This window comes from Myodes glareolus, chromosome 1 (genome assembly GCF_982192425.1).
Source record: "Myodes glareolus chromosome 1, mMyoGla1.1, whole genome shotgun sequence".
In the NCBI taxonomy this organism is placed as follows: Eukaryota; Metazoa; Chordata; class Mammalia; order Rodentia; family Cricetidae; genus Myodes; species Myodes glareolus.
The window spans coordinates 140,263,777-140,335,865 of NC_142026.1; the positions used below are offsets into that span (position 1 = coordinate 140,263,777).

Here is a 72,089-nt window from a genome sequence, read left to right on the forward strand (position 1 = left end):
TGAGCCAAACTTTGTCATTCAAGTAGGAGAAGCCAATTTAAACCAAATTAAAAGGCCTCCATTTGTTTTTTGTTTATGTATTTGTTTCATGCAACTTTAGTAGATTTCTGTTTATATAATTGAGTGAGTCTCCATCCTTGACGGTGCTTGGACTCTTGTATTTCTTCACTCATTATCCCATGGGAGTCCAGGGCCCACACACTTCATTCATCTCAGAGTCCTCCCGTGTCCACACTTCAGGGTCTCCTTGCCCAGCCCGCAGCTGTCCACAGGGAGCCCCATCCTGAGGCCTGCGTTCAGTTTGTCTCTTTAGAACTGGCAGGCGTCTTTCCTTGTCAGTGTAAGTCTAGCCACCATGCTCTTGACATTTGCTGGGTTTTATGCTTTTTTGTTGGTTTTGTTTTGTGTTTTTTGTGTTTTGTAGAACTGGAGATTGGACCGAGAGTTACACAGAGGTCACACAAGCGCTCTGCCACCGTGTGCAACAACCACGCTCTACAACCGCACTCTGTCCCTTCTCCCTTGATATTTTTCTTTCCCTTTTCTTCTTTTTAGAGTCTTACTAATTTACTTATCCTGGCCTTAAACGCACTCTGTTGTTCAGGCACACATGTCTTTGGTCATTCTGCCTCAGTCATCTGAGTAGCTACAGCTACAGGCCTCTGCCATCAGCCTGGCTGTGCTGTTTTTAAAATGTATTTTTCAAGCCTGCAGTTACCCGAGTTTAGCCTCTGTTCTTCAGCAGTTGGGGATGCCGCCCGCTGGTGTGCCTCCACCGAGCCCAAGGCTGCCTCCAGTTTAACACCTTGACGGTGCAGAGTGTTTCTGAGGTAAGAACCAAATCCATAAGTAATTGGTGTTTTGTTTCATTTTTAATAACATTTTCCTGCATGTGACGTAGGAACTCTGACATAGACATCCTAGGTCAGGCAGTTTCTTGACTGTATTGACCTACGTTAAAGGGAACTCTAAAAACGTATTGATTTTGATTTCCCAAGTTTTTATCCCATTTCTGTTAACCAAGGCTGCTAAACTGGATGTTAGTAATTTTGTTTCCAAACAGCACACTCACCTGTGGTGGCTGTCACCTGACTGGCCAGCCTGGAATTTTCTGAGGCTAAATCCTCAAGCTTTTAGAAGGCTCATGAAATGAACTTGGCACGGGTCTATGTTTGGGGCACATTTTCTGAGCTATGATGGAAGTGAAAGAGTCTTTAAGTCTACTTTCATTTAGAAATAAATCATTTCTGGGAAGGGAGAGCTGTGGATTAAAGACAATTACAGAAACCCTTATGACTTAGGTTTTCATGTGATTCCTCTAATGAACTAGAGGATTAAAATCCCTCAGACTTGAGTTCCTTGTAAATACCCCCAAGCGTGGTTAATAAGAAGGCGTCCTTCATGTTGCACACACCACCCATCATCAAGGAGTGACGATTCATTAACACTCCCGGTCTACCATCACACTGAAAGCAATTCTGTACCACAGGACTCAAAGCTGCGTCCCGATCTCAATGCTTCAGCCTGGCTTGCTCGGTCTGAAGATGCGCGGCAGACGCAGTGATCACTGCCATGGAGATGAACAAACGGAAGAGCCGGAGCCTCCTGGGAGCTCCAGTCTACAGCTGCCGGGGCATCCTTCATGACATCAACGGTCCAGCAGTTCAAAATACACTCCTGACCTTTCCTACTGCTGGTTTGGATCCGGCACCTCAGATTAGAAAGGACCCCCCCCCCCCCCCCCCCGAGGTTCGGAGATGCTGCTTATCTCTGATAAGCTTGCTGTTTCTGGCCCGGGGGACTGACAGCGCAGACAGCTAAGCACTTTCTGGCCCTCGTGACACTCTGCAGATCCCTGGCGTCTGACAGACCGGCCTTCCACCCTTGAGCGCCCATCTGATGAGGATGGATGGATCTGTCCACAAGCACGCAGCTCTCCTCCACGGAGGCGCCAGCACAGCAGGGATGAGGCGGCTACAGCAGGCCAGGGGACAGGCATTGTGGCCTGAAGAAGCAGCCCTAGCAAATGTCCTGTTACCACACTGGTTTTGCTCACCTTATTTTCCCTTCAACCAGAGAGCACAAGTTCCGGGCAAAGCAGTGTGTCTGGTGCAGTCCCAGGCCCTTGGAGGACCTTTGTTCCCTGCAGGCCTTGGTTTTATCAGGAGGAATGCCCGGAAATTCCTAGTGTAAAGGCATGCACCTTGGCATTTTTACATGTCCCAGGGCTCTGTGCTCTCTGGGGTGTCTTGAATAGTGGTGCGGCTTGGGGGAACTAGCATGTGACATATTTGCCGGGAATAAACTGGAACAGGACCTGGACCCGGGCTCTGGGGCTGGGAAGGTAGGCGGGGCTTCTTCTTCTACTGGGGTTTTGGTGCTTGGCATGGAGAGATGGTGCTAGTGACCACGTGGTGAGCTGTGGGCTAGGCCAAAGCTTCAAGCCCACAGGTTTCAGATGACTCACCAGGACAAAGACCTGGGGCTATGGAAGGAAGTTCCCAGAGTCCAGAGAACTAGGGCTTCCTTTGGCTTACCTCAGTCCTGTGCTGTGCCTTGGAGCTAAAGAAGGGAGGGGCCTCTGTCTCCACTCGTTCAGTTACTGAAACTCAGGGCTCACAGAGGTTAATTCAAACAAACCGAAACAGTGAAACAGCTCAATGAAATCCACCCCATGATTTCTGCATACTAGGATTTTCCCCTCAGAAAATAAAAGTGGAATTAGACAATGTAGCTAAATTTATCAAAAACGAAAACCCTATGTGTGCGTACGTGTGTAAATGCGTACCTGTGTACTTGTGTGTATACATGCCCACGAAGGTCAGAACGAGGGTATCAGATCCCCTGGAGCTGGTTGTTGTCAACTGCATAACTTGGGTTAGGACCCAAGCTCTGGTCCTCCGAAAGAACAGAAGTGTTCTAACCGCTACGCCTTCTCCACAGCTCTGCTCGTTAAATTGAATTTAAATTTATAACTAGTTTATAACTAATACACGTTTAGCATAAATTAACCCGTGTAATATTTGGTGCATACTTCAGTATGTTGAAGTGTTGTTTGTCATTTGTCTGGAATTCTCACTGGGCAGGAAGCCAACAGCCATCTCACCATCTGGCCACCTGAGACCAAGTAGGTCACGGTGAGCAAGGATGGCCTCCATGACCGAGGAGCCTCCCCCTCCCATCATCCCATCTCAGCCCTGACTCCTGAGCTTACACACAAAGTGTTTCTGTATAGCACCAACCACAAAGGCGAAGGAGAGATCCTCGCGACAGGATGATTTTGTCTTTCTCACCACCAGCTTGACCTCTCAGCGGGGAGAGAACTGTGTCAGGTTAGAGCTGAGCCGCCATAACCAAGTGACAAGAGTCAGGCGTGTGCCTGGCCCCTCCTCTCTGGGGACCTTGGTGCATGTTCCCCTGAGAGGAGGCGTTTCTTCCTCTTGAGGTGCATGTTTCTTCCTCTTGAAGAGCCATGGTCTGGTGTCTCATCCCAGAAAGCCTTAGTGCACCTTCCCGGAGCCGCCACTACCAAGAAATCCTGTGTCACAAGGAAAGTCAAGCCTACCTATTTGTTACTTTAAAGAGCGCTCTGAAGTACCACACCCAACCCTAGCCCTGAAACAGCCTCCTGGACCACCACGAGGACCATCCCAAGAGGACCATCCCAAGAGGACCATCCCAAGAGGCTTAAGGCAGTTGAGATCAACTCCTGGTGCTGACAGCCAACCGGTTCTCTAAGACCTTGTCCCCACAGATCAGTTCCATGAAGCATAAACAAAACACCAGACATTGTGGACAAACACCCTCAGAGCACAGCACCTACAAGCAGGAAACTTCCTGTCGTTTTCCGTGGTGCAAGTAAGTTAACAGAAGCTGCCACGGACGCCATGGTGACAGATTCCCACATCCTAGCATCGGGGGTGCTGGAGAGCTCTTCTGTTTAGCCACAGGTCTTGTCTATGCCTCAGTTGCCCACAGGGTTGTGATTTCTCAGATATCTCTGCTTTCAGGATCAGGTGTTCCCCCTTGTCACATAGCCAGTGTGAGCCAGGGAGGAGTCGGGGAAGCTCCTCCCAGAAGCCAGGAAACCACGAGGGTTTTTGCAAGCCTTTCAAGCCGCTGGGTCCATCTTGTCAGCAGTGGTGCCACGGCTTGCAGTCTTCAAAGATGCAAGAAGGCATTCCAGAAAAGAGTAACTAACTTCACCAGTCCTGGCTCGGGGCAAGCTATGCGGTGGCTGGAAGCTGGGGGCTGCCACTGTTTGTTGACCCACCAGCCACCAGCCCATCAAGATGGTTCTCTCTTGTTCTTTTCCCAGTCAGCATTTCTATGGGTTTATGTAATGCCCGATAATGTGTGTGTCTGTGTGTGTCTGTGTGTGTCTGTGTGTGTGTCTGTATGTGTATGTGTCTGTCTGTGTATGTGTGTGTCTGTGTGTGTATGTGTGTGTGTATGTGTCTGTGTCTGTGTTTGTATGTGTGTATGTGTATACTTGAGGGGGGGGGCTGGAACATAGGGCCTTTCATATCCTGTGTGCATGCTCTTCCACTGAGCTACATCCCCAGACGTTAGGTTGGTTGGTTGGTTTTGCTACTTAGCCCAGGAGGGCCTTGAGCTGCAAATTTCCTACTTCATCTTTCTGAGTGAGGAGATTACCACTCAGCTGTGTGTGGTGTTTTGATATGTGTGTGCACGGTATAATAGTCAGGCTAAGAGTACCAACCTCCACAAATAATAAACATGTCTTTTGCTTGTTTGGTTTGTCTTTTGAGACAGGGTCTCACTCTAAGGCCCAGCATGGCCTAGCTACTCACCATGCTATGGAACTTAGACTGGATTTAAACACTCAGCAATTCTCCTGAGTTAGCTTCTGAGGTTCTGAGGGAAAAGGTGTAAGCCACCATACTTAGTTGTGGATCATTTCTTTGTTTCAAAAGTTTAAACATGCTTCCTTGGGGGGCTGGAGAGACAGCTCAGCAGTAAGAGCAGTGTGAGGCTCTTGAATAAGGCCTGGCTTCAGTTCCCAGTACCCTCACAGTTCACAAGCGTCTCTAGTTCCAATTCCAAGGAATCCAACACCCTCTCCTGGCCTCTTCAGGCACCTGGCCCAAAGGCAATGCACAGAAATACAGGCAGAGAAAACATTCGCATGCATAAAACAAACACACGAGAACTTGAAATTCTTTCTTCGTTACTATTTTGAAACATTCAGTACGCTTTCGCCATGTGGCCATCACCCACTGGGCACCTTGCTCCAGACACATCCCATCCGACCTGGAAGTCAGTGCTGAGGTTGGTTCTTCCACTCTGTGAGTGAGAGATGTGGCAGGGAGGGTGTGAGAGAAGCATAAGGGTGAAAGGGTCCATTTTAGCTCAGGGTGCAGTCTGCCATGGGGCCGGCAGAGCAGCGGAGCGGCTGGTCACTCTGCGTCCTCAGACAGAGGCCAACAATGAACACAGCACGGTGATCTTTAGAGGTGGCCCATTTGCTGCTTGGCTGAGTCTTTTTTGTTTAGAGTGTAATTTGGGGCTTTGGGGAGATAAGATATGCTTTTCCTTAGATATGCTCCATTTCTAAACGCTTCTGTAGCATCCTTGCCGAGGGTTGGGCTCATCTTTACATCATTCCAGGTTTGGACTGGGGGCGGCCAATGCGGCGCCCCTGAGCTCACTCTTAATCTTGTCATTACATCTGTTTCCGCGTGTGCTGGCAAAACCAGGTCACAACGTCAGGTTAGCTGCAGTTGCCTAGAGGGACACCACGTGTGAGGGAGAAACAGAAAGGTCACGTGGCGAATGGTGGGAGGGCCTGCGTGGCCGTGGTGGTCATCTTCTTAGTGGTCTGTCCCGTGTCATTTTCCGTGAAAACAGCACAGACAGCACCCTCAGAGGGGGGAAATGCTAGCGCCATCTGATCCTTTGACAGGATGGCGCTTGTGGGAGGGAGGACTTCGGTTGGAATGTAAAATGAACTAAAAAGAATAAATACATATAGAAGGGTAGTGTTTCAATGGGGAGCAAAGCAGGAAGCATTTGTGATGGAAATGAGAGTGATTAATAATATTAAGTCAGCCATTAATGGTTTCTAGGCCGGATGCGGCCGGAAGAATTTAGATCAAGATGTTGGTTCCAGAATGATCTGTCACCTTGTGTAAGCCTCCTGCTCTTATTTCCCATGTACAGTACAAGACTCTGAAGCCAGAACCCAGAACACATGCATGTTCTACTTTTGGTTTTCAGAGAAACCTCGTGCTTGCTGGTGGAGTCTTGCTTAGAAGGCCGTATACGGATGTTCAGGATGTTAAAAAATAAAGTGTATCCAAACAGGAATAGAGAAAGCTCCTCCCAGATGACCTAATCTTACATATAGATAAGGCCCTAAACTTCACCCAAACCCTCCCCACCGAAGACCTGTGAGTGGGTCTTGACACACAGTTGGCTCTTGGACCTGTGTTTGGAGGCGGTTCCCACTGCATCTTAGAGAAGCTTCCATTTCTAGCTCAACCTTAGCTGCAAATCAGAAGTCTCACTCAGCATCAGGCCCTGTTACACACCCCACTGGGACACAGGTCTGTTGGCCAAGTGGTCAGTCAGCTCAATTAGTAACTCCAATGGCCAGGAAGGTTCTTCCTTATCCAGTTGTTGAAAAATATCAGAACAAAATGGGAAGCCCAGGAAAGATTCAGTGTGGGAAGTGGGTAGAGTTCACAAAGGCTGATGTACAGGGAACACGTAAGAATCAGGAAGCCAGCACATTATCTAGATAGAAAATGGCAAAAATCGTGAGCTCACACAACTGTGGACTTCAAACTCTGTGTGTGTGTGTGTGTGTGTGTGTGTGTGTGTGTGTGGTCAGTGAGTGGTGTGGGTGGACTCGTGTGGTCTATTACATGTCGTATGTGTGTGTGTGTGTATGTGTGTGTAGTCAGTGGCACATGTGGACTTGTGTGGTCTACATGCATGTCACATGTGCATGCATGTGTGGACTCGTGTGGTCTATGTGAATGTCATATGTGTGTGTGAGTGTGTGTACTAGTGGTGCATGTGGACTCTCATGTGGTCTACATGCATGTCGTGTGTGTGTGAGTGTATATGTGTGTGGACTCGTGTGGTGTATGTGCATGTTGCATGTGTGTGTAGTCAGTGGTACATATGGACTCATATGGTTTATGTGCATGTCGTGTGTGTGTGTGTGTGTGTGTGTGTGTGTAGTCAATGGTGCGCGTGGACTCATATGGTCTGTGTGCATGTTGTGTGTGTTTGTAGTCAGTGGTGTGTGTGGACTCGTGTGGTCTGTGTGCATGTTGTGTGTGTGTGTTTGTAGTCAGTGGTGTGTGTGGACTCGTGTGGTTTGTGCAACAGAAAAGAATTGCAAAGTGAAACTACAGTAAACCCTTTCAGCAATCAGGTACACACAGATTGAAAAGGCTCCACAGGATTGTTTTCAAGATGAACGAAGACAGCATCTTACTCTCTGTTGGTGGATGAAGGCTGATGAAACCCCTCAGCACCATGTATACAAGCCTGTAATCTTCCTAACTGCTGGCAGCAGTTTTCACCACCTTACAAGAATCACTGCACTCCCCGCTCCCCCAAAAGCTTTTGATTATGTGGGTTCCATTGATGTTTACAATGTCAGAAGCTAAAATTAGGGTTTTTCTGTGTGTAAGGGTGTGTATGTGTGTGTGTGTGTGTGTGTGCGCGCGCGCATGCTTGTGGAGGTCAGAGGTCCCGCTCGGGTGTTATTCCTCTGGCACTGCCCACCGTTGCTTGTTGAGATAGATCCTCTCTCTAACTTGGAGCTTGCCAAGGATGTTAGGCTGGCTGGCCAGTTAGGCACTGGGATTTGCCTGGCTCCAACTCACCAGCACTGAGATTGAAAGTGTACCACACACTTGGGTCTTTGGGTTTTGTTTATTTATTTTTATTGTTGTTTCTTTATTGTTTTTTGGTTTTTATTTGTTTTGTTTGTGGGGTGGTTTATTTATTTGTTGTTGTTTTTGGTTTTTGAGACAGGGTTTCTTTTGTTGCTCTGGATGTCCTGAAACTCTCTGAAACCAGGCTGGCCTCAAACTCACAGAGAGGCCTGCCTCTGCCTTCAAAGTGTTGGGATTAAAGGCGTGCACCACTGCCAGGCTGTTTTGTTTTGTTAACATGAGTATTAAGAATTGAACTCAGGTCCTCAGACTCACAAGGCAAGCATTTACTGGGTGAGCTGTCTCCCCAGATTACTAAAACGAGAAATTCAAAAGATATTTACTATATTAAAAAATAAAAATAACTCCACATGAAAATTATACTGGTAAAAGTCAGTGGAAATGTTTTACACGTCGCAGCATTTCAGTGTGTGGCCTACAGAAGGCAGCTGGGCTCCAGCGCATTCCTGTCTACAGACTGATGTGCCGCTTTAGTGGGTGTCTGTGGAGAGAGATATGGCCTCGCATGGAACTGGTGCAGGGAAAGCAAGCCGCATGAGGCGGTCCAGGGATCTGCAGGGATCCGCTCTGAGATGCTGAGTCTGGGCAGTTGGCCATTTGTGAAATCATGGTATCTCTTGCATAAATGGGGTTTAAGAGCCAAGGATTGGCAGCCATCCAAACGCTCCTTAAAGGGGTCTGGCTGAATAAATTACAGCTCATTTATAGAAAGGGATTCTGTGTGATCATTAAGACAGGGAAGCAGCTGTATGTGCACTGGTGCGCACTTATCTCCAGAGGACGTCGTGATGCTGTGTGGGGATGAAGGAAGCACCAGGAAGCCCAGAGCAGAAAGGCGGCCGGGCCTGCTGTCCTAACATCAGCACCACGCTCTCCCTCAGCCCGGACAGGTGTGAGCAGTCTGTAGGCATGCTGTTCCTCATGTGCCCTGTGTCCCTGCTAACTGTGTGTGTGTGTGAGAGAGAGAGACAGAGACAGAGAGACTCAGCCAAAGAATTAACTAATTAAGCAACATTTAAGTGAAAAATTTTAACCTATATTTATATTGCAGGTTATTCTAAAAATGAGTATTTAAGTGCATGGGAAAGCGCCCAGACCATTGAATAACCAAATGAAAGCTGTTAAAATAATTATGATAATCATCACTATTAAATCACAGCCCCAGCTCTGTTGTTTAGAAGTTGTCCCTCTTGAGGAGATCCCGGACTGGTCTGAAGGACACACGCAGTGTTGCAGGATAAGGAGCCACTTGTTCGTCCCAGCCCCATTCTTTCGCTGTTATTATGAACTGCTGAAACATCTCCTGATTGCTGTTCAGATCACTGTCGAACGGTGTCTTCCCTTTTCCCCATGGCTTATGTCATCAACCCCCGTTAGAGAAACCCTTCTCCAGCCCCAGGGTCCTGATGCTGGTGTGTGCATTCTCTAAGGATTGGCCTCTATCTTGAGGCTTTTACTCCTCGCTAGATGCACTTGGGACTGTCCCATTGATGACATTATGTCCCCGGCACACAGTGAAGTCATCATTCTGCCTCACTCACTCTTGGTTATTCAAGATTTCAGACAACACAGATACTAACTCCCCAGGTTACACAATACCCACATCTAAATTTAAGATCCAGTCTATTTGGGAAAAATGTCACACCCACAAAAAGTTTAAAATTACCTTATTCCACATTTAAAACCGGTGAAGCAAAAGTGAGTCTCGGACAGCTCACAGCTTAAGGTGCTGGGCCACCTTATCCAGACTTGTGTGGGTCCTGCTGGGCTGTGGGATCGACACCCCCTGCCTCACCCCACCCTTTCCCCATTCTGTCTTCACATTTGTGTGACCTGTATTATGTCTCCCTCCTCAAAGTCTGACATAAGGTCTTGGAATCTGATTTACTAGTTACCTTGTCTGTCTTGCCTGGCCCTTTGTTAGGTTTGTTGAGATTTCTGGACTGTTTTCCAGCATTCACTTGTTCACTCATTCATTCATTCATTCATTCCCTTCCTCATGGTCCACTGACCAAAATTTCCTGTGATTTTTGTCAGCTTGATAGAGTAAGGAATCCTAAGGAGAGACGGGCCTTTGGCGAGTCAACAGGGATTATCTCATTAATGGATGAGATGGGGGGAGACAGGAGAATCTCCATTCTGAGCGGCACCATTACCTGCCAGGGCATCCTGAACTGCACAAGAGTGGAAAAGGCAAGCTGTGTGCCAGCATGCCTGCATCTCTTGACCTCTGCTTCTTGACCGTTAGATTTCTGCTGCTCTATATAGAAAGCCAAAGAGACAGGGGTCTGACCTTCAACAGATGTGTTTATTAGCACACACAGCAAGGGGCAGCCTCTCTCCTGAGAAAAACTTGGTGGGGAGGAGGTCTGCCAGCGGTAGAACCGGGTGTGAATCTTTACAGGAGTGGGGTGAGGGCCTGGGACTAAGAGAGTTATTGCCACAGACCTATGTTCCTCTCCTTTCTGGAACTCTTAGCCCAAGGGAGGCAGGCGGTCTCTACAGACATTCTTTTCTGTGCTAACCTGCAATCTCCTAGGGATCCTGTTTCACCACAGAGGCGCTCTGCCATGATTGTGGATGCGATGTGACCACGTGACTGGCTGTGCCTGCCGCGCCCCCATGCGGACCCTGCAGTGAGAGACCTACAGTTACCTCGAGCTGTGAGCTGAATGAGCCCTTGCCCTCTAAGTGGCATTTGTCAGAGTATTTTGTCATGGTGAGGAAACCGAGCCGCTGAAGAAAGATGAGACACAACTGAGAAGAACTAGATGTGACCCATAGCAAACACGCTTTGCTCCAACATCTGACTCCCTACAAAGGCATCCTCTCCGTGTGCTTCTTCTGATAACCATAAAAATCGCATGCCTTTCTTTGGCATGATCTTGAGTTTAAAATAAACACTGTTGCAAAAGCCACATAAAAGTAAGATATTTCTAGAAGAAAATTGTCTTGATTTTCAAAGCTGTGTATGATTTACTTCAAAGATGAAATCAGCATGATGCTTGATTCCACTGATTCCACAGCTTCTTATTACTCAAGAGCTTATTACTCAAGAGCAACAGCAGGTTGCCTGTGCCGGGCTGACTTCGGCCTCTCCAGGACCTGAGAGCCAAGCCAGGATAGGCTTCCTTCAGTCAGCAGAGAGTCAGGGGCTATGTCACACTCAGGGAAAGACTGGAAAGAGGGGACTTGGAGAAAAAGTGATTCAAACTGATTTTCTCTGCGCTCTAAGGCAGATTTGGGGACACTCCAGTCAGAATTCCAGTCAGACCCAATTACTCAGCCTGAGAGAAAGTTCTTGGAATTCCAAGAAAGCTCTATAAGTGTAGGGGAATGTGTTAGCAGGGCCTCTGCCTGTTAGATTTGAACGTTGTTAACCCTGAAAACAAACAAGCTCATCAATTCATAAAGGAATTCTAGTTTAATTGATTAAAAATAGACTTTGAGAACACATTCTACTTCATGGAACAAATCATTGCCTGGTTCTAGAATGGCAAAGATAAATCAGTTAAGATCCTTAATTAAACAATGTTTAAGAAACTCCTAGATTCAGAAACTTGGGACTGAATCTATACAAACAAGCTGTCTCGTAGACAAAGCATGATTTGGAGACCTGTGCAAAGGGCTTGCAGACATCACCAGCCAGAGGGCGTTGGCCACGTCCCTGTCCTCTAGAAGGCAGCAGTTCTCATAGGTGGACCGGCTTTGCCAATTCCTTTCTTCAGAGGATACTTGGGAAGGCAGTAAGTCCCAGGGGTCTCACACTGCTGATAATGAAATCTGGAATTTGCTTTCTCTGGGAGCTCACAGGAAATCACCGCGCAGCAGAATAACTGTGTGAATGTGATGTTAGCATGTGCCTGCTGCTCAGGACACAGTCAGCAGCAGCTTTCCCTCCCCCTTCAAGGATACAGACCGGCACCCATCTGAGGCACCCAGCTGCGCCCTGTGTGCGTCCTGAGCTAACAGACAGCCCCAGGGCCCAGATCTCTCACCTGGGAAATGAGTTAACATCAAAAGGGTTATTGGTGCAGTTCACACTCTGATCCCACCCCTTTCCCTGCCTCCAGCCTGGGAATCAGAGAGCCCACTGCAGACTCTCGCTGTGAAAGCCACCCTATGCTCAGAGGGCTGAGAGGAGACTTCCTGTTGTGCTGCGTGAACTCTGATTCTCTCTGCAGAGCCCGCACTGTGCTGCTGTCTCTCTGTCCCGGCACTATTAACTCTTCTAATAAACTCCCTAGTCCCCTATAACCTCTCTGTCCCTCTAGAGCACCCCTCCACACCATCCAAAACCCAACAATAACTGGCCATTTTCTCAGTCGTTGATGTTTACAGGGATCTAATTAGCTTCAGGTAACAGCTGACAGGATTCTGATGTTCAAGAACGAGGACTTGGTATTAGTGGGGCTGGTTTCTCAAGGGAGTGGCCAGATGTGCTAACCAGGCAGGACTGGTGATGGAGAGACACACCCACCCCTGGAAGGGCACACTCACCTAGAACACCAGTACAACTCTACACGTGGGGCACTTGGCCTTGGCTCTGTATCTGTAACGGCTTCTGTCATCCTCCTGTGTTTAGCCAGCTGCTCCTCAGACGACTTCCCTGAGCAGGTACCACCTGGGCTGGCTGGCTGCTCATGGCCACAGCTGGACTTGAAAAAGAGAAAAGGGGAGGTTTCCTCAGTGGCATGTGGCATCCCCCTCCCCATCAGTCCTGAGAAAAACAACTAATACCCCAGGGAGCTCCCTCCAGTGGGGCTTCAGCTGCCAGGAACACGGAACCTCATCTGCCAGGCACAGCCTGCTGTGATTGGACAGTGTCTACCCCACTCTCAGGAAGTCTTCAAACCATGCTTTCTGCCCAATGTTCTCTATACTCGCCCAATATATTTGAGTCAGATATGATTCAGATATGGAGGATGTTTGCTCAAAAGAGAGACCCCTAACAGCCCTCTAACACCCCTATATCCAGAGAGTCCAGAAAGTAATATTGAGTTGGAAGTGTCACCGCAGCCCCTGGCCCGGGAATTGCCAAGCACTTGGACTCCAATTCCCAGTCTGCCAAGCGCTTGGACTCCAACTCCCAGCCTGCCAAGCGCTGACTCCTCCCCGGGGAGAGTCAGTAACACTCCCATAGGGTATTTAGGCTCCCGCAAGAAAAAGGAACACTTGGTTTTGGGTTTTGTGTATGCTCTCCTTCTTTCCCCTGCCGTACTCCCGATCACCCAAGAGCATGGCATTCATTAAATGTGGGCATTTTTGATTTTTTCCAATCTGGTTTGACTGGAGTTTTTTGCACCAGCAGAGAGGCTCGGTTAGGAAATATTCCTAACTTAGGACTGTGCTTGGAACTGAGACTGCCATTTCCAAAGAACCTCCAAGAATTAGTATTGCCTACTCACTATGTAAGGGGGAAAGGGGAGTGGAGCGGCACAAACTTTAATGCCAGCGCTTGACAGGCAGAGGCAGGCAGATCTCTGTGAGTTTGAGGCCAGCCTGGTCTACAATGTGAGTCGCTGTCTCCAAAGTGAAGAAGTAAATAAATACTAACCCATAGTTGCATGTTTTATTGTTTTAGTACTGTGTTGAAACACGTTTCCAGAGCACAGATGTAGTGTGAGACCTGCCTCACCCCTGCTACTGTGATTCCCTCTCCCCCGTGGACTACAGTCTCAAACTGTGAACCAGAAATGCATCCTTCTTTCCTAACGTTGCTTCTGTCAAGCATTTTGTCAGAACATGGAGGAGCATATATAACAGACACAGCCATTGGAACAAATGCAGCTTCCTAGCTAACACTCTTTAGTTATGCAGTCAGGGAGCTGATAATACCGGCATGCTGTGATACATTGGTAAGTCTTTCTGGGGGACGTGGTTTTACTACCATTGCCAGGGTACCGCAAAGAACGTAGCAGCCTCATTGAAGCCAAGAATCCTGAACAAGGAAGGTCTCACCTGAGGTCATTAGCTCCCAAGGCCTATTTTCTGAATCATAGTGAGCAATTTCTTTGACAAAAGGAATTATTTATTCTAAGGGGGTAAAATACCCTGACGTTGCCAGTATTTATTTTCTTCGTGGTGGCACAGGCTGTTCTCAGCTGGTCGAGGTATGTTTCAGGGCAAAGGATCCTGTGTGATTCCTCTCTACCACAGAACACAGCTTTATCGTAGCTGAACCGCAAAGGACGCCTCTCCGCCTTACCTCGGCTGCGGGCTGCACGCCTCGACGCCTTACCTTGGCTGCGGGATGCAGGGACTTCCGTACAGCACAGGATAGCTGGGGCTGCTGCGTGCTCCCTGTGCTGTGAGTTGCCTTGTTTCAGGGCTTGTCCCAGTGATCTACCTAACTGTGACTGGCCTCAGGGCTGAGTGATGTGCACCACTTCAAACCTGAAAGAAAGGAGCTCAGATCAGCGGCCGCCTGCAGACCACAGATGCTGTGGAAAGCTTCGCCTTCTGTCTGGCCTGTGCGGCTCTGGGAGGGGGCATGGTCCTGGGAGCTGTTTTTCAGGCAGCCTCAAACAATCCTTTTACCTTTCCCTGATGTTTTTGTAACTAATAGATCAAAGGCTTCATTTCTGCCGGAGCCCTCCCTGGGCTGAGCAGGACCATGCTGTGAGCACATTCCCTGTGAGGAAGAGGGAGCTGGGAGAGGCAGTTCTCGGGCGAGTGGCAAAGGACCTCTCGCTGAGTTCCTCTTGAAGCATAATTGACCATATTTGCTTCTGGCCTCTCAGTTTTAGTTCACCATTAGTTTGCTGCTGTGTTTTTGCTTTCTGGGGACCTGAGTGCCTCCCCCACTTTAAGACAACAGTCTGAGGCCCTTTGAGTAGTTCTCCATATTCCTCTCCATCTTGGCTTTCATATGTCAGAAGAGAAAGCACCAGTTTCCACCAACCCAGCTTGGCTTCCCTGCAGGTTAATGAAGTCACTGCTGTGCCCTTTGGAGAATGCAGCGGTGTCTCCCTCGTCTCCCTATGGGAATGCTACAGAGGCGGGCGTTTCACCCACCTGTGCTTTGCCATCAAAAGCACAGTTGGAACTAACAATAAGCAAAACCCAGATGTCTTTCTAAGCACTTGAAATAGAGCATGCCCCAAGCCCTGTAAAAATGAAAAATAGGTTGGTTTTTTGTTTGTTTGTTTGTTTGTTTTTGTTTTTAAAGAACCATTTAGGAACCTTGTGCATTTTCTATGACCCAGGCATCCCAAACAGAAATCAATGTATGGTTCACAGAAATAAGTGAGAGGTAAGAATGAATTTCCATTAAGAGTGTGGTGTCCACAACAGTGGCTCAGCCCTCTCCAGTGCTGTAGATGAAAATGTCAGAAGTGGCTTGGTCCATGATGGCACTTAGTATGTACTGCCAGAGAGATTAAAGCCAAACTTGTCTCCTTATTTGTGTGCATATAGGGAAAAGTCAGTTTGGGTTCAAGTTAGAAGATGCTTCTCGAAGCCTCCACTTCCCTATAGAGACAAGCAAGTCTCTCACCAGGAGCCTGCTAGGCCTGGCTAGTCTTTGAACTGCTGAGGAAGAGTGGTCAATGTCACAGACTCACGTGACACCCCAGCAGCTCAACCCCTTCGTTTACCACTGAGAGTTCAATTTGGCGACTCAAGGATCCTTGAAGTTTGAAGGTCAGTTTCCAATGGTGGCTAGAGCACTCCCTCCCTCCCTCCATCCTTCCCTCTCTCCCTCCCTCCCTTTTCTCTCTCTCTCTCTCTCTCTCTCTCTTTCTCTCCCTCTCTTTCCCTCCCCCCTCTCTCCCTCCCCCATTCTCTTCTCTTTTTCCTTTTCTCTACTGACCATACCAAAGTGATGGTCACCTAGAATGGCTGTAGGGCCACCTAGGAGACACACTTCTGGGCATGTCTCTGAGTTGTTTCTAGAGAGACTTAACTGCTGAGGGAAGACCCCTCCCCCAATGAATGCAGTATCATTCTATGGTCTAGGGTCCCACAATGAAGGGAGGGGAGAGAAAAGGGAAGAGCAACAGTTGTCCACCCCTCTGCTTTGGTGCTATGGTCACAATCTGCCATCTTACTTTGTGTCCTGCCCCCCCCTCGCCTTCTCGTCGTGAGAGGATTGTATCTCCTCAAAACATAAGCCAAGACAAACCCTTCCTTCTGTTGCTTCTCCCAGGCATTTGTCACAGTAGTGAGAAAATAACCCCATACTCAGAGGTGATGTGCCCCTGAGCCACACCCCAGTCCACATCCTTTACTTCCGTCTGACCCTTCTTTTTCCTGTTATTAGGATGCTTGTGGTCCTGCTGAGCCCAACCCCCCAACTCAAGATAACCTCTCACCCCAGAGGCTTAACTTCACCCATCTGTGGAGATCTTTCTTCATTCCTGGGCATCAGGGAGAGGGTGTGCTCACGGATAGTCCACCACCTGCAGGCTGTCTTCCACTGGGCTCTCTTCCCACCTTTGTTCTCATGCAAGGACTAACACAGCTGGGGGAAGCAGAAGGGAAGACATTTCCTATCTCCTTGGCTGATGTGGCTTGGTCCACATGTTTGGCAACTGAGATGCAGTGGTGGACAGAGAACACACTGAGTACACAGAGACTTCTGTCCACTGTCATTTCATTTACTCTCCCATGTAATTCTTCTTTGTTTTGCTTTGTTTTTGGAGACAGATTTTCTTTGTGTAGCTCTGGCTGACTTGGAACTCACTCTGTAGAGCAGTCTGGCCCCTTAACTCACCCATTCCCACAGCCATTCAGACCCAAATAAACCCATGGAGGCTTATATTAATTATAAACTGTTTGGTCTATTAGCTCAGGCTTATTATTAACTAGCTCTTAAAACTTAAATTACCCATGATTCTTGTCTATGCTTAGCCACCTGGCTTGGTACCTTTTCTCAGGAAGGAATTCTCATCTCGCTTTCTCTGCATCTGGTGGCAAATCTTTACAGTGTACAAGGGCATTATCCCACAACACTTCCCTTTTTTCTTTTTAAAGCAAGAACCCTGAATCTAATCTCCTTTATTTAGCTTTTTTTCCCCTGACCATTATCCATAACAACTTGTAATCAATATCCTAAATAAAAATAAACATCCATAATCATTTTGGGGTGAGAATGTGGGGATAGTTTTCTAGGTTACTTCCTGCTGCTTGTGGGCACTGGTATTCTTTGAGGGACTCTGAGAAATTTTACGATTATGGTCAAGTCCCCACTGGAGTATTCTGGGAGGCTGGATCATCTCAACCAGCAATCTTGAAGCTGTCTAAACCTAGAACTCAGAGGAAACTGCAACAGAGGTGCTCTGAAATGTTGGATCATCTGGGCTATCCACACTTATTGGAGGTTTTTCACGGGGGTCTTCCTTGATGAAACTTTATTTTTCTTAACCCAGAATAAATCTCCAGCCTCTCATTTTCTGTGGAAACAAAAGCAAAACCTCTTCTCCAAAGTAATATATTTTTGACTTAAATTTTAAAGCCAAGGCATTTTCAAAATACATAGGTTGGGTTAATCCAGTAACATTTATTATCAAATGTCTTTTAGCAGCTGTTGCTCCTTCCTTAGCAGTCAAACAATTCAAAGACAACACAATAACATACAATATTCAGGCTCACTGTACATTTTCTATCTTTATGCAGTTTTTTCTCCATTTCTTTTATTTTTATTTATTAATTTTTGGTTTTTTGAGACAAGGTTTCTCTTTGTATCTTTGACTGTCCTGGAACTCACTCTGTAGACCAGGACAATCTCAAACTCACAGAGATATGTCTGCCTCTGCCTCCCAAGTGCTGGTATTAAGGCATGTGCCACCACACCTGACAACTCTATTTCTTTTTATTTTAAGGACTTTATATTTTTTTCTTTTCACTCCCAAGCCTACACATATTTTTAAACACACTGTAAACCATTTAGATATTTTTTCCTCTGAATCTGTCTTTACTGGGTATCTCTATCTTTTTCTGACCACGTGAGCCTTTAATCTGCTGAGTGATATGGCTAGGATTAAAGCTGTAGCTTTGGCGTCTGGCTCCATCCCATTTCTTAGATTTTTGAGAGTCTAGCTTCATATCAGAGGTACTGCCAGGAGCCACATTTATTGCCACAACTCATATGCTTTTTATGTCTTTCAACCTTATACACTTTATATTTCTTATGTACATTTGTTTTCTGAATTTGGTAACACGGAAAACTGTGACTATAACTATCTGGTCTTTAACTCCATCAGAGACCTGAGAAGGATATAATATTACCTGAGTAAACAGGAAGTACAAAGCAAACTACTTTGAAAACTATAGAAATCACAGAAATAGTTGTCTTCCTAGACAGTCACCCAAGGATCATCTGCAATATTGGGGCATCTATCTTCAGTCTACAGGCCTAGAATATATATTTTTGTGAAGCAGGGAATTTTCGAAGGGCTGTTATACCTTGTCTTGGTCAAGACAGTTGCCTTCTTTTATGTCCTGTTTGTCCAATTTGGACTACATTCTGTCAGCAGTCAAGGCAAGGGCAGTTTCTTTGCTTAGTGACTGACTTTGCCACAATAAAAGCAAATTCCACATGGAGGTTCTTCAATGCCCATCATCTAATTTTGAAATCCATTGGTGTTGCTAGAAGCAGATGTGTCTCACTGTCATGAAAAGCCTTAAGTTAGTAAAACATCTTAAATGTCATATTCTATAGGTCTCTGGAGTGTTTGAAGATTACCTATCTAAAATATAATCTGTTTGACTTTGAAAACATACCTCACATGACTTTAAGTTTGATTGTTATAGATAACTAACTACTAACCTGTATTTCTTTATTATCCTAAATAGTTTTTAAGGACTAGAAATTTACATTACTTTGTTAAATTAGGTGCATAGGTACAAAACCTTAAACAAGAGTGGAAACACATATATAGAATAACAACAATAACCTTAAGCTTGTATCAATATAGAAAAATCCATACCAATGTAAAATATTTGAGACTGGTAGTTGTTCAAAAATAGACTCAACAATATATTCTTTTATTCTATCATTTCTATACTATATTCTCCATTTTTCCCTTCAGAAAGAGATCCCTGAATCAAATTTCCTATGTTCAACTTTTTCCTGACCATGACCAATAATAGCTGTAACCAAGCCCATAAACAATGACAAACATTCATAACCCACCAAACAACAAAAACCCATCCACCCCACCTATTGGTAATGTGGACATCATGTTCTTTAGACTGCTTCCTACTGTCTGGGGGCAACAGCATCTTTATGCAACCTTGAGGAAATCGAGATGATTGTCAAGTCCTGGGAGAGGGAGCTGCAGCCTTTTCCTTTGGTCTCTGTAGCAGGAAAGTGTAGAAGCCTTGACTGGTAAGTCTGTGGGACTGGACCATCTCAGCTAGCAACTCTGAAGTCGTTCTGCACGCAGAACTCTTGAGGAAACTGCAACAGGGGCGTCTGAGAGGCTGGATCACCTAGACTGCTTGTCCTCATTGGTGTTTGGTTTTTTTCTCTTTCTGAAAACACACAAACGTTTAAAGGTAACATAACATAACAGCATTAAAACAAGTATGGAATGTGTGGTGTTCATAAAGATGATTTTTTTGTTCTATGTTTGAGCAGGTAAAGGGCATCGGTCAACATTATAAGTCCTTTTTGATTGAACAGCCAAGCCTCTAATCATGTCACATGGAAGGATGGCGTCATAAGGACTCTGTAGCCAATAAGATTCATCATGTCTCATCCAGCCTCAGAGATGTCCCATAGTAGAGGGATCACCATATACAACACCTGTCCTGAAGTCTTCCTTGGTTTCTTTTTTCATGTCTAGCTGGTGGCCGTTCAGCTTTTTATTAAAACAATTATAGTAACACATCTTCACACAATGTACAAACATGACACACCATGGCTACCCTTTCCCTGTTGAGCACAGGTTGACAATACAGAACTCAGGGAATGATAAGAACTCTCACAGGAGATGGGAATTGACTTAATTAGCAATCAAGACCTGAGTTCCATCCCCAGAACTTCCTAAAACATAGATAGGTAGATAGATAGATAGGTAGATAGATAGATAGATAGATAGATAGATAGATAGATAGATAGATAGATAGATAGACAGACAGATAGGTGGATAGATAGATATAAATAGATAAAAGAATTTTAAGAATCTGGGTATGGGTAGTAGGTACTTACAATACCAGCATGGGGGTGCCAGAGACTTCAGAACTTTGAACCAAGTCCATTTCCTTAGTCCACAAATCTCTTCACAGGGCAATAAATGTCATCTGAAAATAAAATGAAAGAGCCTCTCTCTGCCTAGAAACCTTCAACCTCCAGTCTCAAGGGCTGCTCTTGAGTCTCACTGAGCTCTGTGGCCCAAGAGCAGGGCTGTCCCTCAGGGTCTGGGCAAGATTCCCAGGTTTTTTCTACATGAATGCTAAGGCATAGCCACCGAAAAGTAGGCACTGCCAGCATGTCAGGATCCACCCCCATGCCCATCCTGACCCTCATTTCCCAAGGTTTCCTCTCTTATTCTGGATCTGCCTCTCAACAGGAGGCACCAGTGTAATGGTCTACCTGAGGATTTGGCATGGTGGAGGCTGCTGCATGGTGGAGGCTGTTGCATAGCTCTTCAGTGAGCTGCGTTCTCCCTGGGTGTACAAAGGCACCCCGGAGCACCTTTCAGCAAACCTCTGAGAAGCACACGAGGCTCATAGGTGAGTGGTTATGTGTCCTTGAAAGGCAGGGCAGAAAGAGGGATTCGGAGGACGTGGAAAGGGCCACTTACTAGGAATCTGGCTAAACCTCTCACCAGCAAATATGCAAGATTCACATTCCAATTAACCTGCCTAAGACCCGTTTTCCTTCCCAGCTGTAAACATGTGAAATTCAACAATATCACTGTAAATTCCTTTCTCATGGAAAGAACATGCATACACTCAGACTTTGGCGAAACACTAGTGGCTCCTGGTTTCACTTCGTCAGACTGCAATCCCACCCACATCACCTCCCACAGCTACCCCATAATTTAATTACACTTATCAAAGGAGAGAAAGGGGCATATCGTCAATCTTTTCAGATATCGGTATGGGAAGTCCTTCTTTCTATGTGTTACTTTTATTGGTTAATAAAGAAACTGGTTTTGCCAATGACTTAACAGAGTAAGGCCAGGCAGAAGGAGATAAAGAGAGAGTAGGCAGAGTCAGAGAGAAGCCACGGAGCCACCAGAGGAGAAGACACGAGACAGAGTCAGAGAGAAGCCACGGAGCCACCAGAGTAGAAGACACGAGACAACAGCTGGAAACTTGCCGGTAAGAGATATGAGTGAGCTAGAAATATGCACTCTCCTCGGAAATCATGAGAAAGGTATCTTCCTGACAGCCTCACTGGTGGTAATAAATTGCTTTATTATATTTCATGAGAACACTTTTCTATAAGTTAAGTTGTAGCATCCTCTTGGTCCCATCTGTCAGAACTCAAAGAAAAGGTTCCGTGGCAAGTACAAACACGAGGACGGTAAAGCAGGAGGCACTGCAGACCTTCAAACCAGAGACCTGAGGACATCAAGGCATCCTACTGGCTTTGATTTCTAAAGGCCTAATGCCAGTCTCCATAGCCCGCCTGAGCCAGAACCTTTGCGTCCTGCCTGGTTCTGGTGTCAGGGCAGGTCCTGCTATGACATCACCATGAGCCATTGTGAGGGTTCCAGCCAGCAGATGTGATGCTGTGGCCTGGCCTGGATTTCTCTGGGTGAATTGAGAGGAGCTGTGGAGTGGTGCCCTGTGCGACTTTATTGTTTCTAGCGAGGTTGTGTGTGGTTTTTTTTGTTGGTTTTTATGTGTGCTATGTATGTGTGTATGTGTCGGTGTGTGTAGGTGTGTGTTTACAGGTTTTCTTGTGTGTGTGGCTTGTGTGTGTGTGTGCTTGTATTTGTGTGTGTGTGTGTAGACGTGTGTGTGTGTGCATGTGTGTGTGTGTATAGGTTTGCTTGTGTATGTGTGTGGTATATGTGTGTGTTTTGTGTTTAAGACCACTTGTGTGCAAGTACCTGTTTGTGTGTGTGCACCTGTGTTTCTGTGTGTGAATAGGTGTTCCTGGGTGTGAGTGTGAGTGCACCTGTGTGTGTGTGTGTGTGTGTGTGAATGCATCCGTGTGTACGTGTCCTATAGGTGCACGTGTGGTTAGGTGTGGGAACACCTGTGTGTGGGAAAGTGCCGACGCCAGTAGCCAGCTTGGGCGTTGTTTCTAAGGTAAGTCATCTACCTTGTTTTCTGAGACAGTCTCTGTCACTGGACTGAAACTGGCCACGTGGTTAATCGGCTGGCCAGTGACTCCCAGAGATTCATTGTGCCAACTCTGATATCAAAATCATTCTGCTGAAGATTATCACAGGAGGTTTCTAGAGATGGGAATCAGGCCTGTTTTGCATGGGCAGTAATTTAACTACAGAACTATCTCCCCAGCCTGTAGCTATTTGTGGTGCTTTGGGTTTGGGTTTAGGTTATTTTCCTGAGAGACAGGGTTTCTCTGTGTAGCTGATCCATGAGTGCAGGGGTCCTGTCATGTCAAGAAGATAATATTTTGCTCTGCTCCTTCTCAACCTCTGGTTCCTACAGTCTCTGGCCCCTTTGCATGGTGGTCCCTGTGCCTTCACAGGAAGGGTAAGAGGTAGACATCTCATTTGGGTCTGAGCACTCCCTTGACACTTGCTCTCAATTCTTTGGTAAGTTGTGAGTTTCTGAGTTAACTATTGCACAAAGTAATTTCCCTGATGATGTCCGTGAGTTGCACTAATAAATCTAAGGATTCGATGGAAGGGTCCACATATAAATGAGAACGTGAGAACATTCCACATCTCTCTTTCTGGGTCTGGCTCACCTCACTTGGTGTAATGTTCTCCAGTTCCATCCATTTACTTACAAATTTCATAACTTCAGTTCTCTTTGCAGCTGAATAAGATTCCATTATGTACAGATATCACATTTTCTTTGGTGCTTTGTCATTTGATGGACACAGCATCTAGGCTGTTTACATAACCCAGCTATCGCGAATAGAGCAGCCCTGAACACGGACGAGCAAGCGTCTGCGGTAGGAAATAGAGCCCCGGAGTGTACGCTCAGGAGTGGGCGAGCTGGATGGCATGGTCGAGCTCGTTCTAGCTCTCTGAGGAACAGCCACACTGATTTCTACAGTGGCTACACCAGTTTGCACTCCCATCCACAGTGCATGAGGGTTTCCATCCCCCACATCCACATCAGCATTTGCTGCCTTTTGTTAATCTTAGCCATTCTGAGTAGATTAAGACAAAATAAATCACTACTACATATATATATTTCTTAAGTCATTTTTGTGTCTTCTGAGAAATCCCTATTCAGTTTCCTATCCCAACATTGGATTGTTTGTTTTTCTTAGTGTTTATTATTATGATGATTATTTAGTTATTTGTATATTCTAGAGGTTTTGAGGGGTTTGTAATATTTTGTTTTGATTTCCAGGTTTTTAGTTTTTATGCAGTTTTGATTGTTTGGAGTCTGTTTGTTTTTTAAAAAAAATTATATTGTTTGGATTTTCTAATATTTTTTCTTATTTATTTATTTATTAAAAATTTCCACCTCCTCCCCTCCTCCCATTTCCCTAACACTCCCCCCATTCTCCCTCCTCCTCCCTCTCCAGTCCTAAGAGAAGTCAGGGTGCCCTGCCCTGTGGGAAGTCCAAGGCCCTCCCACCTCCATCCTGGTCTAGGAAGGTGTACATTCAAACAGACTAGGCTCCCAAAAAGCCAGTGCATGCAGTAGAATCAAAATCCGGTGTCATTATCATTGGCTTCTCAGTCCGCCCTCATTGTCAGCCACATTCAGAGGGTCCGGTTTGATCACATGTTCGTTAAATCCCAGCCCAGCTGGCCTTGGTGAGCTCCCATTAGATCAGTACCACCATCTCCGTGGGTGGACGCACCCCTCGCGGTCCTGACTTCCTTGCTCATGTTCTCCCTCCTTCTGCTCTTCATTTGGGCCTTGGGAGCTCAGTCCAGTGCTCCAATGTGGGTCTCTGTCTCTATCTCTATCCATCACCGAATGAAGGCTCTATGGTTATATGCAAGATATTCATCAGTGTGGCTATGGGATAAGACCAGTTCAGGCACCCTCTGATTTTCTATTTTTTTTTTCATTTCTTTGATCCTTTATATAGTTCTTTGTATATTTTTCTTCTTCAGCAATTAGTGGTATTTGTTCTTGGTGCTGCTGAGTCATGTTCCTCCCTCCTTAGTGACGTGCAGCTGGGTTTGAGTTTCCTTGGCTTTGTGTATGTGTGGTTTTGGTTTTCTTGGTTTTTGTGGCTGTCAGTTACTTGCTGGGATTTTTTTCTATCTTTTCTATCTTTTTTATTATTATCATTTTCATCTAAAATGTCTTCTTTCTTTCTTTTATTTATTCTTTTTCTTTCTTTTAGGTAGCATTTACACTTTGTTGCCTAATATGAGTTCGGATGGTGATGAGGAGTCTTCAGGGCTCAAGCCTGAGTCCAGCTCCTCTTACAGAGAGAGCTTCCACTGTCAATATATAGTCTTGAAGACCATTGGCTGGGGAGGCTTTGCCAAAGTAAAGCTGGCCTACCACCGCCTCACAGGGACCCCGGTGGCTGTCAAAGTGCTTCGAAAAAGGAAAATGTGGTGCTACCCAGTCATGTCTGAGGTAAATATCATGATGATGATCAACCACCCCAACATCATCTCACTCCTCCAAGTGATTGAGTCTGAAAAGAGAATATACCTAGTCATGGAGCTGGCTGAGGGACAACAGCTTTACCAATACATCCGACAGGCTGGCCACCTGCAGGAGGACGAGGCCCGGGGAATATTCAGGCAAATAGTAAGTGCTGTGAGCTACTGCCATGAGCTTGGGATAGTTCATCGGGACCTGAAACCAGACAATATCATGTTGGACAGGAAGGGAAAAGTCAAAATCATCGACTTTGGCCTCGGCACACAAGTCAAACCTGGGCAAAGGCTAAGTCTTCATTGTGGCACATACTCCTTCGGGGCCCCTGAAATCTTACTTGGCAGACTTTATGATGGCCCCAAGGTTGACATATGGACCTTGGGAGTCGTCTTATATTTCATGGTAGTTGGGAAGGTCCCATTTGATGCTGTCAACGTACGAGAACTGCGAAGGCAGGTTGTGTCAGGGAAGTATACTGTCCCCTCGAACTTGTCAGAAGAACTCCAGGACCTGCTTAGCCGCTTAATGACAGTCAACCCCAGGTTTAGGCCCACAGTGACCGAGGTGATGACACACCCCTGGCTCAGGGAAGACTTGGAGGCTTCACCAAATCCCTGTGAGGAAATAGTCCCCAGCTTGCCTGACCCGGCAATTGTACAAGCCATGGAATATATGGGGTTCCAAGCCCAGGATATCAAAGATTCGTTACGCCAAAGGAAGTACAATCAGACCATGGCATCCTATTGCTTACTGCAAAAGCAGGCTCTCCAGGGGCATGGCTGCACAACCCGGGCTCAGCCTGTGAATCCAGGGCTGACTCCATTCCCTTCATTTGAAGATCCCGCTGCTTTCCCTATAGAACTGAGGAGGAGGGGAAGTGAGCCAGCCCTTGGCACATTACTCAGACAGCCAGCCACTTATGGTCATGTGCCTGCCTATGGCCAGCAGGCAGGTCAAAGAGGAAGCAGACATCCTGCTGGGTCTGCTCTCCCTCTCTGCAGGCCACTCCAGAGGCCATCCACACCGGATCAAGCCCACCAGCGTGCCAAGAGTGCTCCCTGCATTTACTCAACGAGCAACAGCAGTGAGAACACGGAAGACTTAGGCTCCCACGGCTCCTCAGCAGAGGGCAAGCCCACCCACAGACGGGGCCAGCCCAGGGGCTTGAAGGGATGGACAAGGAGGATAGGAAGCGCCCTGATGAGACTGTGTTGCTGCTTTCCCTCAAGGAAGAAACCTCGCCTAGGGCAGAACAGAGTCTCCCCTCAGAAATGAGGCACAAGGAGGGAGTTTGGAGAACAAGCAGCAAGTATGGCCCAGGTATCTTTGTGCTTTGTCCTCCCTGGTCTCATCTTCCATTACTAACTTTCACGTCCCCACCACCCTTCAGCAGACTTACTATCTTCTCTAAGCACCTTATTTTCCCTCCCAAGCCTCTCCCTGCTTCTGCATTTCTCCTCTTCACACTCAATACGAGTGATGTGAACCCCACTCTAAGAGGTTCTCTTGCTGACCCCATCTCTTCACCTGGACTCCACCTCCTCCCACAGCCAACAGCTCCCACAAGGTGAGGACTGAAGGGTGATGGGTTCAGGGCCTTCCAGGGCCTCCCAGCCCCAGCCCATGTGGCAATCGATCACAAGAGCTGCAGAACAGTCTTAAGTTTTCAAAAGCAACATCACCTCCCATTGGCCTCAACACTGATAACCAGCCATGTCCGCTAAGCATCCTCGCATAGAGCTGGCTGGTTGTTAAAGACCACTGGTCCTCCTGCATGCATGCACAGTCTTTCACATGCTAATTATGCCTATGTTCCTAAGACCCAGTGATGCACAGACTTTTAGAGAAAACAATTCTAAAAGATGTCTATCAGAGATTTCAACTAGAGAGTAGAAAGAGACATGATATTATAAGGCAAATCTAAGCCCAAGGCAGTAGTCTAAGGAGTGATTTAACCTATTTCATTATTTCTTTTGCCCAGAACAAATTATCTTTTCTCTTTCCCAGTGTTATTGGAAATACTCTATTGTCCTGAGGAGGCACAGAAGGTGATGTCAGACACATGGTGGTCGAGAAGAGACACAGCAGCAGCAGCTGACCCCGTGGTGTCTCTATGGGAACTGTTACTTCTAGAGCTAGACACCATGCGTCAATTGATTAGGAACATGTTTGGTTTAACTAACACCAGTATTCATGGAAGACACAGAGATATTCCTAGGACGGATGTCTTCCTTGGAAGCTGGAAACAGGCAGCTGGGACAAGCAGCACGCTACCTTCCTGATGAGGAGCACCCTCTCCATGATGCTGATGACAGCAATGTAATGAGGAGCATCATCTCCATGCTGATGACTGCAGTGTGATGAGGAACACCCTCTCCACATGATGACTGCAATGTGATAAGGAGCACCCTCTCCACATGATGACTGCAATGTGATGAGGAGCACCCTCTCCATGCTGATGACTGCAGTGTGATGAGGAGCACCCTCTCCATGCTGATGACTGCAATGTGATGAGGAGCACCCTTTCCATGCTGATGACTGCAGTGTGATGAGGAGCCCGCTCTCCACATGATGACTGCAATGTGATAAGGAGCACCCTCTCCACATGATGACTGCAATGTGATAAGGAGCACCCTCTCCACGCTGATGACTGCAATGGGATGAGGAGCACCCTCTCCATGCTGATGACTGCAGTGTGATGAGGAGCCCGCTCTCCACATGATGACTGCAATGTGATGAGGAGCACCCTCTCCACATGATGACTGCAATGTGATGAGGAGCACCCTCTCCATGCTGATGACTGCAGTGTGATGAGAAGCACCCTCTCCATGCTGATGACTGCAGTGTGATGAGGAGCCCGCTCTCCACATGATGACTGCAATGTGATAAGGAGCACCCTCTCCACATGATGACTGCAATGTGATAAGGAGCACCCTCTCCACGCTGATGACTGCAATGGGATGAGGAGCACCCTCTCCATGCTGATGACTGCAGTGTGATGAGGAGCCCGCTCTCCACATGATGACTGCAATGTGATGAGGAGCACCCTCTCCACATGATGACTGCAATGTGATGAGGAGCACCCTCTCCACGCTGATGACTGCAATGGGATGAGGAGCACCCTCTCCATGCTGATGACTGCAGTGTGATGAGGAACCCGCTCTCCACATGATGACTGCAATGTGATGAGGAGCACCCTCTCCACATGATGACTGCAATGTGATGAGGAGCACCCTCTCCACGCTGATGACTGCAGTGTGATGAGAAGCACCCTCTCCATGCTGATGACTGCAGTGTGATGAGGAGCCCGCTCTCCACATGATGACTGCAATGTGATAAGGAGCACCCTCTCCACATGATGACTGCAATGTGATAAGGAGCACCCTCTCCACGCTGATGACTGCAATGGGATGAGGAGCACCCTCTCCACGTTGGTGATGACAAGCAGCAGGCATGGCCCAGGTATCTTTCTGTATTTGAATGTATCTATTTTACTCATGTCTATTTCAATGAACAGCTCATAATAATGTGTGTTTATAGGGTCCAATGCTTTGGGAAGCTAGATCCAGGTACCGTATGGTTAAGTGGAACCTATCAACGTATCTAGCGTCCCAGAAGACAATTTTCACTGTATCCTGAGCATGGGAAATCTAACATGTTGAATTAGAAGGATACAGTAAAAAGGAGAGGGGAAAGGAGGAGGTGCTGAGGGAGGAGAAAGGTGATATGGGGTGGGAGCGAGGAGATGGGGGTGAAGGGGGAGGCTTGGAGAGCAGTGCAGAGCAGGGTGACCACAGCTGGGAAGACGCCCTGTGTAGCTGAGGTCACAAGACTTTCTTTCATGTGTGTTCTTGGATCTTAAGGATTTTCCGGAGGATGCAGAATGCCACAATTCTGCAGTCATGGTGCTGGAGAGGACCCAGGTATGGACCGAGACCTGCAGGATGGAACCGTGCAGACAGCCCACAATGCACTGTGTCCGTTGCCCTGCTCAGAGGTCCAGCCAGGAGGACGGGAGCAGATGATGGAATCCTGGGTGGCAGGAATTCTGCAAAGACACTGCCCCTCGAAGGCATTCCTAGTAAGGGGGCAGGAGTTGAAAACCTGCCAAGGCCGATGAAGACAGAGTCCTTCTGTCTACCCAGGCCATGTCGGACCCCTCTTCTCTGGGCACATGTCTGCCTTACTCTTAGCAGACATAAGGCTTCTTAATGTGTTTGCCATGAGTCTTAGAATAAAAGTGATGTTTGTGAAAGACCATGGAGGTTTTCGTGCATCTTCCTTTCACAGGAGAATTGGACCTGTGGTGCTCAAAGCCCCAGGAAAAGTGACTTTATCCCCAACACCACCAAGTCATTAAGTGCTTTTGAAGGGAACACGTTCTAAGGTCCTTGAAGGGGCTAAAATGCAGAACGTGAGTGTGGATTTGGGGTCCTCCTGGACCGGGCAGCATTTTCAGAAGGAGCAGTGAGAACACTAGGTGTCATCAGTTTGTCCCGTTTCCACAAAGCAAGCACGGTAACCTGTGAATTCCTGTGGACGTGGCATGGGTTGGATCCCAGAGCTGCTGAGAGGTCCCTGGTCCATTCTGCTGTGTTCCTTAACTGTATCATATAAGATATTGACTCTCTCTGTCGTGACACTTTTAGACCCATAGGACAGGGTCACCCCTCCTTCTAGCCCAGGCACGAGTCCTTCAGTGAACACATCAGCTCTGGGGCAGGAGGATGTGTCCCGGGAAAGAGAGCTGTAGATGTCCCATGTGGGAGGGCAGGCCTACTGACACAGGCCAGCACCAAGATGGGCTCTGTCCCAAGGACCTCACCGAGCAAACACCAAACCCAAACCCTATCATACTCGACAGATTGCCAGTGCCTCATGGGCCCCATCTCACAGGTGCCGAAGCCCGGCTTGTGTGTACCTATCACTCTGATGGTGGGGTCTCGTGGATTCCTGAGAGGCCCTCACGCTATTTTTTGTCATCCTATGTAACGCTCTTACCTTCTTTATGATGTCACCAATCTCTTTAGCAAACATCCCTCTCTGAACTGCACTCTTACCATCAAATTCAGCCTCATGAGTTCACAGGGAGCAGACACTGTGTGTGTGTGTGTGTGTGTGTGTGTGTGTGTGTGTGTAAGGAGCCGTCCGGAGAAATCACCATTACAAGATGGCGCCAGCGTTCCTGCAGCTTGGAGGTAATCAGGTGCATATTTGGTATTGCCACGTGGGGCCGATTGCCCTTTGCCTGCACATGCGCAATTGAGCCTTTTGTCCCTGGCCAATCCCGAGGCCCTGGGCATCAGCAGAATGGTATTCACCAATCAAGATGGTACTCGAGTCCCTCCACCCTATAAAAGCAGCTGCCTCTGGGCTTTCGCTCTCTCTCGCTTCCGCTCTCCCTTCAACCAAGAGGCTCCAACAAAGTGTGATCAGAGAAGAATCCTCGATTTGTGGTCGTTCTTCCTTGCTGGTCAAGGAGCACGCCGTGTGTGTGTGTGTGTGTGTGTGTGTGTGTGTGTGTGTGTGTGTATGTGTGTGTGTGTGTGTGTGTGTGAGAGAGAGAGAGAGAGAGAATAAGAGACTGTGTGTGCGTGAGAGAGTGTATGTGTATGTGAGAGTGTGTATAAGAGTGTGTGTGTGTATGTGTGTGTGTATGTGTGTGTGTGTATGTGTGTGTGTGAGAGAGAGAGAGAGAGAGAATAAGAGACTGTGTGTGCGTGAGAGAGTGTGTATGTGAGAGTGTGTATAAGAGTGTGTGTGTGTGTGCCTGTGTGTGAGAGAGAAAGTGGATGTGTGTGCACCCTCTAGTCCACCTCCTACCAGAATCCTCAGTCCCACCGAAACTTAGCCATTACTCAGGTCAAGTCTCTATCAGGACGCCCATTAAGCTCCGTTGGAACATTCTCCAGATTCTCAAGCTACCTGCACCTCCACGCTTCTCCAGTGCTTCCCCCAAACACGCAGCAAAGGCGTCTGAACTATGTGCCATCAGGGACCCTCCAGCATTAGCTGCTCCACATGAGAATTCCATTGCTGGGACAAAATACCCAAGTTAATTCAGCGACAAGGGAAAGAAGCTTTCTCTTGGCTCACTGTTTCAGGGCTCACAGCCCACGGTGGATGTTTCCAACATGTTAGGTGGAGCAGACCAGCACAGCAGGAAGTGACTGGCCAAACAAACTGCCTGCTTCACAGTAGCCAGACCAAGGCAAGACAGAACCGTTTTTACAGAGTGTCTCCTTCATGCTGTTAAGCCCTGAGTCCATAAATGAACCAAGCCATTCTTGAGGTCAGGCTCTCCAGTCAACCGCCCCACTTCTGTTAATTGCTGTGTGGAGGATGGAAAGCCCTCAAAACAGGAGCTGCTGTAGGACTTGTAAGACCTACATTCTAATACCAGTGATTAATTCTAAGGCTGTGGTAGGAGAATCATGAGTTTGGGGCCAACATGGGCTACACAGTGTGGTCCCATGTCAATAAAAATAAATTCAGATCTTAATAACTGGCATGCCAAGGGCTTGCACCAGCAGGGAGGGCATCCCATCAGCTGGCACTGGCACGTTCTCACCAGCATCACTACCATCTCCACAGGGGAAATGAGGGTGCCCGCTGCAGACATGACGCTCACACTAACCGTACTCTGAGGATCTGCTGCACTCCACACACAAACACGAGACCACCTGGCATGTGACTGGACTTAGTACCACTTGTGTATAGATGGACAGAGATGGGGGCGGGACAAACGAGAAGCACACAGTGCTTGAAAGACCCACAGCAGGCAAGAGGCAGCCCAAGCCAGGCAGTGAACAAGGGGCACTTTCTGGAATCTTCTCAGAACGGGGGAGAACGGAAGGATTCTGGCCTCGATCCCACTGTCTGGCACATGCCCAGAGGTGCTTTCTTAGCTGGCATCTCTTAGGCTGAATCACTCCAACTCTCCGGCTTCATCATCTGGTCAAGGTAGGAGCTGCCACTCAGGTCAACCACCTCACTGACCCTCCGAGACATGACCCGTGATCCCCTGTGGGGATTGGCCTGTGGGAAATACCGAGAGGCATTTTCTTGATTCATGATTGATGTGGGAGGGGCCCAGCCCACCATGGCTGGTGCCTTCCCTGGGCAGGTGGTCCTGAGCTGTGTTAGAAATCAGGCTGGGTGATCTGTAGACAGAGAGTCAGGACTCAACATTCTTTCACAGCGTCTGCTTTAGTTCTTGCCTCGGGGTCCCTGCCCCGACTCCCCTACATGACAGGCTGTGATCAGAACGTGTAGGCCAAATAAACCCTCCCTCCTCAATATCTGTTCTGTCATGTTTAATCACAACAGTGGAAACCCTAACTAGGACAGGTGGGAAGAGACCGATACCAATATGGCGGACGGCAGGGCCCAGAGAGTTGGTGTTAGATGTGTGGGTTATAGGAAATGTTTTGTTTGTTTGTTTTTCAAGACAGGGTTTCTTTGTGTAGCTTTGGAGCCTGTCCTAGAACTAGCTCTGTAGACCAGGCTGGCCTCAAACTCACAGAGATCCACCTGCCTCTGCCTCCTGAGTACTGGGATTAAAGGCATGCACCACCACAGCCCAGATGTGGGGAAATATTTCAAGGATGCTTTCTAGTACCTAGAATAGCTTCCCACCAGACTTAGCCTTGGGGAAGAAAAATGTCATCTCTGCCTCTTGAGATGCTGTATAGATTGGCCAGCTGACTTCTTTTGTTGTTGTTCTTGCAAAGCCAAGGAATGATCTGAAAGCCGCGAGCAGCATTGTTGATTGCACGATCAGGCAGCAGGCTGCAAGGCTTCCCTTGGAATTCCCAGTGCTGAGTTCTGAGTAAGGACAGCAAAGTCAAAGCAAGGAGGTTGCAGCTCAGCCCAGAGGCCTGGTAGGCATGATTGGCACTGAGGGACAAAGCAAGCCTCACCGCCCGTGACAGGGTACAACTTGCACAGGCAGGAAGGCAGTGAACTGGAAGGCCTTGAGGGCAAGGAACCATGGCCCTCTTGGTTCCCAGCATAGGCCCTGAGGAGTATGAGCCTTGCAGACAGATCAGCATAGCTACTGAGTTATGGCTGATAAAAGCTGAGGTGAACCCTGCAAGCGTCACCCACAGATACATCCCGGGACTGGCAGTGGCTGAGTGCCCATGGCCTACCTTCAGGTGGGACTATATTTGACAGGAGCTAGGGAGGTGACAGTGGAGGACCAGGTCCCTTTTCCTGGAATATTTGCTGATGGATTGGTCTGGCAAGTGTGGCGCTGTAAACTGATTCAATACAAGCAAATGCCACCATGAGATGTTCCCCTCGAAGCCCACCTTGGGTGCTGCGAGGAGTGAGATGGGCCCCACCCTCCCGGCCATCCAGAGGCTGTGTGCTCAGAGCAGAGTGTGGAGGTCACTTGCTTCCTGCAGCTTTTCCATCCTGGGCTGCATCAAAGGCTCCTCCTTCAGGTCTGTTGTGTTTGGCTGGGATTTGCACTCCTCTAAGTTCTGAGATAGCAAAACCGACAGTAACCCTGACAGCCCCTGGATTCTCAAGTAACAGCCCAACAGCCAGCACTTGCCTTGGGGCTCCGTGTTCTCTGTTTAGTTCCTTCTTTGACTTATAGTTTTCATAACTGAGGCCAAATTTCAAGGTAGATAAAAGAGGGTAAACACAGATCTAGCAATTCGCCACCCTTGAAAAGTGGGTTCTGTTCTCTGTGTTTATCTTGAGTATCGATCCAACTGCTCAAGGTGTTTCTCCTTGTCCTGAGCTCGCCCTTCTCTGCACATCTGGAAAAGAGAAACATTTTTCCAAACTCTTACACGATGAGAGAATTAAACAAGGTTTCATTCAACTCCCTAGTCTTCGGAAATGACTGTGGCAAAGACGGCCCATCGGGGCATTTGTGTGGGACATTTGTGCTGGTTTAGTTCATGTTGAGCAAAGACAGAAGGGTACTAGTTACCCACCGCTGTGTGACAAGTGACCCCACACTTGATGGCCTAAAACCTTCATCGTCCTTAACTCTATAGTCAGGAACTGGGGACAGACAGCCAGGGCTGTGACTGTCTGAAGGACTGGTAGGCACTGGACAGCCCGCTGGTGAGACGATCCCTGCTCATGGCTCACAAGTTGGCTCTGGTCATTGGCAGAACTTCACGCTCCATGTCGTTCCTCTGCAGATTGCTGAGTGTCTGAATGCATGGTAGCCACTTTCTTGGTGTGCCAATCTAAGAGATGAATAGAGACTCAAGCGTCCTTGCTGCCTAAGTCCAGTTCCAGCCACCTTCCACTGCTCACCTGCACCAGCCCTGATCTGAGACAGAGGAGGCTGCCGGCAGGAAGGAAAGGCATGCTGCAGCTATAGACAGGCCCCAAAGCTGCAGGTAGTAATAAGTGAAAAAATGTATCCTTCCTAGCAAACCATGGTGTTTGTTACAGTGGTAAATCACTGCACTTGTCCAGTTTGTTGTTGTTCTTGTTGTGTGTGTGTTTTCCCTAACAAAATATTCAAGACTGGGTACTATGTGAACAAAAGGGTTTTTTGTTGTTGTTGTTGTTTTGGTTTTGGGTTTTTTTGTTTGTTTGTTTTAGTTTTTTGCTTTTTGTTTTTTCAAGACAGGGTTTCTCTGTATAGTCCTGGCTGTCCTGGAACTAGTTCTGTAGGCCAGGTTGGCCTCGATCTCACAGAGATTCGTCTGCCTCTGCCTCCCTAGTAGTGAGACTAAAGTGTGTGCCACTTCCGCCCAGCTCAAAAGAGGTTTATTTCTCTTACTATTTCAGAAATTTAGGAACAGGATGCCATCATGGGTTGGAGCCACGAGAGTTCTGACTTCATGGTGGATGGCCCAGGTCTATGAGAACTAGTCCTTCTGTGGGCGGTGTCCCCCTGGACAGAGACAGCCCAGGTCTATGAAACTAGTCCTTCTGTGGGTGGTGCCCCCCCATAGAGACAGCCCAGGTCTATGAGAACTAGTCCCTTCTGTGGGCGGTGCCCCCCCATAGAGATAGCCCAGGTCTATGAGAACTAGTCCCTTCTGTGGGCGGTGCCCCCCTGGACAGAGACAGCCCAGGTCTATGAGAACTAGTCCCTTCTGTGGGCGGTGCCCCCCTGGACAGAGATAGCCCAGGTCTATGAGAACTAGTCTTTCTGTGGGTGGTGCCCCCCCCATAGAGATAGCCCAGGTCTATGAGAACTAGTCCTTCTGTGGGCAGTGCCCCCCCATAGAGATAACCCAGGTCTATGAGAACTAGTCCCTTCTGTGGGCGGTGCCCCCAACAACCCCTCCACATGGTCCTAGTCTTGACGTTTTCACTGTATCATACCATCACCATGGAGACCAGGATTCCAGCATGTGACCCCTTGCGAGGCACCCAAACCACAGTGGTCACTCGGACTGTGGCCTAAGGACAGTTGACACCCACTCAGTTGGCTACACAGGACTGGGCAATGAGTAGGCGATATTTCAGAGAATCTTTGAGTAGCACAGGTTGACAGTATGACAGGACAAAGCGTGGGAACAGCTGACCTCGGATTTGAACTGTATCTCAGTTTACCTGCCAACCCCTGTGTGCCCCATGCGGCAAGGTCGACAAGAAGAACACAGGCTAACATCCAGCTTTTCAGATACTGACCGAAGTTCTATGCAACTGAGTTCAAAATTATGGCTCCTATCAGACACACAGGCGTTTTGCCCGCGTGTCTACCTTTCTGAAGAATAGACACAGCCTCTTCCTGAAGGCATTTTCTGCCTAGCGATAGGGATAACGGAATCACTCGGTGGCTGGGAGGAAGGAGAAAGGGACGTAAGAGCAGCTGGAGCTGGATACACGATTTCCCCTGGGTGATTCCTACAAGGGAGCCTTAGACCAAGCTTTTAGAGGTGGGGACCGCTGCTGACTGCTGCCAGGTTGATGTCATTGAGCATCTCTCGTCACCACCATCCCAAGGTCCTGCTCACTGTCTGCCATTACACCCAGAAACGGGTCTAGACGGTATCCGCCCCAAGGTCAGCACCGGTCAGGAAGCTCCAGCAGTACGTTTAAGACACCCCATTCATTTTATGTTTGGCAAGAGATGCGAACGGTTAGAACACAACTTCTGGTGTTTACAGCCCCGTGTTAAACTGAATAAAAGCACAGACAATGGTGCTGAGGAGTTAGCTCAGCCATTAAGAGCACTGGCTGCTTTCACAGAGGGTCTGCCTGGTGCAGAAATGAGGTCGCTTGTTTGTTTTCCAACAGCTCAGCCCCGAAATATTCACACAGAAACTGTATTATTTGCAATACTGTTTGGCCAATAGCTTAAGCATATTTCTTGCTAACTCATATCCTAAAATAACCCATCTCTATTAATCTGTGTATCACCACATGGCTGTGGCTTACCGGGTAAAAGTTCCTCCTGTGTCTATCTCCAGCAGGGCTACGTGGTTTCTTCTTAACTCCACCTCCTTTCTCCCAGCATTCAGTTTAGTTTTCTCCGCCTACCTAATTTCTGCCCTATCAATAGGCCAAGGTACTTTCTTTATTCACCAATGGTATTCCCAGTTTACAGAGGGGAATCCCACATCAGCCTGGGTTCAGTTCCCAACACCCACAGTGTGGCTCATTAGCTTTTGTAACTCTGGTAGGAGGGAACCCAATGCCTTCTTCTAGCCTCTGAGGGCACTGAGTACACGTGTGGTACACACATGCAGATAAGCAAACACTCATAAAACTGAAATAATTCTTTAAACACACGCAGAATGGCAGCTCCCACCTGGGACCCTGGCTAGGCTGGGAAGTCACAAATTAGGATTACAGAGTGAGATGCTCACTCGCTCTCTCTCTCTCAAAAAAAAAAAAATCTAAAACCTAAAACAAAATGAAGGAGACAAAGGAAAGGCATTCACATACAAGTGTTTGTCACCTGCTCTAAAGCTGTAAATGGTGGGATTTTCCTCCTTCTTCCCCTGCTTCCTGCCCTCCCCTCCCTCTCTTGTTACTCTTCTCTTTCCTCTCTCCCTGCCCCCTTCCTCCCTCCTCTCCCTTCTTTCCCTTCTCTCTCTCTCTCTCTCTCTCTCTCTCTCTCTCTCTCTCTCCCTCTCTCTCCTTCTTTTCCTGTCCTTTTCTTCCTTTCCTCCCCCTCCTTCCACTCCCTCCCTCCTCTCTCCCCGCCCTCAGAAGTGTACTCAGAACTCTCCAGAAGCAATGCCCCTGCCTCAGGAACTTGTTTTAAGGCGACAACATTTCTCTTCTTGTCTTCTGTGATTTTATTTGCCCTTCATTCCAGCCTCCTTCTTTACGTATTTCTGCCCTGGCAGGCTTTCCATTTTGGCAAGCCCCTTTGAATATTGCCTGGCATGACAGGGTTAGCAACACACAGAACACAGAGCACCCAGGCTATGTTCTGAAGTTCACCAGTCTGCTTGTTCTTTGCCTGCCCACCTATGGGAAAGGTAGGTGGGGGAGAGAATCGGAAGTAGCAGCGGCTTCAGGATATTCTGGGGGACATGGCTCATGCTACTTGGCCATTGAATGTGCGAATCATGCAGAGAAGTTGGAGTTCAGGGAGAGAGATGGTTCTGTGTATGTTTCAGTTTGGTTTTTATTATTATTATTATTATTATTATTATTATTATTATTATTATTATTATTATTATTGTTATTATTTCCAGAAGAAGTTACCAGAAGCCCGGTCTATACAGCAGCTAGGTGCTAGGTGCTATCTCCCACACTGCATTGCAGCTCCTGGGCTCTGCTGAAGGACACTCCTCTCTGTCACCTCCCTGCCTCCTTGTTGGAGGAGGGGGCCACTTGTTCTTCCCAGCTGCCCTGGTAGCTTAGACCTGAAATAATCACACAGGAACTGTGTTAATTAAATCACTGCTTGGCCCATTAGCTCTAAATTCTTATTGGCTAACTCTTACATCTTAATTTAACCCATCTCCATTAATCTGTGTATCACCAAGTGGCAGTGGCTTACCAGCAAAGTTTCCACATGTCTCACTCTGGCGGCAGCTACATATCATCTCTCCCTCCACCTTCTTCCTCCCAGCATTCAGTTTTGTTCCTCCCCTCCCCCCCCACCTACTTAAGTTCTGCCCTATCAACAGGCCAAGGCAGTTTCTTTGTTAACGGTAATCACAGCACACAGAGGGGACTCCCACATTACCTCCTCTTCCCTCTCACCCTTCTTTAAAACACAGAAGCCTTGATGCTCCACACTGCTCAGACCAAGGCTGTGAAGCTCCCAGGCCTTGGCTCTAAGATGTATATGACCAGGACCTTGTTTGTCATACTTTGTGGCCAGGCAAGCCAGTCTCTGGCTGGGGACCAGGAGGACCATGGCTCACATCTGCTGCTCCCCAAGTGAGACAGTGGGGGACAGTGGGCCAGGAACAAGGGCAAAGAGACAGATTGTAAGTTAACTGTCCAGTGATGGTTTGTTCATCTTCACACTCCTTAATAATGAACAAATCATTTCTCATAAGGATGGAAAGATGCTTTCCCATGATGCAGTGGGAGAAGCTGGGCCATCACTACACAGCAGAGGTGCAGCTGGGTTTCAGGGGGCAGAGAGAGGACCAGTGGTAGGAAGCTCATGGGACAACACAGGGGGCAGGCACAAGGACAGAGAGAGCACTGTGACTCTGGCTTGGGACACATCCCCACAAGAGAAGAATCTTCACCCTGCACTAGTGTCAATAACAGTGTAAGACCCAAGAGGTCTGGACACGGGGAGTCAAAACTCAACCATCGCATAGCATGGGTCAGCTTCAAACTCCAAGATCATGATGGGCCATTCAGACTCCTCAGGATGAACCCCCATTTCCATTTCTGACACACACACACATCTCTCAGGATGTAAATACCCACTAACTGGCCAAAGCTCAAGGCGACCTCAGAAATTCTAGCAATTTAGGATTGATTTTAAAAGAAACATATAGAGTCAAAGAAAAGTAAAATTATATAGCAAGAGCCCAAAGTCTCAAACAGATAACAAGTGTTCATGGAAAAAGAAATTGAAAAAAAAACATTAAGGAAATTCTAATAAAGGAAATAGTTGGACAGACATAATGATAAAAAATGTACACATCAAAATTATATGCTGTTCTAATTCAAGGTCTTTACAGAGGTTAAATACACTGCCACCACCTTCCCGTGGTCATCACTGGCATCACCATCATCAGCATTGTGATAAGGCATGAGCTGGACCTTGGTGGGTTGGGTCCAAAGTGGTAGGCAGGAAAGGGAGAGAGGGGAGAGAGAAAGGGAGCATAAAGTGACCCAGTGGGAAGAGAGAGAGAGAGGTGCAGAGAGGCAGAGAGAGAGAGAGCCAAAGAGGGAGATGGGGAAGTGGGAGAGAGGAAGAAGAGGAAGAAGAGAAGGGGGTAGGCGAGTTGTGCCTTTTAAAGGGACAGAGTGCAGCGCTTGTGCACAGAGACCACACAGCAGGCCAGGGTACTGCCTGCCATGTGTGCAGAGGCAATGCCTCTGCCAGGCCCCTAAGGGGTGGGCCCAGGTGTGCCTGGATGGTGGCAATCCTCATAGTCACTCTCATTACATCCCTAAGTTATCACTACCACCACCACCCGTAACCACCAATCACCACTCTCATCACCACCGTAATCATTACTACCTTCCCATCGTCATCATCACCATCAACGCCACCATCACCACCATTGGGCCCCGGAAGCAGCCCTCCGCTATTGAGGGAGTCACCTGTGAAATACACATTGTTTCCACGTAAGTTCCACGAAACTCTTACAGCTTTAACCTGTAGAAAAGTTAGTAAAGATTGGAGGTGTTGGTGATGGTGCCAGGCTCACCAGTGTGCTGACCTTTGATCTGAGACTGATGCCGGAGCCTCGGCCTGACCACTGTGCCCCCCGCCCCCAGAGCATGCCATACCCGGAGAAGGACCCAGCGCTCAGGGTCAGTGGAAATGAAAACAATGGCAGAAAGACCGTCTCCTGAAAATACACGGACGCCGTGTCCGTCTACACCGCGACCGCCTGATTTTTAGAAAACAATCCACTTGCATCTAAACCAACTTGCTTCTAAAAATAAACTCTCACTTATTCTGACATCATGCACGGCCCATTAAAAATAGAAGCTGAAATCCATGCAAAATGGTTCGCAAATCTTTGAGGACGAGAACAATCAATACTGATGAGCCTGGATTCAGGATGCAATCACCTGGTTAGTCCCCGGTGCCACCTGCATCCTTCATACCTGTCGTCTGCATCCTTCAGGGCTTATCAGGGAGGCTCTTGCCCTGTAATTCATCTGGAACAAACAGGCTTTACCTTCAGAGCGGCAATTAAACCCAGCCCGGCTTGGAAAGATACAGACCTGCAATGCATTAGCACTTCAGAACCTACACGCAGAAATCTCAATTAACCTTCTAATCCTCAGGCCAGAAGGAGGGCTTGTGGGTAAAACACTGCCGATTTCCCATGAGCCCTACGTAAATGTGGATAGACTCCAGGTCACTGTGATTAGCAACAGTAACAAGAGAAAACGGAGGCTGGGTAAATCACTCCCTAAAGTGCTGGATGAAAGGAAGCCAGCATGCACCAGACAGGCTCTGAGGTGGCCTTTCTGACCAGCTGTAATGCCACCTTTGCGCTCCTAGCAATTGCTCTCTAGTTGACAGGGCATTAGCGCAACACAGCCTGCTCTACCCAGAGGATAATGGAACAGTTGTGTTCGGGTTCATGTCAAAGTGTGCACCAGATGACAGTAAATCAGACCAGCTGATCGTAGTAGGGACCGAACGTAAACAAGAGGACCACGGCCCCTGTCCCAGCCTCTGATTTCAGCTTCCTGGGTAGTGTGAATCCTTGGGACAATTTTCAGTCAGCCCCGTGATACTAAAACAAAATCACTGAAAGCAAACCTGCAAGTCCTTCCTGAAGGGACTCGCCTGAGGGTGGCTCCATGAGGAGTAATCCTGAGCACAGTGGTGCTCCCTGAGGAGTCATCCTGAGCACAGTGGTGCTCCGCGAGGAGTCGCCCTCAGCACAGTGGTGCTCCACGAGGAGTCGCCCTCAGCACAGTGGTGCTCCCTGAGGAGTCATCCTGAGCACAGTGGTGCTCCGCGAGGAGTCGCCCTCAGCACAGTGGTGCTCCACGAGGAGTCGCCCTCAGCACAGTAGGACCAGGGTCTTGGGATTAAGGAAAGGAGAACACCAGCCTAGTGCCAGCATCCTGAGTACTGAGCACAGACAGGAAGTGACTGGCCTCCGGATCCACCACGGCTACACTTGCCACCATTTTTTCCTTGTCATGATGGACTAGACCATCGGTTCTCAACCTGTAGGTTGTGACCCCCTTTGGGGGTCAAACGTCCCTTTCATGGGGTCACACACATATCAGATATCCTGCATATCCTGCATTAGGAAGGTTGAGAATGGCTGAAATTAGCCCCTCGGCTGTGAGCCAAAATAATCCTTCTTCCTGTGAACTGCTTTTATTGGACATTTTCTCGCAACAATGAGAAGAGTAACTAATAAGCTCCTAAACAGAGTTCTACAAAGAAAGAAAAACTCCTCCCTCCCCTCTCCCTCCTCCCTCCACTCCCTCCTCCCTCATCTCTTTCCCTCTTCCTTCCCCTCCCCCTCTCCCCCTCTTCCCCTCTCCCTCCTTCCTCTTCTCCTCCTCTCCCTCTCTCCAATACTCAGCTCTGAGTTGTGTTAGGTGCTAAAGAGGATGGGAAAGTGAAAAGAGTTTAGCACCTATTTTGAGCCCAGAGGTGAGCATCTGCATCTGCACCCTCATCCACACCCGCACCCTCATCCATCCAATCCGCATCCCACATTCTCACCCCGCATCCGCATCCTCACCCACATCCGCATCTGCACCCACACCAGCATCCGCATCTGCACCCACACCAGCATCCACATCTGCACCCAGACCAGCATCCACATCAGCACCCACACCGGCATCCGCATCCACACCCACACAGGCATCCGCATCTACATCTGCACCAGCATCCGCATCTGCACCCACACCAGCATCCGCATCTTCACCCAGACCAGCATTCGCAACCACACCCACACCGGCATCCGCATCCTCATCCACCACACCGGCACCCTCATTCATCCAATCCGCATCCTCACTCTGCATCCGCATCCACATCCGCATCTGCATCCTCCAGGCACACAGGAGGAAGCGGCACTGCAGGAGTCTGAGAGAACATCTTTTTGACCTCATGATGTCAATGGACTCCAGTCGACAGTTGGAGACCGCCCATTATGCAAATACTTTCACAGAACGGCACACCTCAGGCCATCATACTGACCTTCAAGTAGCCACCATTTTGTCATTTGTACCTCAATAGAACTAAAGATAACTTTTAAAAATGAATTAAGTCAGAAATAATGGAATATGCCTTTAATCACAGCATTCAGGAGGCCAAGGCAGAGCTACACAGAGAAACCCTGTCTTGAAAGAAAACAAAACTAAATAAGTAAATAAATAAGCCATCTCCTGTCCTTACTAGCAGTTCTCAAAGAATATTGAAAAAATTCAATTTTTTTAAGCACAGCTCTTAATATATATATAAATATACATATATAACTTCAGAAAATATCCTTTTCTCCCTCTTCTGTGCCCCTGATCCTCCCTGACTCTGAGCTTCCCAGATGGGATGCCAGGCCAAGTGTTTCCAGGATGTGCCCTTCCCCAGGCCAGCTGAGAGACCCTATGTCTCCAAGTGCCCCATACCCTGCAGGGGTAAAGCTGGGAGCCCCCAAAAGCTGTCCTCCTGACACACAGGAGTGACTGCTTTTCCCCAACTCTTCACCAGTGAGTGTTGTAGTGAGCTCCCTGCCGTCTCAGGGTGCCGTGGCTGGGTTTTTCCAAGTAGAATCTGAGTGGCGAGAAGGCATGAAGGGAATTCAGTTTCTGTGGAGGTTCTTTCCCACAGCACCCACCTGACTGAAGACACAGTAGAAGTTCATCTGCACCAGAGACATCAGGATATACTTGATGACATCTTGTGTTCATTACACTATGACAAGACATGAGCAATTTCCCATCGCAGAAGAATGGGGGCAGCTTAACAGAACATGCTTCCTGTCATTAAACACAGGAGATGCAGTAGATTCTTCATGGATTCAGGCATCTGCTGGGAATGCTACCAGGAGAGTGAGCTGGACTGAGATATCGTATGTGCAGTGTGTGGCAGGCGTGCAACTGAAGATGGGTTTTTTAAATAGCAACACACACATCTGGTTCAGGAATGTAGCTTCATTCTGGGTGAGTAGATTTTAAACACCAAGCTACATGCCTTATGGGACCTGGAGTTGGTTTTATTTCAAGGTTACCATGGCAGCACATCATAAACACACATAATGTGCTTATCGTCTAACTCCTATTGCGAGAATATTAATAACTGTTAAATTTATTGAATCGTCATTTTCTCCATGCTCATTATTTTGAAATGTAGTTTTTTTCAACATTCTGACAGCATGTGATTAAATATGACACCATGTGACTCTATCGTGGGGGGGGTGTTTCTAAGGTCTTGCACAGGGAACCATTCCCCCTTTAACTTGAGATGGCAGTTGGTCTTGATCACATGTTCCTAAGGGCAGTCGCCATATCTCATGCCATGGCTGGGTCCTCCAGCAAGTCTGAATAACATAAAAAGTGTCTCTACCCTTAAGCCACCAGAACATCTCCCAGTAAACTTCAAAAAGCCTTGTAGAAGCTGGGAAGACCAGGCAACGCAAGGCTCAGTGACTGAAGAGTATGATTCCAGAAACAAACCCTGCCCTCAGTGTTGGGCCCTGAAGAAGTCTCTTTAAGGGTGCCAAGCCTTCATGAACTTTCTGTCATTTCCCAGGTGACTGTGGACAGGAGTGAGAAGGATTGGTGAGAAAGATAATGAATGAGAAATGAATTTTATTAAGTTATTTTAATAAAAAAAAAGCTGGAGAGATGGCTCAGCAGTTAAGAGCACTGACTGCCCTTCCAGGGGTCCTGAGTTCAATTCCCAGCAACCACACACAGCTCACAACCATCTGTAATGAGATCTGCTGCCCTCTTCTGGCCTGCAGGCAGAACGCTGTACACATAATAAGAACAATTTTTAAAAAGCCATAGTTTTAAACGAGCATCATAGACTGGGCAGCCCCTCTACCCTTCCGCTTGCAGTCAGCTGTTCTGTGTATTGAAACATCTCTAAGGCACTTCAGTGATGGATGAATTTCATCAGAATTCTTTACACAAAAGGGACCTCTATTTCCCACCTGGATTTCTGTCTGTGTCAGTGACCTGGCCTAGTTTAAGGGCACCTAGAACTTCTGTCCTCAGCTTGGCCTTCTTGGCTCAAAGGTCATGTGGGTTTCCTCTTGGCCTATGACGCATGCTTGCTGCCTTTGCTTTGGTCCTGTTGATGTGATAAGTCATCCTGACAAATGTGAAAAAGGGTTTATTTGGCTCACACTTCCAGGTTACTGCCCATCATTATCATCAAGGTGCAAGGAACTTGGGGCAGTCACATCAAATCCCCAGTCAGGAGCGGTGATCAGTGAACAGACAGACCTCTCCCAACCCTAAGCTCCTAACCCATGGCCCAACCCCGCAGACAGACCTCTCCCTTTCATTTAACCCATGGCCCAACCCTCAAACCGATGCCAGTCACCCACCCAAGAAAATCCTCAATAGCTGTGCCATAGGCCAACCCATGCTAGACAAGTTCCTCCGGGAGACTCCCTACTCGGGTGATTCTAGTGTGTCAAGCTGACAATTAAAACACACCAACACACGCTTCTGTTGGGTTGCAGACCACAGGAGCACCAAACCCTACTCATCGGCCATTTCCCTTGAGCTTCCTACTTGGAAACAGCCAGACAGTAAGAGCCAAAAATGAGACACACGGGAATATTTTTCCACAGAGATTTGCAAAACATTTAAGAACACTTTAAGAACATCAAATGCTTATTGCTTCTGTGGTTGGTGGCTTGAGGGTATCACAGTATTTCAAAAATTCTTCTAATAATCCACCTACTTGATTAATATCTCTGCCCCCAAACATCTAACACTGTGTTAAAGGCACCGTGGTGAAAATAAAGTCTGCACCCCTTGTGTTTAGGGGTTCCTGAGCTCGTCTGTGGCCCCTCCATCTGGCCACGGCATCAGCTGTTCTGAGTGGCCAGGGAAGGCTGGGGAAGCAAAGACTTCTGTGGAAGATGCCCCTCCATGATCTTTTTTGGCATTAACCCTCCAGTAGAATTCCTGGAGTCTCTTGAGAGTTTGGAGTCTTCCCTAATATTGGCTGAAGCAATTTGAGGAAGGCACTTATCTGGGCCTAGAGGTGATTTTTCATACTAGACTTAGTCCAATCACAGAGATTCAGCATGGAGGTTTTGCTTCATTCCTAACCAGCTCACAGTCGAGAGAAGATTTTAAGTCACTATAGACTATATTTTATTTGTCTATCTAATTGATTATGCTTGACATAGTGTCTCATGTTACCCGTGCTAGCTTCAAAATTAATCTGTAGTCAAGGATAGCTTTGAACTGTCTATCCTCCTGCCCCTACCACCCCTGGAATCAGGGGTGTACACCAGCATTCCCAGATAGATCTCAAATTTAAATTTCTACTGCCTTTCTATTCCTGCAGCTGCACATCTGACTCCATGCTGTGGGGCAATGGTCTGTACCCTGTCACTTGTATTTTAAATAAACACTGATTGGCCAGTATCCGGGCAGGAAGTAGAGGCCAGGACAACGAGAATTGTAGTAAGAGGGAAGTTTCAGTCTGCAGTCATCACCCAGAGGAAACCAGACACAGAGCAAGATGTTCCTGCCTCGCCAAAAAAGGTACCAAGACACATGACTAACACAGAAAAGAATTATGAGCTAATATAAGTTATAGGAGTTAATAAGAAGCCTGAGCTAATAGACCAATCAGTTTATAGTTAATGTAGACCTCTGTGTGATTTCTTTGGGACTTAAGGACTGAAGGAACCAGGCAGGACAGAAACCTCAGTCAACAACCCCACAGGTGTGAGTCTGCCCCAAGAGAAGAGTCAGGAAAATGGGAAGGCCCCTGTTAACTCTAGTAGAGAACATGGGGGGTGGTAAAAAAAAAAAAGGAAGAAAAAGAATTTCCACATCACAGAGACTGGGGGCTGGGAAAGTAGCTCAGGGGTACAGCGCTGGCTAGCACTTGAATGGCCCTTGGTGGGAACCTCAGCACTGGGTTACACAAACACACACACACACTTGCACACACACATAAATACGCACGGACTCTCTCTCTCTCTCACTCTCCCTCTCTCTCTCTCTCTCTCTCTCTCTCTCTCTCTCTCTCTCTCTGTGTATGTGTGTGTGTGTGTGTATGTATGTGTCACACACACACATACACACACACATAAACAAGCACGGACTCTCTCTCTCTGTGTCTGTGTCTCACACACACACACACTTGCACGCACACATGCACATAAACACGCATGAAGTCTCTCTCTCTCTCTCTCTGACACACACACACACACACACACACACACCACAGACCTCTGGAGCTGGCATTTGCAGAACAATTTGCATACTTGTTCAATCACTTACCATCACTCAAGGGTGTTATTTCCCACAGGTGTCTCCCCATCCTTGTGTTTAAGGAGATAGAGGAATGTTCAACAGGCGATGGATGAGTCCGATCTGGGGTGGCCTTTTCTTTCTTGTCTAAACCACTGTGCTCACCTCTCTTTCCCAGACATTCTGAAACATCCTTTTTATTTCTAAGCTAAAATTGCACACAGGTCAGCGAGAAACTCACTCAACTTGCTTCCGTTCCCATTAGAAAAGCCAGAGGTCTGTCCCTCTCTTGGCTCTCCTCACCTCACTTGCTCACTCTCTCCTCCCTCTGTCTCTCAGTTCTTCTTTCTTTAGGGTGGCTCACAGATCTCTCTGGTTTCCTTTTGTTTTCTGTTTGAGGCTTTGAGTCTATCCTTTGCTTGAACATCATTTTTACATAAAGGAGATGAAGATGAAGTATAAATGAAGTCCATCTCGCTCCTTCTCCATCTGTGAGCATTATACTATCTGCTCCTTGCTTCTTGCACCAAACATCACAGGCTCTGACAACAGTGGATGAAAATGCTGTGGCTGTGAACATAGACTGAAAGAATGCAGTGGGCAGCCTTCATGAATTCCTACAGGGAAAGCGTTGGCCAAGGAGTCAGTTTGGATGTCTGGGGCCAGACACCAGGGTCTGCCTGGGCTCTCTAGCTCTGCCCATGGCTGCATTAGCTGTCAGGTACTGAATGACGAGGTCAGTGGGAGAACGACAGAACCCCAAGGATGACAGGTCTGACCCAACCCTGCTGACACTAGCATCTCACAGAAAACAAAAGATTCTGGAAAAACAGGAGGCTGACTGATTTATCTATGAGCAAAGATCCCCAGCCCCCATCTCTGGGAATTGAGAGCCAGTCTCTGCCACAGGAGGGTAAGTGCAGAGCCAAAGGCCACATATACTGTGGTCATAAAAATGTAGTCCATCCAACATGGCAAGACAAAGGAACAAAGACAGGACAATTAAAAGCATTAGCAAGAGCCAGATGTGAATGTGTTGGCTGACACTTTTAATTCCAGCACTCTGGAGGCTGGGATTAACACAGCAAATTCAGGGACAGCCAGAACCATATAGAGATAGGTACCCTGTCTCCAAATTAAAGAAAGCATCAGTAAGAAACCACATCACCTGTCACTGGAAACACAGAGGGTCCAAATGTTCCAATTGTAAGGCAGAAGTCATCAGATTTGATTAAAAGCAAGGCCCACGTATGTAGACTTTTGTCATAAACCCACATTCAAAACAACTCTTGACAGTAGGCCTCTTTCCTTTGCGTCCTCATTGGCTGAGTCATCAGGAGAGGGCTGCCTGACATGCTGTCTTAGTTAGGGTTTCGCTTGCTGTGTAGAGACACCATGACCACGGTAACTCTTATGAAGGAAAACATTATTGGGTGGTTACCATCATGGCAGGACATGGCAGCATGCAGGAAGACACGGTGCTGGAGAAGGAACTAAGCAGGGAGAAAGAGCTACATCTTGATCAGCAAACAACAGGAAGTGGTCTGAGACACTGAGCTTGGCTTGAGCATATACGAGACCTCAAAGCCCACTTCCACAGGGACATATTTCCTCCAACAAGGCCATACTGACTCCAACAAAGTCACTCATCCTAAGAATACCACCCCCATAAATGAACTTATGGGGGCCCATTACATTCAAACTACCTCACATGCTGTCTGGGGCTTAGCTTTCTCTCTACCTCTTACATTTGTCTATTTCTCAGCAAAACCATGTGAGTATTCATCCCTGCATTTTACATCCTGTTCATTTAGGAGCTCTCAGGTGCACAAACTTGTCATGTCCATGAGCCATCAGGCAAGGTTGGCTGTTAATAATTTTCAATCTAGATTTGGTTTGGGTCAGGGCACCCAGACTAGCAGGTGTAAGTGGGGACCCAGTGTTTTCCTATTCTGCTGTAGCCAGAGCTAAGCCGACTCCTGGGGTGATAGCAGGAGAGCAGACTGCTCTGTGTGCTGTGAATGCTGAGCAGTCACTAGACTAGGAAAAAAAAACAGCCACAAGTAATAATCCTTCAGAGGAGATGACATCGAATAGCAAACACCCAATTAGTTCAAACAAGGAAAAACGTGAGAAAGGGAAACAAGAAAAATAGGAAGGTTTTAAAACAAACAGGCACCATTAGCCTGAACCTAACCACTAAGAACCACACAAGTGGACAGGGGACCTGGGTAAATACAAGCATTGCTATTACATTGGGTAGAAAAGCAAGACCCAAGAATGTCCAGCTACAGGAAAGGCCCTTTAAATGTACAGAAACAAATGGAGGCAGGTTTGGTAATTCACACCTATAATCACAGCATCAGAAAGGACCAGGAAGGAAGGTGTGTTGGCTAGAATTATGTCAGCTTGTCACAAGCTAGAGTCATCTGAAAGGAGGGAACCTTATTGGGAAAATACCTTTATATGAGCCAGCGGTAAGGATTTTCTTAATTAGTGGTTGATGGGGAAGGGCCAAGCCCATTGTGGGTGGTGCCATCCCGGGACTGGGTTCTATAAGAAAGCAGGCTGAGCAAGTCATGGGGAGCAAGCCAGAAAGCACCCCTCCATGTCCTCTGTATCAGCTTCTGCCTCCAAGTTCCTATCATTGTTGACAGAGATTTCTGTCCCACCTGGTCTTACAGCCATTCAGTCCCTAAGAAATACACAAAGTTGGGCAGTGATGGCACACACCTTTAATCCCAGCACTTGGGAGGCAGAAATAGGCAGATCTCTGTGAGTGCGAGGCCAGCCTAGTCTATAAGTGCTAGTTCCAGGACAGATTCCAGAACTACAAAGAAATCCTGTCTCCAAAACCAAATAAATAAATAAATAAATAAGAAAGAAAGAAAGAGACAGACAGACAGACAGACAGACAGACAGACAGACAGACAGAAAGAAAGAAAGAAAGAAAGAAAAACAGACAGACACAGAAGTCTACATTAATTTTAAACTGGTTGACCTATTAGCTCAGGTTTCTTATTAACTAATTCCCACATCCTACATTATCCCATTATTCTTGACTCTGTTAGCCACGTGACTTGGTACCTTTTGTCAGTGAGGCATTCTTATCTTGCTTTCTTTTTGTCTGGGTGATGAGATGTTATCTTTATTAGACAAGTTTCATACCTTGGAATCCTCAGTGAGGGCATTAGAAAGAACACTGAACAGGAGATTCAGACTTTACAAAATGCAGTAGTGAAAAGAACTGAAAAGACTGAGGAATCTATTGAAATTGATGAACGGAAATAGAAGGTACAAGGACCAGACCCCGGGATGACTTACACAGAGTTTTAACTGCAAATATTGTAATTTCCTTGGAAAGATTCCTTGGAAAGACCATCGGGCACAAAGTACCCTATGGTAATCAAAGAATATGCATGAGAACCAATGCGTTTGAGCAATCTAAAAGTAATTAAACAAGCAATAGTTTCTTACAGGCTACATTCACCTTTTGTCAGTGAAATGGTGAAAATGTGGGCTTCAAGCAATAAGACTGCGTCACATGCTTGGTTTCAGTTAATCTCAGCAATCCTAGAAGATGGACCTCAGCTGCTTTGGCAGAGTTATTTGAGAGAAGAGGCAAAAAATTTAGAACAACAAAGAAAAACAAAAGGATTTGAGACTTCCCAAGATTAAATTCTTGGTGAGGGTCATTACTCTGATCCTCAGGAACAGGCTCGCTACAAAGAATGCACCTTGCCCCTATGTAACACAGCAGCTTTAAATGATTGGGACAGGATTCAGGGACTAGGAAAGAGGACTGAATCATATATTAGAGTTAAACATGGCCAGAGAGAATCCTTTAGTGACATCTTACAAAGATTAACTAAGGCTGTACAATTAGGAGTGACAAACCCTGAAGCTAGACATGTACTAATTGAATCCTTGGCTTTTGAAAATGCCAACTTAGAATGTAAGAAGATCCTTGGGCCTTTAAAGGTTAGATCAGCACCCACAAGTGAATGGATCTTTCATACAATGAATGTTGAAACATTTGACTCTTAGTACTGAAGCTTGGTTAGGAGAAGTGATTACAGTGGTATGAGGAGACACCAAAACGTCAGATGTTTTAATTGTAGTAGAATAGGACATCTAAGAAGGGATTGTAGACAAGGAATTCCTAGGAATAATTTCTCCTCTAGGAATGGCAAGAACAGGAGGACTTGGCCTTCTGGTATATGTAGGAGGTATGGCAAAGGCAGACATTGAGCAATGAATGTCGGTCATTCAAGAGGCAGACAAGGCAACCTGATACCATTGGGAAACTCCTTGGGGGGGCTTCTTGCAGGCCCCCATGTCAAACAAGGTTCAGTCATTCCCAGTCACTATGGAAAACATGTCTCACCAGGAAAATTAAACAATCCAGTGCCTACTGTAAGAAACCATACTGTTCTGGATGATGGAATAGACATGGAGGATGAATCAAAAACTTCAATAGGAAATAGGAAATGTATATTTTGACAGACTTATATAAATAATCAAAGACCAAAGCTAAGCATCCATATAAATGGCATTGTAATTAAGGGATTACTAGGCATGAGTGCAGACATGAGTATCATTACTCTGGAATCATGGCATCCAGATTGGACTCTTCAAGAGGCAGATACTCAATTCCTAGGAAACAATTCCCAAGTGAAACAAACTATGAGGTGGGTTGAATGTATATGGCCAGAAGGACAGAAAGGAAGGCTGAGGCCGTATGTAGCTAATATTTCAGTGAATTTATGGGGTTTTGATCTATTGTAGCAATGGAATACCCAGGTTAACATTCCTGAAGTCCAAAAAGCTCAGGTATCTGGGAAGGATATTATAAGATATTATAAATAAAGGTCACCAACCATTCAGGCTGTACAAGAACACAAAGCAACTAGCAAACCTTCAGAGGTACTAATGGTCTTGCCTTTAAGATGGTTAACTGAGAAACCCATATGGGTTAAATAATAGTTTTTAACGAAAGACAAACTGCAGGCTTTAGAACAACTGGTACAGAAGCAACTAGATGCTCACCATGTTGAAGAATCAACCAGTCCTTGGAATTCTCCTATATTTGTTGTTTAAGAGAAATCTGGAAAATGGGGAATGGTTACAGATCTAAGAGCTGTCAGCAAGGTTATCCAACCTATGGGCCCTCTACAGTATGGAATTCCTCAGCCTTCTCTATTACCAAAATGATGGCCTCTTATAGTTATTGACTTAAAGGATTGCTTCTTTTGCTTCTTCACTATACCTTTACAAGAAAAGGATAGAGAAAAATTTGCCTTCATAATGCCTACTTATAATAATTCACAACCTACTAGAAGATACCAGTGGACTGTCCTCCCACAGGGAATGCTCAATAATCCCAACCTGTGCCAATACTTTGTAAGTCAGCCATTGGAAATAATATGCAAGCAATTTCTTAAGTCTATACCATTACATTGGATGACATTTTGTTATCTGACTCAAATGTAAATACTTTAGAAAGAATGTTTGAAGAAACAAAGAAAGTTTTGCTTAAATGAGGATTACAAATTGCTCCTGAAAAAATAAAAAGAGGAGATTCTGTCAATTACAAAATATGTTTGCTAAAAATTAGAACACAAAAGGCACAAATTAGGAGAAACCAATTGCAGACTCTTAATGACTTTCAAAGATTGTTAGGAGACATTTCCAGTCAATGACTAGCTATTGGGATAACACCTGATCTAATAATTCATTTAAACAAAACCTTAGGTGGTGACAAAGACTTAAATAATCCCAGGGAATTAACAGCTGAAGCGGAAAAAGAATTGACGATTGTTGAGGAGAAATTACAGGAGACACATGTAGAGTGAATCCAAATCTAATTGTATTCTAGTCATATTGGGACAAGGCGGGACAGAAATCTCTGTCAAAAAATGGTGCCATCATGGACAACTATATCAACATAAAACCTGAGAGAGCTTGGGAAATAATTCTAGACACAAAAGAACAGCATTAAGCATGGCTTCTTGGTAGCAGCATTTTCTTAGGTGGGCTCTGTTTGCTAGAGGCAAGCACATCTCATTTAAGAGAGGCTTCCTGACTCAGCTTTAGCTACAAAAACTTTGCAGCCCTTTTAAGAGGCCCTGCCACAAAACACTTAAATAGTGTTTATGGATAGCTGACAGCATGCTTCTTGGTGGTAGCAGGAACCTTGAGACTCCATAGAGTTGTAGCAATAAACGTGGCTTGGGCAGGTACCTTGCTGGCATTTTGGATCCCTCCTCCCCCAGGCAGCAGGCTACCCATCCTTTTCAACTGCACATGGAATATGCATAGATAGACTACATTTTAACCACAAACAAGTCTTCGTGCAACTAAAGTCATTAACATTAAGCAAAATGAATTATTCTGAGCACAATAGAAGGAAATCACAATCAACAACAGAAAAATCAAAATTTCAGAACACAAATGATACAATTTTAACTAAGCCATGGGCCGAAGAACAACTTAAAGCAATATCAGAAAATACTGAAAACAAATAATTTTGAAAGCACACACAGGTGATCTGTTTGTAATAAATCAACTTACAATGATCTATTTTATGGTGGTGCAGAATGAGAGGCCCCGAGGAAAAGCCAATTTTAACTCTGAATTTTGGTTCGAAATTCCCAAGTTAGCACCATGTGACCTAAGTACTCTCATGATTCTGGGCTGCGGTAGTGATACAAACACTTGCCAACATAGTCTGTCAAACCAGCGTTATCCTGGCAGCAAAGCCAGATGAAACCTAGAAATGAAAAGGAAACATGAGTGAGCAAGCTTGGGCTCGCTCCCTGGCACCGAAGGCAGCAGCCTGAGGCTCACTCTCTGTTACAGTGAGACAGAGAATACGTAAAGCCCTCTACAAGGGTATATTACAGACTGTTACTTTGAATGACTCAAAACAGCTTAGAGATAAAAATCATAATATTGTGTTTTGTAGAACAGATCTCACAACTGTATGACAGCATTGAGTTGGAAAGTTGACACTTAGAAGTCTGGGGTCCGTTGAGCTGTCCCAGGTGCTGGTGTAAGCCAAGCACAGGACCAGCCCTGTGCCGGTTCCTGAAGCACAAACTGCAGCTACTGCTGGAGAGAAACGTGGAGCAGACCCAAGGAGCCAGGGTATGGTGTGAGGAAAATGGAAGTGAAGCCGCCAACCGTCCATGGTGCTGTACTGGCTGACTGCCCACAGCACTTTGTGGGCTGTCCGTCCACGGCACTGTGCAGGCTGTCCGTCCATGGCACTGTGTGGGCTGTCCATCCGCAGCATTGGATGGGCTGTCTGTCCACGGCACTGTGCTGACTGTCGACAGCAGGTGAAGCTGTGAAAACCCAGGACAGGGGCAGCACTCGTGAAGAGAAGGTTTTGTCCTTCTTGGCTGGTTAGCTCTACAGACTGAATTGAGTGTGGCTGATCTTCAGCACACATAAAGAATGTGGAGTGGCTCCTTTTTCTTTATTGTCATAGACTGGAGCTATTGCTTAAGATACATGTGAGCCGGGCAGTGGTGGTGCACGCCTTTAATCCCAGAACTCGGGAGGCAGAGGTAGGCAGATCTCTGTGGCTTCAAAGCCAGCCTGGTCTACAAGAACTAGTTCCAGGACAGACTGCAAAGTGACAGAGAAACCTGTCTCGAAAAACCAGAAAAAAAAGAAAGAAAAGAAAAGAAAGATACACATGAGTATCCTCCCTCCCACCACCCTCCAATCTGTCACTTAATTTAGAACATTTTTGGAGTTTTTGTCTTATCAATGACACATACATAGAACATGCAGAATAATTATGTGTTATTTGTGCAATCACAAGTGCCCTGGTTAGTTTGGGGTCAACAGGATACTGTCTAGGGTTATGTAGAAAGAGGAGACTCAACTGAGAAAATGCCTCCATTAGACTGGCCTGTAAGCAAGACTGTAGGACATTTTCTTGACTGATAATTGATCTGCGATGGTCCAGTCAGCCCACTGTGGGCGGTGCCATCCCTAGGCAGGTGGTCCTGGAGCAAGCCAGTAAGCAACACACCCACGGACTCTGTGTCAGTCCCTGCCTCAGGTTGCTTAAATAGACTGTGACCCGGGATACGTAAGCCAAATAAACCCTTTCCTGCTCAAGCTGCGTTTGGTCATAGTGTTTCCCCACAGCCATAGAGAGCAAACATGACATGTATGCACATAACAAAAATATGAAGCACAACGGCAGGCAGCAAATGAAACATGCAGAACCAGCGTTGCCCCCATGAGGAGAAAGAGGATGGAGCCAAAGTCACCTAACTAGGCATGTGTTATAACTGTTGTTTTTAATGCACGAGGGAAGCATGGATGAATAATAAAATTCTGCAAAGCCACATGATATGCATACAGTGTCTCTTTCAATTGCTTCCCATCCTTCTCTGCAAGACAGAGGTGCAATGATCGCTGTTTTGAAAAAACAGGGAACATTTTTTCTTTGCAGAGAAGCATTGCTGTGTTAGAATTGGAATGTCCCCAGAGGCTCTGTCCACAAGTGGGAAATGACGGAACTTGTAAAAGGTGGCTCCCAGGAGGAAGAAATTAAGTGTTGGGAGGGAGATGATGTTAGGATCCCAGCCACAACCTTCCTTTCTCTGCTTCCTGGCCACCCCAAGGGAGCAACTGCCTCGCCGATTGCTTCCTGACACAATTCACACGGGCTCAAAGCAATTAGTCAACAAACCATGGACTAAATGCACAAAACTGTGAGCCAAACTCACCTTCCTGTGGCGAACCCCTTGACCAGCAAGGAAGAACAACCACGAAGTCGAGGATTCTTCTCAAATCACACTTTATTGGAGCCTCTTGATTGAAGGGAGAGCGGGAAGCGAGAGAGAGCGAAGGCCAAGCGGCATCTGCTTATATAGGTTAAAGGGACTCGGGTACTGTCCTGATTGGTGAATACCAGTCTGCTGATGCCCGAAGCCTCGAGATTGGCTAGGGACAAGGCTCAATTGTGCATGTACAAGCAAAGGGCGCTCAGCCCCATGCGGCAATACCAAAGAAGGACTTTGTTTACCTCCAAGCTGCAGACCGTCAGCGCCATCTTGTAATGGCGATATCCAGACGGCTCCTTACACCTTCCTGCTCTGTAATCTGACCGTGTAAGGAATTCATTGTCACAGAAAGTAACAAATGTGTTTTGGCTGCAGAGTTGACCTCAGTCTTGGTGGCTTGACTGGGGATACAGCATCTGCATTATCATTTCCCCTAAGGCAAGAACCAAGCGGCAAGCTCAAGATTCCTTCTTGCTGCCCTCTGGGATGGTCCTAGGTTAGGACTGAAGTCAGTTCTCTGGTAGGAATTTGCCTTGTAGAAACCCCCTGTATCAGCCTTGGGCTGGGTGGTATTTTCCTCATAAATGTACAGCTCACATCTAATCAATGGAAAGAATGGAGAAAAGAAACAGGCAGATCTAACCGCCGCTCAAACCTTCCATTAGAAAACTAGAGACAGACGGTGTGGTGTCGCACACCTTTAATCTCAGTACTTCAAAGGCGGGCCAGCCTGGTCTACAAAGGAGTTCTAGGACTGCCTGGGGTACACAGAGAAACCCTGTCTCAGGGAGATGAGGGGAAGGAGAAAGAAGGGGGAGAGAAAAGAAAAAGAAAAAATAAAACTAGAGACAACTTGGGAATCACACAGCTGATATTTAGATTCTCTAAATGTCTTCCTTAGTAAAAGGATGATCCAGAATGAGGGCTGCCCTGGGGAGCTGGGAGTCTGTCCTGGGTGTGCCAAGGCAAGCCCCTCCCCATTCCCATCTACACTCTCTTCTTAGCTTAATTGAAAGCTGCCTGGTTTTCCCTTCAGCAACTTTTATGGCCATGCTGCCTCAAATGCAGGCAGGTACTTCCTTAGGTTTCCTACTATGAGGTTTTATCAACACAGGGAGAAGCCGAGGGGCTTGAATAAACCTCCCTAGGAAGAAAAGCAGGCTGTTAAAGTGATTATTCTCTCTCCCCAACAAGATAAAGATAGATAGATAGATGGATAGATGGATAGATAGATAGATAGATAGATAGATAGATAGATAGATAGATAGATAGATAGATGGATAAAACAAAAATCATGTTCTTTCCCCATGTCCTTCAGACTGGTCTAGTTTCTATTTCAGAACATTCCTTTAAATTTGCTTCATTCTTTGTTTCCTGTAACCAGAATCTAAAAGTAACTTTCAAATTGCTTTGTTTTATTGTAGATTTAAGTGAACACATGATCCAACCAGCCCTCTGACGCACTCAGAGTTTTTAATCTCGAATGTTCTGTGCATTTCCTTGGGGAAACTTACTGTTCAAATGTTGTATTATTCATTTCTTATTTTGATTATAAAAAATACTTATAAAACTATAAAATATAGCTTATCATAATGCTGTGAAATGTCTTTCTGTATTCTGTGACTATGTGTTGCTCTCATTGATTGATAAATAAAGCTGCTTTGGCCTATGGCAAGGCAGGATAGAGCCAGGCAGGAAATCCACACAGAGACACAAGAGAAAAAGGGCCGAGTTGGGATATGCCATCCAGCCGCCCAAGGAACAACTTGTCAGCAAACCGGTAACACCACGGTCATGTGATAATACTTAGACTAATAGAAATGGGTTAACTTAAATGTAAGAGCTAACTAGTAATAATTCTGAGCCATCAGCCAAACATTTATAATTAATATTAAACCTCAAAGTGCTTATTCAGGAATTGGTGTTTGAGAGAGAAATGTTCAGTTACATCATAGTGGTGCATGCCTTTAATCCCAGCACTTGAGAAGCAGAGGCAGGTGGATCTCTGTGAGTCCTAGTCTACAGAGTGAGTTTGAAAACAGATATAGCTACATAGAGAGACCCTGTTTTGAAAAACTCAACGATAATGATGATAAACATTTAAAATTAAAAAGTAAGATGCAGAAAATTGTAAAGAATATATACATTCCTTTAAATAAGATGAACATCAAAAGACAACCAATGAGGACATACTTGCTATATTTCCTAATACCAACTGGGTACCTCAGGTAATACACGTGTTGACATGCATGAGACCCTGTGCTCAATCGCCAACGAAACAGACGACATGAGACTCAAATGCCTCTCTCCTCACAAAGCTGCCAGGACAGCCCGCCAGCCCGTTTTCAAGCCGTGAGCTTCTCCTTCCCTTCGTTCCTTCCCCACTGTCAGGGAAAGCAGCCCTGCTTTCTACATGCTTAGGGTTCTGTTGAAGGTGTGAGCTCTTGGGCCACTGTATAGGATCTCAGTCAGGGTTTCTGTTGCTGTGGAGAGACACCATGACCACAGCAACTCTTAAGAAGGAATACATTTCATTGGGGCTGGCTCTCAGTTCAGAGGTTCAGTCCGTTTTCGTCATGGAAGCAAGCAAGGCCGTGTACAAGCAGACACGGTGCTGGTGAGGTGCTGAGAGTTCTCCATCCACGTCCTTGGGCAGCAGAAAGAGAGGAGCCACTAGGCCTTGAGCTTCTGAGACCTGAAATCCTGCCCCTAGTGACACACTTTCCCAACAATGCCATAGCTACTGCAACAAGGCCACACCTCCTGATGGTGCCACTCCCTATGAGTCTAAGGGGCCATTTTCATTCAAACTTGACCTTCCACTTCCTGGCCCCCATAGTGTAGTGAGGAGCTGTGGGCAGGCCTGCTTTTCGTCCCACCCGGCTCCCGCATGGCTAGCTTAGCCCCAGAAATAACAACACACAAATTGTTTCATTTAAACACTGCCTGGCCCATTATCTCTAGAGAGTTAGTTACTGGCTAACTCTCACATCTTGATTAACCCATTTCTAATAATCTGTGTAGCACCACAAGGTGGTGGCTTACCGGAAAAGATTCAGGATGTCTGACCTGGTGGCTGGCTCCATGGCATCTGCCTCATTGCCCTCTTCCCAGCACTCTGTTCTGTTTACTCCGCCTACCTAATTTTCTGTCCTATCAGAGGGCCAAGGCAGTCTCTTTATTAACCAATGAAACTAATACATAGCAGAAGCCCCACCTACATCATCATAGGCTTGTAACAATAGCATAATGTCAAATTGCTGAACCTTCTTTCTGCTCTCAAGGGATTCCAGGACCAATCCTTAGCCCAGGTTTAAGGTTAACCTGGCTCACGCTGGTGTCACTACTTTGAGAACCATCTTCATGTGGGTATGTAAGGTGAGGCCTGCATGTCAGCGATGTTACCCTGGGCCCTGTCCCAGCCTCCCTTTCCCAAGCCCCCTAAGAGGAAAGCAGTCCCCTACCCACTCAGCTGAGTTCCTTAACAGAGGATGGCTTCACTGGTCCCAAAGGGTCTAACTGAACCCACACAAGAGTACCAAGGCCACAGTGGGATGACTGGGTCTCCCTTCCTCCCCACTAAATGCGTTCATATATGTCTGAGTGCCAAGAACCTGGTAATGCCTCTGAAGCCCTGGAAACAAACGGAGGGTCAGACCAGAGATGCTCTGATCGGAGTGAAAATCAGACCAATCAGGAAGCACTGTCAAACCTGGTGTGGGTAGAAAACCCCCCAAATTGCTTAACTCTTAATCCAGTCTGTAGTCTGTCACCACAAGCGTTTACCTTGTTTAAATGTTTAGCCAGGGTTTTATTGGTTTTGCTTTGCCCCCCAGCAGCAGCTGCAATACTAATGGCCTTCAGCAATTCATGCATCTGCTTTGGGGGCTTGAACCTTTCTGGCTACCACAAAAGCGATCAAGGACCCCTAAAACCAACGAGAGGTCCTCCGACCCTCAGCGTCTTGCCCACAGGCATGGGCAGTGCTCCCACTTCGCCACGTCTGTGATGGTGTGGCTTGTTTTGATGACTCAATAAGGGTGGCTGCTCCAGAGCAGGTTAGGAACTGCTGATTGCCGGCAGGACATGGAGGAGTTCACTCCACTCTGCCCCTGCTGGTGAGCTCTGATTTTAGCTCCGTTTAGAAAATAAAGTCCTGTACAGCCCAGCACTCATTCTAGTGTCTGCCTCCGCAGGGAAATCCTAGGAGTAGGACAGGGAAGCCAAAGGGGACGGGGTCCTAAGCGTCATACTCAGGTTTTTGAGCAAACTGTTGCAGCGGCTTACAACAGCCAAGATGAGGCAGCCACGTGGCTTCTCTCTCTGATAAACTATTTTTTCCTCTTTTTCTTCTGAGGTAGAGTCATGTCCTACAGCTTAATCTCCTGAGAACAGGACAGCTTAGGAGGGATGCCTGAACCACTTCACTGGAATCAGTGGTCTGCCTGCGTCCCCAATCCCCATATCAGGGCCATGTCTGTCCGTCTGTCCTGTTAATATTGAGGCCCCACCAGGCTGGTGAGGTGAGTGGGGGCGGGACCTCCCCAGATGCCTTAGCGATGAGATACACTACCTGCTGTGGGTGTCCCTGGGCATGGCAAGGAGCCTAAACCAGCACTCCACGGCTTCGGATGTAGAGAGAACACACATTATTTATTTCTAAAATTCATCAGCTACTTAGAAAAAGAAAGAAATTCTCCATGTGGAACGAGACCCCCGGGCTCGCATGAACTTCAAATATTGGACTAGGCTGGCCTCGCATTCCTGTGAGCCGAGAGCAGCAACTGTGCTTCTTTTCTTTTCTGTAAAAAAACATAGTTACAGAAATCTCAGCTGATCTCGTTTCCTTTCAAAGAGAAAAACAATATTACGGGGAAACTGTGGGGCCAACTCTAGAGTCATAATAAAAAAAACTCACTTATTTCCTGACACACCCTGAACCCTGACCCAGGCATTCTCTCTCTCTCCCCTCATTAAGTCCTGCTAAGTCCTGGCCTGGCTCCACACCTTTCTCAGGGTGTGTTGCCTGAGTGGCCCCTGCCCACCTCTCTCCTCCCTCCTGTGTGCACACCAACGCATGCTGTCTCCAGTAACTCTTGCCAGGTGCCTTACCCGGAATTTGATAAATATGAACATGGTCCTTGTATCATAAGACAGTTCTAAAAAAACAAAACTAAACAATGTACTTAAGCAGGTTCCAGCCCTCAGAAAGGACAGCCATTCCTACAATAACAAACAACTCACATCCATCTCGAGTTTCCTGCTTCAAAAGTCTGTAGGATGGGTGGGGCTCCCGAGGCTTCTCAAGGTCTGCTGAGAGTGGGGAGACCAGAGCTGTCCTCATGGAGGCTGGAACTGCAACTCTGGGGTGAGTTAATACCAGCTGGGTCGCACCATGAAGAGAGCTGTAACACTGAGGGACTTAGCCACTAGGGGGATGGGGGACGGGGATATCCCATGAGAGCTTGCGTCACATGGGGTTGAGCATGGTGGGGGTAGGATCAGCCATGAGATACCAAGATAGAAGGGGTTGGGTCATGGAGTTCTGGGTCATGGGGCTGAGCCATGCACGGGATGAGCAGGAAGGAGTTAAGCCATGCAGGGGTGAGATAGAGGGAGCTGAGCCATGCAGGGGTGAGTAAGAGGGAAGTGAGCCATGCAGGGGTGAGCAAGAGGGAGGTGAGCCATGCAGGGGTGAGCAAGAGGGAACAGAGCCATGCAGGGGTGAGTAAGAGGGAGCTGAGTCATGCAGGGGTGAGCAAGAGGGAGGTGAGCCATGCAGGGGTGAGCTAGAGGGAACAGAGCCATGCAGGGGTGAGCAAGAGGGAAGTGAGCCAGGCAGGGGTGAGCTAGAGGGAGCTGAGCCATGCACAGGTGAGCTAGAGGGAGCTGAGCCATGCACAGGTGAGCTAGGAGCTGAGCCATGCAGAGTTGAATAAGAGGGAGCTGAGCCACAGGGTGCTAAATCTTGAAAGGCCTTTGAACTGGTTCCTGGAGGCCTGGTTCCTGGAGGTCTGGTTCCTGGAGGCCCAGGGTCTGAAGATACACACTTCACAGGTCCCTTGGGTGTCCTGTCCGTTCCTGTGAGGGAGGCTGAGTGTTGATCTCTACAAGTGGCTGTGGGTCGACTCTAAGCAAAATCCTTCCTCTTCTGTCAGAAAAGGCTCCGAGGTGATGCGGATGTAGCTATCTCTGCAGGAGCCGTCTGCTTCTGCAAAACAAACCACTTTGTTTTCCAAGCCTGGATACTACAGTAAAGGAGAGCAAGAGCCAAAACAAAACCAAAAGCCTTCTTTTCTCATACCTTGACTCCCCAAATCTCATGTCGGATGGTCTCTGCGAGAGCCAGGACATGGCTGACACTCCTTACAGTATTTCTCCCACACCACTGCGTGTTTCCTGGGGTTCCATGCTTTGTTTTGTTTTTAAAGACTTATTTAGTATGTATACAGTGTTTATATATGTGTATATGTAAACGTATATATAACATATGTATATATATAAAAACATGCATATAAACACTGTTACATATATTATATATAAATGATATATGCATATATACAATACTATATATAAGTATATATACATATATAACATGTGTTTATATAGAAACACACACACATATAGTATTCTATCTTCATCATACCTGAATACCAGAAGGCATCAGATCTCATTACAGATGGTTGTGAGCCACCCTATGGTTGCTGGGAATTGAACTCAGGACCTCTGGAAGAACAGGCAGTGCTCTTAACCACTGAGACATCTCTCCAGTCCGGGATCCCATGTTTTAAAGTTACAATAAAATGCCCACCCCGCAGTGGTGGCCTTAAAGACATGCATACAGTCGCACATGCTTTATTTTTAAAGACACACAGTGGCAACCATGAAGATATTAAAAATTCTCTTTCCTTTGCAGAATTCTCAAATTTTAACAATATTCCCTTATAGTGTCTCCTTTGCACAGCAGTCAGCCCATGGCTTCAGTAACTAGTCCCCTCCTCAGCCCTCTTGCTCACTGAACAATGTCAGTCTTAAGAAGGCTGCAGGGCCCAACAGGGCCGTGCCCAAAGCTCCCTGCATCTCCCCTGAAGAAGGCATTCGCGAGACACCCATATTTTCATCTTTCTCTTGTATAAATGCTTTCTTTCATAGAGAAAGCTGAAAATCTCTAAAAAGCCTCTTTCATTTCAGACTGATGGGAATCACACTTAAAGGCACAGCTGAGAGCTAGAAAGAGTGTCTCAGTGGAGGGGTAGCGTGGTGTAGGGGACTTGTATCACAGACACGCCTGGCTCTAGGATATGCCATACAGCCACAGGCATGTTGTTAATGGAACCTTTGTTCTCCCCTCTGTAAATGTCAAATCACAATATAAGAACTGTATGAAGGGCTGGAGAGATGGCTGAGTTCAGTTCCCAGCACCCAAATGGCGTGGCTCACAACTTTCTGTAATGAGCTCTGGTGCCCTCTTCTGGTCCGCAGGCACACATGCAGGCAGAGCACTGTATACATAGTAAATAAAAAAAAAAATCTTAAAAAAAAAAGAACTATGTGACACAGTACTTATTAATGCTGAAAGTCGATTTAAATACTAAATGAGCGTAGGTGTATCAGGCAGTATACCCGGCCTCTCACATGACTGGTTCAGTACGTGCAGCCCAGAGGTGTCCGGACAGGCCTAGGCCTCTATCTGCTACACCCTTCCCAGGACCACTGACTCTGCTCTGGAGACAACTCAAGTGGACCCAGGAGTCCCCCACTGACTCTCTGTGAAGGCCAGGCCTACCATGGCTAAGTCACAGCCTATCTTGGTTCAGAGCCACTAACGCATTCACCCCAGGCTTCGCGTGACTCAGCAGTCCATGTCTCCTCCTCTGCTCTATCTGTCCGGAGCTGAGCTTCACCGCACTGTGTGCTGCGTGGGGTGCATGCTTGAATATGTATTTTCCTTTCCTTTTTATCACCATGATATTAGTTTGTGAAGAATTTCACAAAGAATGTAAACATTTAAATGGCAAACTACATCCCTGGCTGTGTTCTCAGTTTTCGTATGGTTTTTCACACTCACATTTAAGCCTGAAAGTTTCACACACACACACACACACAAAAAAAAAAAAATGCCCATGAAAAGGAAGAGTTGTTTAGTGGTTACTAGAGAAGGACATAGGCTTGTGTATGCCCTAAGCGCCTCTGTCTTGAGAAAGAACGGCATCTTCATGCGCTGGGCGTGAGCTGTGAAACACTCTCCTGCCATCTCGTTGCTACCAAAAAAAAAAAAAAAAAAGAGTGTTGTGGTGGCCTGGGCCAGGTGTGCTGGCACACCCCTTAATCCCAGCACTTGGAAAGTAGAGGCAGGTGGGTTTCTGTGAATTTAAGGCCAGCCTGGTCTACATGGTGAGCTCCAGGACAGTCAGGATTACATGGTGAGACCTGTCTTGGGGGAGAAAAAAAAGTAAAGGAAGAAAGGAAAAAAGGGAGGAAGGAAGGAAGGAAGGAAGGGAGGGAGGGAGGGAGGGAGGGAGGGAGGGAGGGAGGGAGGGAGGGAGGAAGGAAGGAAGGAAGGAAGGAAGGAAGGAAGGAAGGAAGGAAGGAAGGAAGGAAGGAAGAAGAGGAAAATATGGTGGTCCAGAATCCCTGGGAATTGGTAACCAGGAGTGAAGGGACCCATGAGACTCCCAAGATGACCCCTTCATCCCACAGCTGTGATGACATCACTTGCTGTCCCGGGAGAACTGTGGAGTCGGGAGGAAATCACGTTCAGGTCACACCCAGCACTTTGCTGTAGCATATCTCGTTCTCCGTAACACCGCACCCTCTCCGAGACGAGCAAGTGTGTCTCTCCGGCGCTGTGTTCTAATCATCCCAGGAGCGGCTTTTAATACCTTACAAGGCATTCTCTCAGAACCACAAAGAGAGCTGGGGAGCATTTCTGCTTTTAAGGAACTAGTAATTTTAACAGTTCAAGCAATGGAATAGAATTTAAAGGCAACTGTTAAAGCATCTTCTTAATTCTACAGAAGAGGGAAAACAAAAACTTAAAACATGCGCTTTTGAAGCTAACGAAGTACTGGGGTCCTAGCTGGTAGATGCTGCCCACTGCTGTGAACACAGAGCAAGGAGGCTCCTCTCCCCAGCCTGTGGCCTTTGTTCTCAGTCTGCTCTGAACCACCAATAAGGGTAAGGAAGGGACTGTGAGCGGAAGTGACCGCTGGGTGCTATAATGACTCTCACTTTGGCAAGGATACCCCACTGAAGAAAAGCTGGTCAAGGGTCTGTACCACTGTCCTCCTGTCCACGGAGGTATCGTTGATAGACAGCTGGGTTCTGTCTATCAGAAATGGATATGGAAATGGAAATATGTACATCCCAGTACAAGGCTCCCCAATCTAGGTTTTAGCATTTCATATTCTCTGATTATGTCTTCACATATTAACATATTTCAAAAAAAGGCTACAATGAAGCAGGACAAGTCAGATGGGGGGAAACGCGAATCAAATAATCATACACTAGCTCCGAATAGGGTATATTAAGGTTTTTCTTTATTAAAAGGGAAAACTCACAGAACAGGGCGGGGGAGGGGGGAATCCAACATTCAGGTGTGGAGCGTGGGATGAGAGCAGCTAGCTGACGGAATCGCGGCTTTTGGTACCCCAAAGCCACGCTTTCACGCAAAGTGGAATGAGCTCAAGCAAGCAGACTTGAGGATCCCACGCCTCGCTGTCTGGGTTAGAGCTGTGGGCCGGACAGAAGCGGATTGCATGGGCTCTAAATTCTCGTCCACCAGCTCGACACCACTCCCACCAGCAGAGGGGAAGCCTAAAGACTCTGGTTCTGTGCTCAGGCTCCTCAGCAGTGTCTTAAAGCCTTCCCGAGGACCACCTAGTCTCAGGAGGCAACGGCCATGGGTCATCCAGCCCTGTATCTGCCAGCGCATCCCGGGCGGCCTACAGAAGCAGGGTCCTGTAGTCTGCAGCCCTCAGAGGCTCGGCATGCGCATGCGTACCTCTCACTTTGTGGATCTTCCCAGCCACCGGTCTCTGTGTGTCTTATTTTCCTTCTCTGCTGCCCCCCACGGGGTCCTGGGCTGACAGTCGGCTCTCCCCAGTCAACGGCATCACATTTCCCAAGTCCGTGCTAAGCAGCAGCTACACAGGGTCTTCTCGTTGTCTGCTATCCACTGAAGTTCTCGAAATAAGGAAACTCAGGGACCAGGACCATACTGGGCACCCGGTAGGTCCCGACCCGGACTAGTTTAAATACAAAATCATGCCTGGGATTTGCTGGATTGTCCAGCAAATTCACTCACCCCCTTCACCTTGTCAAGGACAGCTGCAGAAGCTTGAGCTCTGAGAAAATATATTTTTGCATGACTTACTTTGAAATTAAAATGTTAATGCTAAAACGTCCACCCTGTGGCCAGCAATTAAATGGTTCTGAAGAGAGACTCCAGCTACCTCTAGCTTAGAATTCCATATGTGCGATGGGGTCACCTTCAACGCAGCACTGCTGAGTGTGCTGTCCTGCTCTACCTCACAGGCGACAGACCCCACAGTGGGAGAGGCAGAGAGGCTCACGGGTGGGGGGAGCTGTTGCTGAGAACACTGAGTTCTGAGCACAGTGCTCACAATGCTCCCCACGGCCCTCCAAACACCCATCCTGTGAGGGCCACATCCACATTGCTTCCCAAGAGACTCCACCATGGGCACTTACCTGCCATCTTTGTGAACAACGAAGAAACACAGATATCACACTAACCAGGGCCTGCGTTCCAAGAAAGCCTGGAACATGAGACTGCTGAATGGGCCCCGGGCGCCACCCCTACTGGTGGACTCTCAGACCGCCAGTTCCCACAGGGTTTTATAACCTACCAAAGGCCACCAATAGCCCCTGCTCCTGTGCTGAGAAGATAAAGAAGATGGTGTGAATTCTCCTTAGAGCAATGCCCAACCTGAGGCCCTGATCCCATGACGGCAGGTGTGACTTTTGTCAGCATTTTCTTTAGAGTTCACACCAGAATAAGGAAAGGAGACTGTTTCATTACTAAAGCCATTGCTGAGGGGCAGAGGTGGCAAGAGTCACCAGGACCAGGCAGGGCAGAGTCACCACACACACACACACCCTGTCCCTCCTGGATGGCTTCAGGTGTTTTCGTTTCTGCTTATTTTGGGGAAGTTCCTGACCGGGGTGAGAAGTTGCACTGAATATGTGTTCGTTGGTTACACGCTCGGAATGATGTGTTGCCTTGCAGAGGGCTTTGATAGACAAGCCCAAGGCAGCAAGACACAATTCACACAGAAAACCACACAGGCCCACACCCAGATGGAGAAGCCTACACAAGCTCCAGCAGGGGAGTGTTTAGGTCACGGCCGTCTCCATCAGGACACAAAGGCAGTGCAGAGATGAAACGGAAATTTGATGTCTGAGCAACATCAGTGTGCCGGAGCTACGTGGTACTGACCATGGACCATAATAGTCACCATCTTAGAACCATGGAGTCAGCATACCAGAGCTATGCGGTCCTGACCATGGACCATGATAGCCGCCATCTTAGAACCATGGAGTCAGCATGCCAGAGCTATGCGGTCCTGACCATGGACGGTGACAGCTGCCATCTTAGAACCATGGAGTCAGCGTGCCAGAGCTATGCGGTCCTGACCATGGACGGTGACAGCTGCCATCTTAGAACCATGGAGTCAGCGTGCCAGAGCTATGCGGTCCTGACCATGGACGGTGACAGCTGCCATCTTAGAACCATGGAGTCAGCGTGCCAGAGCTATGCGGTCCTGACCATGGACGGTGACAGCTGCCATCTTAGAACCATGGAGTCAGCGTGCCAGAGCTATGCGGTCCCGACCATGGACGGTGGCAGCTGCCCTCCTAGAACCACAGAAGCCACCTATTCCACTGCTTGCCCAGAGGCCCACCATGGGCATCTCACCCTCTGCTTTCGCTCCAGACACTTGTGTGCTCCAAAGCCCACCCTCGGTCACTAGTGCTTTCACCCACTCCCTAACTCACTCGGTCACTGCCTTACCCAGCCCCCACTCACCCATTCACTTACGCTGTGCTGACTCACTCATTGGCTCTTGCTCACTCGTTCACCAACTGGCTCATCCTTCCACGGGTCCACTCATGGGCTTATTCTCTCGTTCACTCTAGTTCACTCGTCCTCTATGGACCGACTCAGCACCCCCCACTCCTCTGTTCAGTCACATGCTCTCTCAGCTGCTCACAAGGCCCCCATCTGGTGTCAGCATCCCCCCAGGAATGCTTCTTCCCATTTGGGTGTTTGGATCTAAGCACACCAGGTCACGGCACAGCTCCTTCCGTGCTCACAGAAAGCTCAGAAAGACAGTTTATAAAGAGTAGGTGCGGCTGTTTCTGTGACGATAGGGTGGGTTGAAGCCTCTGTGTCCATCTACAAATGGCGGCCCTTCCCCTTCGGCCATCCGCTTGGTTGGAAAGTGAGGTGGAGTCCTTAACAGGGTCTTGCGTGTCCCACGTGACACACGTGTCCAATGGCCCAGCCATGACAAGCTCAATAAGGGCCTGATTCTCAGTACTTTACCCTGAGGCAATTCCTGGTTCCAAGGAAACCACAAACTGAGACTACCCAGGAACAGACCATCCAAAGAAAATTCCTAACATTCAAACTATTAACGATAGGATCACCTCCCAGCACACACCCATTGCTTTTCACCAGGGCATCCCTAGACAAATGTCAGCCAATCAGGGGTCCTGAACCTTAGCAATCCCTCACCCTAACTTCTGCTATTAGAAAAACCCCACCCCAACTGAGTTCAGGGCTTTCTGATCATGACAATTCCTTGGACACATGGAGAGTTCAAACTTGAATAAGAATAAAGGCTCTTTGTTTTTACATATGGAACTCGGTCTTCTTGCTGGTTTTGGGGGTCTCCGTCGATCTGGGCTTAACAATGTAGACTGATGAAAAGGTGGCCAGGGCTTAGAATGTCTGCCCCAGAGAACTAGAAATGTCCTAGGTCTCAGAGAACAGCTTGGAAAGAGCAGGAAGAGGAATTGACTGGCAGAGGAATCCAAGATGGAGATCTCAGGGCTGAACTGAATTGGCAAAGGACACAGCCTCTCACAGAGGGCTGTAACCTCAAGCAAGGCAGTCATCTTCAGCCAGAGCAATGAAGAGAAACCCGCTGCAGTCCTCTCTACGAAGTACATAAACATCCTCCCCTGATGGGCCTGCCCAGCCCTCTCACCCTAGAGCCACCTCCCTCTACAGACACAAAGTTCAGGCAGCATGGAGACCTCCTGGTCATAGACAGCCAAGCCTAAGGGATGCTGAGCTGAGGACCAGGCCCTGTACTTCCCCCATCAACTTGACTTCAATGTAGAAAGTTCTGCTGTATCATAAATTAAAAAAGAGGGAGGAAGGAAGGAAGGAAGGAAAGAAGAAAGAAAGAAAGAAAGAAAGAAAGAAAGAAAGAAAGAAAGAAAGAAAGAAAGAAAGAAAATCAGCGTTCACTAGTTCACAGCTTCTCCATGCAAGGCCAGATCCCTACAGGCAAGGTCCTTCAAAGGTGTTTACCACAGCTGTGTTTAGTCTGAGCACAGGGACCAAATAGGAGCTGGTCACCAGGGAGAGAGAGCTTTCCAGAAGGAATGATCCAAGCGAACAAAGGCAGAGACTAGAGAGCTCACGGAATGTTCAGATGAACTTGGTAGTGAGCCTGCCTGGGGAGGAGAGGGGGACCGTAGGGAGATGGAGGGCAGCAGGAGGGAACAGAACAGTCAGGGAAGTTGTGGGGGTAAGGACAGCCTGGGCCCTGCTGGGCCTCCCCCAGGTAGGGAGAGGCTGAGGCACCCACAGGGAGTGCACCCAGCTGCCCATCCTCAGGTCCCGTGGAGGTCAACAAATAGAAAACAGGGTGCTTCGGGTGGATCAAGACCCTGGGTCCCACGTGGTCCAATCTTCATCCATCATAACAACATCTAGCTGCCAAAGGGAGGGAAAGGCTTAAAAATAATTCAATTCTCAATTACTGTCCTCACTGCCTCCCACTCCCTCTCCTTCCCGCCAAGACACACAAACTTGGGAGGAAATACAAGCAGAGGCCTCAGCAGTGGCCCCTAAAATTCCTGTTGGCGTCTCTGCCACTCCCCGAATTCCAAATGCACAGCCACTCCTGAGATCTTCTCTGTTTCTGTTCTTAACTCTTTCTGTGGCCAAGTGGTAGCCAGGAAGGCCAGCTTCATACCTCAGTGCCCCCCGCCTCACGCTAGTGAGCACTGGGACTTCCTAGCCCTATACCTGAGGGACACAGAGACCCCCTCCACCCACTTGAGGAGGGACTGAGTTGGTCAGAGACCAGCCTTACTCCCAGTGCTTCTCCAGGAGGCCCACGCAGACTTCGGGGGGCCTGGAAATGTATTTGTATTATTAGGAAAAACAATACAGAATTGTATATATAAAATGAGGTAGAAAATTATTTGAAATGAGTCATAACAGAATGTAACGATTCAAAAAATCAGTAAATATAATAGCAAGAGGAAAACAGAAAATACTGTCCGCAAGCAGAACACCTGGGGGTGACAGAAGTTCCCAGAGAGTTTCTGTGCCAACTGCAAAACCAAAAGTGGATCTTGTTTTCACCATCATGTGGATTTTGTTTCCTCTGATGCCAGTGGTACCACTGGAGGGTGCCTTGGCTCAAACAAGCTTCCGTGCAAGGGTCTCTCGGCCAGTCACACCATGGGCAGGCATGACTTCAGAATGGTGGGAACTTCTAGCAAACCCAGCTGTCCACACCCTGGCTCAGCCTATGAGGCAAAGCATCTGCAGGGTCTACCTCATCCAGGTGGCAGAGAGCAGGGCAAAGAGTGAGCACAGGCCTGTCCCGAGGCAGGGAGCCTCTGGGAGTCAGAGGTAACAGGCTCTGGGGGGCTGTGGTGGACGGTGGGTGGTAGGTGAGTGGAGGCAGCTGGGGAGACCCTAGTCCTTAGTGTTGGTCTGCATCATGGAGGCCAATCCTGCACGCTCACCAAGTCTGTGCCGGCCACTGAATCTCTTGCTCCTTTTGCAGGTAGCTACACCCAGATGTGCTTGCTACTCTAGCCCTTCGGAAAAGCGGAGGCCGGGAACATCTGGCAGGGAGCTGTTGAGGATGCAGTTGCTCAGGAGGGGTAGGGTAGCACAAACCAGGTGATCCCAGCACAGAAAGGAAGTCAGAAAAGGTCAAGTCCAAGGGCAACCTGGACGGCATTCAGGGAAACTGTCTCAAAACGAAGACAGAAGCCAGTGTCAGGAGGCGGGCCTGTGGAGGTGCTGAGGGCAAGTGGGACCCCACGGGAAGATCAGCACCCTCACTGGGTGTGGGAGGTCCTTCTGTGGATGTGTTGCTTTTATTGGTTAATGAATAAAGAAGCTGCTTTGACCTGTGACGGGGCAGAATAGAGCTAGGCAGGGAAGACTGAACTGAATGCTGGGAGGAAGAAGGCAGAGTCAGTGAGCAGCCATGCAGCCCTGCCAGAGACAGACAGAACTTTACCCAGTAAGCCACAACCACGTGGTGATACATAGATTAATGGAGTTGGGTCAGTTTAGGATATAAGAGCAAGCTAGAAATATGCTTAACTGTCAGCCAAACAATATTGCAAGTAATATAATTTCTTAGTGATTATTTGCGGTCTATGCAGCTGAGAACGAACAAGCAGCCTCTCCCAACACTCACTGAGACCACAGACAGCTCCCATCTTCCCTCTGCTTGGTGGGACTTCGAGAAGCTGCCACTATGAACCAGAAAGGCACCTTCACCATACACCTAGTTTTGGCCTTCAACCTCCAGAATCACAGTCAGTAAATGTCTGGTTACAAGACATTAGTCCTTGGATCTCTGGCAAAAGCAGCCAGACTGTGCCACTCAAGGTCCTGGATGTCAACTCTTGTGTGCACGCAGAGGGCGGGGACCTGTAGAAGGCCCACCCACTGAAGATGGCTGGCTAGGGCCTGGGGAGACAGCTCAGGGGTTGAGCACTTGCCAAGAAAGCCTGAAGACCAGAGTTCAGATCCCCACAACCCACATAAAAATGCCCGACGGGCAGGACAGCTCGCTTGCAATTCCAGACCGGGAAGGCAGATATGAATACCCAAAGCAAGCTGTCTAGCAAAGCAGCCATGCTGGCAAACTGTGTGAGTTCAACTGAGAGACCATCTCACTGAAGAAAGTGGAAGAGAGAGTGAAAGTGATTCCTAATATCAACCTCGGGCCTCCCCAAAAGTGAGCAAGTATGTGTGCACCCGCATATATATATTCCCACATACATGAAAACATACATACACATGCAACACTCATGGAAACACACACACGTGCATACATGCAACACTCCCTCCACCTCTCACACACACGTGCATACATGCAACACTCTCCCCCCTCACACACACACACACACACACACACACACACACATGCACACACACAAATGGAAAGAGAAGAGGATAAAATAGGGGTGTTGACTGGCTGCATTCACTCCATAATGGGATGTGCAAGAAGAAAGGAATCTAATGTGATAAAGGGCTTAGGGAAGAGAGGGAGGAGGAGGAGGAGGAGGAGGAGGAGGAGGGGGAGGAGGGGGGGGAGGGGGAGGAGGGGGAGGAGGAGGAGGAGGGGGAGGAGGAGGAGGAGGAAACCCCAGGATCTAGGGAGCATCCTCCAATGTGGAAACCAACTGCTGGGGCTTAGCTGAAGCCTCTTTTGTCCTGAGTAAGACTGGAGGAGTCGTGGCCACAGGGGAGGTTCATAAAAAATGTGACTCCTGGGCTTGCATCGTGCTGAGTGCAGGAAGACACTGAGACTCTTGGTCTTCACTGTGGCTCCTGCATTGTGACCTGACAAGGGCAGCAGTTACAGGTGTGGCCGTGGTACAGTAGGCTCCCTGGAAGCAGTTCTCACCTACTCAGAACCTACTTCATTCCAGTCAGATCCACTCTGCTCCGGGGACCAAGTCCCACCTGTGCTGGCCTGGCCCCCTCACTCCTCATCTTCAACATCATCCTGCTTCCTTAGCCCGAGTCCCAGATTCATAAACTGATACTCCAAGGAGCAGAAAAGCCTGGGAGTCTCGGCTCTGCCCACACACGTCTGAAAGGCTCTGGGAATGTGCACCA

At 47.5% G+C, this 72,089-nt stretch overlaps 1 protein-coding gene and 1 long non-coding RNA gene across 2 annotated transcripts; one reads left to right on the plus strand and one right to left on the minus strand.

Moving 5' to 3' along the window:
- Positions 1-21,617: 21,617 nt before the first annotated feature.
- Positions 21,618-28,878, plus strand: LOC146895774 (sperm motility kinase 2B-like). Its single transcript, XM_085683202.2, has 4 exons — positions 21,618-22,151; positions 24,352-25,940; positions 26,628-28,082; positions 28,484-28,878. Exon 2 carries the CDS (start codon positions 24,378-24,380, stop codon positions 25,893-25,895), a length of 1,518 nt encoding a protein of 505 aa, XP_085539328.2. The 5' UTR covers positions 21,618-22,151; positions 24,352-24,377; the 3' UTR covers positions 25,896-25,940; positions 26,628-28,082; positions 28,484-28,878.
- A 30,705-nt stretch (positions 28,879-59,583) lies between these two features.
- On the minus strand, positions 59,584-61,363 carry LOC146895772 (uncharacterized). The gene is made up of 2 exons (XR_015004895.2): positions 60,194-61,363; positions 59,584-59,751 (listed from the first exon to the last, which is right to left on the minus strand). It is a non-coding gene; the product is annotated as an uncharacterized LOC146895772 (long non-coding RNA).
- Positions 61,364-72,089: the final 10,726 nt, after the last annotated feature.

Coding starts and splice junctions, on each gene's coding strand:
- LOC146895774 (XM_085683202.2), top strand. CDS start 24,378: ATGAGTTCGGATGGTGATGAGGAGTCTTCAGGGCTCAAGCCTGAGTCC.